The sequence below is a fragment of the Coptis chinensis genome, chromosome 7, assembly GCF_015680905.1.
Source record: "Coptis chinensis isolate HL-2020 chromosome 7, ASM1568090v1, whole genome shotgun sequence".
NCBI lineage: Eukaryota > Viridiplantae > Streptophyta > Magnoliopsida > Ranunculales > Ranunculaceae > Coptis > Coptis chinensis.
The window spans coordinates 75,298,079-75,370,167 of record NC_141462.1 but is presented as its reverse complement, the minus strand read 5'-3'; the positions used below and the strand labels follow the sequence as shown (position 1 = coordinate 75,370,167).

At 36.2% G+C, this 72,089-nt stretch overlaps 3 protein-coding genes, 2 long non-coding RNA genes and 2 other non-coding genes across 7 annotated transcripts; 5 read left to right on the top strand and 2 right to left on the bottom strand.

Annotated features, from left to right (window-relative positions):
• The first annotated feature begins 7,674 nt into the window (after window positions 1-7,674).
• On the top strand, window positions 7,675-9,468 carry LOC147488891 (uncharacterized). Its single transcript, XR_015201567.1, has 2 exons — window positions 7,675-8,807; window positions 8,960-9,468. It is a non-coding gene; the product is annotated as an uncharacterized LOC147488891 (long non-coding RNA).
• Window positions 9,469-20,088: 10,620 nt separating this feature from the next.
• On the top strand, window positions 20,089-20,192 carry LOC147488890 (small nucleolar RNA R71). Its single transcript, XR_015203378.1, has one exon. It is a non-coding gene; the product is annotated as a small nucleolar RNA R71 (small nucleolar RNA).
• A 7,638-nt stretch (window positions 20,193-27,830) lies between these two features.
• On the bottom strand, window positions 27,831-29,430 carry LOC147488889 (uncharacterized). Its single transcript, XR_015201793.1, has 2 exons — window positions 29,296-29,430; window positions 27,831-28,869 (listed from the first exon to the last, which is right to left on the bottom strand). It is a non-coding gene; the product is annotated as an uncharacterized LOC147488889 (long non-coding RNA).
• A 2,583-nt stretch (window positions 29,431-32,013) lies between these two features.
• On the top strand, window positions 32,014-35,177 carry LOC147488888 (putative protein phosphatase 2C 4). The gene is made up of 4 exons (XM_086571547.1): window positions 32,014-33,781; window positions 33,882-33,995; window positions 34,404-34,668; window positions 34,764-35,177. Exons 1-4 carry the CDS (start codon window positions 32,162-32,164, stop codon window positions 34,877-34,879), a joined length of 2,115 nt encoding a protein of 704 aa, XP_086427673.1. The 5' UTR covers window positions 32,014-32,161; the 3' UTR covers window positions 34,880-35,177.
• A 2,472-nt stretch (window positions 35,178-37,649) lies between these two features.
• LOC147488887 (U-box domain-containing protein 33-like) lies at window positions 37,650-43,184 on the bottom strand. Its single transcript, XM_086571607.1, has 7 exons — window positions 42,779-43,184; window positions 42,578-42,696; window positions 42,257-42,366; window positions 41,155-41,716; window positions 40,133-40,672; window positions 38,390-39,109; window positions 37,650-38,108 (listed from the first exon to the last, which is right to left on the bottom strand). Exons 1-7 carry the CDS (start codon window positions 43,011-43,013, stop codon window positions 37,929-37,931), a joined length of 2,466 nt encoding a protein of 821 aa, XP_086427733.1. The 5' UTR covers window positions 43,014-43,184; the 3' UTR covers window positions 37,650-37,928.
• Window positions 43,185-43,593: 409 nt separating this feature from the next.
• On the top strand, window positions 43,594-68,353 carry LOC147488885 (GDSL esterase/lipase At2g04570-like). Its single transcript, XM_086572593.1, has 3 exons — window positions 43,594-43,989; window positions 44,112-44,607; window positions 68,065-68,353. Exons 1-3 carry the CDS (start codon window positions 43,615-43,617, stop codon window positions 68,256-68,258), a joined length of 1,065 nt encoding a protein of 354 aa, XP_086428719.1. The 5' UTR covers window positions 43,594-43,614; the 3' UTR covers window positions 68,259-68,353.
• On the top strand, window positions 64,355-64,463 carry LOC147488886 (small nucleolar RNA R71). The gene has a single exon (XR_015203355.1). It is a non-coding gene; the product is annotated as a small nucleolar RNA R71 (small nucleolar RNA).
• Window positions 68,354-72,089: the final 3,736 nt, after the last annotated feature.

The window sequence follows — 72,089 nt, the reverse complement described above, 5'->3', positions numbered from 1 at the left end:
AAAACAAACATCGTCTCAAACAATAATTCATTACTAAATATTCTAAACACAATAACTAATCAACTCACCTCATTATCAATTATATAAATCATTGATATCAAAAGGCTCAATCAGGAATAACGCATTAGTTAAATGTCTTGTGAATACATTTTGAACAACCACAATCACGTACACAATTAAGTACTAACATTGTTCATATATAGTTATCACAATAACTAATAACTAATATATAATATATAATATAGTGTAGTGTAGTGGCTGCACTTTTGCTCAAAGTTGCCTATGTATCCAAATCTTTTAAGATTGGAATCAAGCCTTCGTAGTTCTTATCAGCCACATTGTCAAAGTCAAAGAACAATAAGAATTCATGATTTACGGTTGCACACTTCATTTCTCTTTCAATCCTCCATTGTATATATATTAAACACAAACTTTAATGTAATATGTCACGTGAGATAACATAAATCTATATTAACATTTAGTGTATACGCAATAATTGTACTTGGAATATAATACAAATATGAAGTTAAGCAATCAAGATTCAAGGCACTCATATGTCTAAGTAAAATCATTTATCTCATTACAATAAGAAAAATTGACTAGAGCTCCTCTAAAAAGAAAACATGGTAGGTTATCTAGTTAACTTGCCAAAACAATAACGTTTCCTATAGCCATCCAAATGATACCCCACTTGATTATTTGTAAACTAGGATAGGTATATTTACTTTTTCATGTAGAACTCAAAGTCCCAATGTCATCCTATCTCAGAGTAAAAATAGTTCAAACTTGGTAAAAATCCTAATATTCAGTAAATTAGATTTCTAATGGACTATCTTCTTAATGACACAACGCTTTCCAAAGGTGTCCAAATGCATCGAGGCTTGTTGTGTTGAAAATTTAACACACATAACTTACTTTCTTATGTTTTACAAAAATACTCAATCTCATTCTAAATGTTTGAAAACTAGGCTCGAACACAGTGCTCTAAAACTTATTTATGACGCATTGTTTTCGGCCAGTCAAACTTCCAAACACCATAATTAATTCCACAAACCTTGGAATGCGATGAGGCCAATTGGAATAGAAATCAAACTTCCAAATCTTACTTTTTTATGTTTTCATAAATATTTAGTTCAAACTCTAACTAAATTAAAACTGAACTTGAACATAGTGCGCATAAACTGATTTCTAATGCACTGTTTTCTGTCAACCAAACTTCCAGACATCATATCTACCACCACAGACCTCGGAATGCGACAAGGCAAATTAGGTTGGAAAGAAGACACAGAAAATTCACTTTTTCATGTTTTGGCGAGAGTTTGAATCTGACTCTAACTAAGTGAAAACTCAATTCCAAACCAGGCACAGATTCGGCCCAAAAACAAACTCAAACCCAAAGCCCATCTAAATTAATAGAATCCGGTCCACTCAAACTCAACAGACCTAGTCCACACAAAAACTGATCAGGCCCAACTCAACAAAACTTAGGCCCAAAAGTCTTTAGCCTTTCCCAAGCCCAACTAGAACTAAAGCCCATATGTGAATATCTAAAACAAAACAATTAAGAATACAAGTGAAAATCTAAACCAAACACTCAAGCCCACAAGCTGTTTCGGCCCAAGCCCAAACAAAAAGAAAAAGAGACTCGCTGGTCACTTTCTTCTTCCTCACCAGCGCGCCTCCACCACCAAAAACCTCCACTTACCACCACTATAAACCGTTCGGTTTTCATCCTTACTAAAAACCCAATATTTTGACACCACTAAAACCCCATTCTATCACTCGCCAGAAATCGCATTCTCGACCGCCATTAATGAATTTCAAAGCTTCACATCAACCCAAAGACCAACAATTGTTACTACCACATCCACACATATAAAACAAAGTGTATTTAAAAATCAAACCATCAACAATCATAGTCTAAAAGTTTCTGGACTCAAGTTTGTGACCCATAGCCATTACTCAACCATTCCTAAGATACCCAAGCTGCTGACAATAAAACTAGCTAAATACTGCAAGTCAATTCTATCAAGCTTCATATATATATATATGAAAAGGTAACTTGCGCCAACAGTTCAAAATAACAAAAATTTGCATATCACCCTCTACTTCAGGAGCTTTGTGTTAGTGACTCAAATTATGCGAGATGTCTTTGGGTCATATTAAATATATCAATATTACACGAAAATCAAAGAATTAGATTACTAACCAGAAAAATATATACTGATCAATCAACTAAAATATTAATCTTAAAATAAAAAGACTTAGACTACTCACTGTTTGTAAACCGGACAGCTAAATTTTTGAAAGCAGAAGAATCCGGAAGACCAAAGTCGATTGTCGCGCGAAGAAGATGATCTTCCTCGTTCGAAACCTTTTATTTTTACTCTGAAACAACAACCACTCACTGGTGTTACTCTCCTTTCTGTCTTTGTTCTTTTTCTTTTCTTCTCTGTGTAAAATATACTCTGTGTGAACTCCTTTTTGTTTTAAAACCCCTCGAAAAATAGGAATGGGGTTTACCTTCTTTACACTATCTCTTTCAAATCTTTATCCCTTTTATTTTATTTTATTTATTATTATTATTAATATAAATCATATATTATAAAAATAATAAATAAAAATAGTAGGGTGTTATAATATGCACACCTTAAAGGAATCTCGTCCCGAGATTCTTGGAAAAAATATAGATTAATGTAACAAACATATGCCAAGCAATAATTCTTCTAAGTTATCTGATCATATCTCAACAACTGAATTTTATCTGATAATTTAAAGCATGTCAACAAGATTAATTACACTTCATTTATAGCTTACACCAAAAGGTCATGATAAACAAATATCAGAAATGAGATATAAGTGTATACCCCCAAGTATACACACCTTAAAAAGAATACACATATACAATAATGTATAACCTTATATGTGTACATACGTAAATTAAAACCACGTAATGAGAAACACCACTTTATACGAAAATGCAAAAGACCAAAATCCAAAACGGAAACAAACAAACTTGAAAATAACAAAAACGTAATACCACGAAAACACTCCTACTACCCATTACCACAATCTGAGGATCACCTAGACCTTCTCATTCTAGGCTAACCTAAGCTCCGATACCAAACTGTCACACCCCAAATTTCCAGACAATATTTGAAACAATGATATTCAATCATCTGGAAACCCGAGGTGAAACAAAGCCCAAAACCCTATTATCAAACACGATATAAAAAAATGAAATCAAAAGAAAACTGAAAGGAACAACTCTTCATCACATTATTAAGCTACAAAGAAACTAACCAACTCTATTACATCTGTCTCAAAACAAAACCGTACACTTTAGAAAAACTTAAACCAGAAAACTCCAAGAGCAACTCCAAATCACGTGTCCTTATCCACTGCATTCCACCATTTATGTTTCCAAGAACACACTCACGTTGCAAAACAAAGCAAACATGGGTTAGCAAACACTACACCAGAATTTAAGAATTAGGACACACTCTTGGGACTATATACCCCGTCTCTAAGTAGGAACAATAATTACCGTCTTAAATTGTTTGAACCCCATCGTACTGCCTTTTTTAGGTTGACTTTGGTTGACTGAACAACATTAGTTTTCGTCCCAAATCAGAGACTAGACATTGCATGCTTTTCCAGTTCGGTGACTGTCGTAGATGATTTTCAACGAGAAAGTGATTCACTTGTCTTTTTTGTGCTCAACATTTCGTGAATATTTGACTACCCCGCCCATTATTTCTTTTTTTCACTAACCCTAGTATAAGAAGAAAATAAGGATTTGGTGGGAGGGTTCTGACAGTAAATCTTTGGTGGTAGTGGTTTGAGTGTTTGATAGTAAGAGCTTCAAATCTCTCTCAAAATTGGCAAGAGCTTCATCTTTCTCTCAACTTTTGGTAACCCACACACACTCTCTCTCTCTCGTTAATTTTCGTTTTTGTTAGAACCCCAATTTCTAGTCAAGGGTTGTGCAAATTTCTTAAATTTTCGGGTTTATTGTGTTTTTATTATTGTCTAGGATTTCTTCATCCTTTCAAATGTAAAAGCTTATGTCTTTGTTGTGTATTTTTATGTGATTTTATTATCTGACCTAATTAAATTTTCATGGATTTTGTTAGAAAAATAATTGAATGTTAACTATCTCGTTTTTTGCTAGGTTATGGAAAACGAGGAGCAGCATTGCTCTACACTTAATTCTTTATGTATGGGTTTTAAAGGTGCGTCCTTTCTTCTCCATCAATTTTTGTAATCAGCTCTTTGTTACAAGCTATTTTTTTTGGCGTATGTTTTAGTTTGGTCGTTGCTTTTTGTGTACATATTTAATTTATGGGTTAGGGTGTAATGAATTGATGACCAAAAATGTGTTATTTTTTCTATTTTTTTTGTAAGTTAATGCTTTGCTATTAATATGATTTGGTGTTATTTTGGGGTGTTTGGGATTACACCTGATTTCGTAAAGATTTGTATCATTTGATTAAGAAGGTGGTTGTAATTTGAAAGCATTTGGAGAGGAACAGGAAGGATAATGATAGCAAGTTTTACTGCTTGCACCTGATTTGTTTCGACTTACTTGTTATTACAAGAGGACTAAAATCTACCAAATGTTATTACAAGAGGACTTACTTGTCTGGAAATAGAGAGTGGGCTAGTTGTTCTTCTCATGCATAAGTTCTTATTTAAGACATTTGTATGTTTTTCTACCTAACAAATTTTCACGAAGACTTAAATCTACCAAAAAAATCAAAAGTAAAACCCATTATCAAATGATATGGTTAGTGTTTATTACTTTGATGAATTAGATAGTTTCATTTTTGTAAGGGTAGTTTGATCAAAATGTTTGCTTCTGGTTTTGATTAGTGGTGAAATTGCTTGTTTTGGAGGTTTTATGTGTTTGATTGGTCAAGTTTTAGGTGAAAGTGTTTTTTTTTTATGTATTTTTTGGGCCGTCCCTTGTGATGGTGTTTCTTGTTAGATATTGATATTCTGTTAGCATGTTAAAACATGAAACCTATTTGCCATTCAATAGTTTTTGTTCTTATGGAGTTATTCAGTAAATGTATTTGGTTATTTGAATGCTAGTTTAATAAAAATGTGATGAAGTGACCATGGACTGTGAAGTTGTTGAATTTAGGATACATAAATAAATGAATTTATTCCAAAATTAACATACGTCATTTGGTAGTACTACTAAATTAACATGATATTTTTAATAATGGGATTGTTCAAAATTCGTATGATATGGGCCATGTTTGGGATCATGCATTTTTCAATGAACTAAAAGTAAAATTTTCATTTTCATTAGTGAAAGATTATAGGATTGGTTCATATATTTTTATATATATATATATATATATATAGGATTGGTTATATATATATATATATATATATATATTTACATAGATAGATCCAACAGAATGTAAGATTTTACTAACTGACCCACCTCTTAATCCTTCAAAGAATCATGAAAAAATGGTTTAACTGTTTATCTTTTGACCAAACATCTCAGATTAGTGTAGTAGCTGGTCCAGAGTCAAGATACCTGCCCTGTTGTGGTTTTATATTTGTCAATCTTGTTATGTTGGGTGTGTGTGGTGTGTGTGTTTTTATTTTCAATATGCAAACTTAAGGTAATGTGATTATGTGAGCAGTGATTAGCTACTAATGCATGTCTAGCATATTGCGTACGAATAAGTTTCATCTAGTGGTGTCTTGACTGCTGCAGCTAATAACTTGTTGCGCCTCAAGCTAGCCAAGGAACTTAGGGTCAAAATTGGAAGTCCATGGGTTACTTTGTTCAAGGCTGAAAGCTTACCCGCATTTGTTTCTCTGTTTCTCTTTTAGCTAATCCATATATCCTATATAAGATTTTTCCACCTGAAACTGAAGAAACTCTAAATGCCCCTGTTGTAGCAGCTTTGAAACTAGAGCAGATGGGTCTTGTGACAAAGAATGAATGGGTGATGGTGGGTACAATGCTTTTTGCAGTTTCATTGTGGATCTTTGGGTGAGTTTTCAGCTCCTTACTTTACGATTATGTTGCTCGTCGTGACAACATCTTTATAAACATGCATGGTTGACAATCAGATTAGTGTGTATTTGACTTTTTAAGCAATACAAGCGAGAAGCAAAAATAAGGAAGGAAGTGTCAGGCTGCTGACATGTATATTTGGACCCTGTTATGTGCATGAACTTAGTGTAGACTCCCTAGAAAATCGAGTGTCTTTATTTGTTATTTAATTTTTGTGCTCTTGAAACTTAATGGTAATAAGCTTTGGCTTGGAAGTAGCCTGAGTTCCAACACATCATGGTTATTTAAATACCCTTGGAAGCTTTGGCTTGGAATTTAAAAGATGAAGCTGACTTTCGGTTTACGGAAGGATCTCATTTTTGTATGAACCATAGAACTGGTAGTTATTATTCATGTGACTAAAATGATGTTATGATCTTATTCATAGCTTGCTAAAGATCCTACTAATCCCCCCTTCCGAACTGATATAAGAATAAGCGAGTCAGACACACAACTTTTGAAAAATATTATATTTTGAGGTATTATATCTTTTTTCACTTTCGTGTTTTTATTTTCCCTCCCCTACTCAAACTGTGTTGGATTTTTTTATGGGAATCTCTTGTAAACAGAACACTAAGTTGCAAAAGCTATTGATGATAAATCTAGGAGGAAGATTGTGTTGTCAGAGATGTGGAGGAAAAGTATTAGGAGGCAGCTACCTTGCCTGTTCGGATATTAGCAAAATGCACTGAAGTTGCTATGTTTGCCACCAATCAAATATGGGTAAGTATAAATTTCTATTTATGATTCTAAGCACAAATTCTGGGATTTGTGTCTCACATTCTCTCAAATGGACTAATCAGTCATGGGATTTGAAACTTTCTATTCGATTAAAAAAACTCTTTAGCCATTAGATATCTATGATTCACTTTCAATGGAGTGATGTTCTATCATTTCTGTTTGTTGTGGGACGAGATGAGTGTAGACCAGCAGTCGGTTCTTGTTAGAGAAGGTTGAGAGACCAGGAGATGAAGCTAGAAAAACTACTAAAGAGTATGGAGTTATTGGAGTCTGGAGATACTGTAAGAGACTCTATGAACAGTTAATTGGAGGTATGAAGTTCATTTTTCTTTTTCTTTTTCTCCGTACATTTTTTATTTTTTATTTTTATACTCTACTGTTTTTGCTTCTAAAAGTTAGCTAGTATAGGGAATCAAATCATATTTATTAACATTAATTATGGAAATCGATTTAATCATCCATTGTATGTTTGTCTGCTATACCTTTGTTTAGTTTAAGTTTCTTAAAATTAATTTTGATTCTTATAATTAGTTTATGTAGGCAAGCATGTCAATGTATACAATTGAAGTCGAGGGAGTAAACTTCCTGGATCCCTATAAGAATGGTCGTCTATTTTTTTTAATTGTGTGTACTCCTGCTTATCTTTGTCAATATTTTCTTGACTTGCCAAAAAGCACTTTAAGACAATGCATGCATGAATCTCAATGTCGTCTGCCTAATAATTTATTGAACAATTCCACATCTAGTACCTGTAAAACTGGTAATCTTTTTGACAGAGGTATGCCAAAATTTGTACAAGAAGTATACAATTAGATGATCGGGCTGTCATTTTATAATGTATTATATGTTTTGGAATATAGCTTTGGATATTGGATGCCACTACTACTAGGTGAAAGCACTTGAGTCTGACCATTTTCAGACCTAACCAGTGAGGGTATTGGATTTTTTGTAATTTGCTAAAGAGGTGGGGGATTAATTGTTTGGCATCCTATAAGGACTCCAAATTAGCTGGTTGTTTCTACCTAGGATCCAATAAGCACTTGAAAGTGTAAAGTTAGTTTCAGATTTTACACTTAAGTAGCTTTTGAGCTTCTCATACATACCTATTCCAGATTCCATAAGTGAAAGAACTCAAGGGCTTTTTTTTCAATTGTGTTTGCCATCTTAGAGCCTGATTTAACTATTTTTTCAGTTATTATAAACACAGAATGACAGGGACATAAGTATTGTGGTAAGGACTAACTTTGATAAGATTGTATTTGACGATTCGAAGGATGTTCTTCTTGACGTAACCATCTAACTTTTTTTAAAGTCCCATAGTTGTTCGACTTAAGTTTGTGATTCTATTCCTCAAATTTGAATAAGATCTATGCATATGGTGTGGCCATTGCCAGGCACTGGAGCCTAGCTACTTGCAACAAATTATCATAGCATCTACGTGGTATTGATTCTCTACTTATTGTGAAGATAGATGGTACTGCCAATGAGCACCCTTCTATACTTAAAGGCCAGTTTCATACTTTTGATTCCATGTATTACTAAATGTTCATCAGGACTGAACATTTGGAATATAGTCAATATTAATGAGTTGACAACATTCTGACTTTTATGCATGAACTTTCATTTTGGACTATTAAGTTGACGAAAAAAGGTGGAAGAACTATATTATGATATAGATAGAAATCATGTTCTCAGGTTTGTAAACAAGTGTTAGACAGATTGACATAGTTGGGGACAGAACCTAATCATTCTTTTTATATTTTATTATATTAGTTGTAATTCCAACAAACATTACTAGAATTCAATGGTGCGTGTGAAACTGTTATAGCTTGCTATTAGATATTATGATGCACCGTGTTGCTAAAGTTCATCATCAGAATTAGTTCAGACCCTGCTTATACCTGTTTCTTTCCTGTTATTGCAGGTTAGTGGATTCCCCACACTTCTCTTCTTCCCAATAGGACATAATAGCACAAACCCAGTAAGTGAACTTGAGGACGTACTTCTCTAGCGTGTTGGTTTTGTGTCAGTAGTATGTCTGCAAATCTTATCAACACTTTCAATATGTTTTTCTCACTCAAATTAAGGGTATTTTTATACATTTGCCTTAAATGAAGTCTATTCTTTGAGCAGATAAATTTGGAAGCTGGTCACACAGTAGTCGGATTATACAAGTTCCTCAAGAAACATGCCCAAATACCTTTCAAGCTCCAGAGGCCAACCTAAAATTTTAAATCATAAGACATTTTCCCTGAACCCACATCAACGTCTAAATCAATCAGAGTATATTATTGATAGTAATACTCTCGAGAGCAATATTATTGGAGCAGCGTTGCACTGATAGTGCTCCTGGCGTGTTGTTTGCTTCTGCTTGGGCTAGAAGCTTGTTCCATCTCTAGAAAACTCTCAAGGCTGTTTACCCACAAAAAGGTTATGCGACACTCACATGAAAGAACAAAATGTGCAAAGGTGATGAAGATAGGAATTTCAAACTACGAATTGTTTTTTTTTTCGTTATGTTTTTATTCTGCTTTGTGTACTTTGAAAGCCTAGTTACTAGCAATCAACAACTTGAAAACATTGTAAATTTTGGAAAATACCAATGTATAATATACCAATTTTTTAAATGTGTTCTTTTGGTACGTTCTTTGTGACCTTGTGTAATTAATTTTATGATATGAGAAACCTCAAATTAGGTAGTATTTAGTAGGGGTGTATGGCGAAAAATAGATTCTACCAAATAATATTTATTACTTTTTTTTTTAAAATTAAACCAATACGACGGCAAATAGTGTCGTTACTTGACTTCTTGAAGCAATATACGACGGGTGGTTATGTTCCACTTTTGAAAATTTGCAATTCCATTACAAAGGAAATTTGCGACGGTTTTGAGAGTCTTTTATTTAACGACGGCTTATACTGTCGCATGCTCGTCGCATTTCTAATTCAACTTGCAACGTTTTTTCCCGTCGTTAATATTAACGACAGGGCAATTTTCGACGAACTCGGGGACACTATTTTCCGTCGTAATTCTCGATTTATGATGGATTTTGCCGTCATTTTTGGCTATTTCGTATGTAGTGAAATTGAATTTGCTGGTATGAGTAAGACTAAATATAAAATAGCAATACGTTCATATCTTTCGAATAAAGAAATATACTATTCAATTATTTCAACTTGGAAGACAAGTTAGTTCCGTATTCTCAAAACGGCATGCAGTTTCTTCCTAAGTAAAATTTCAACCCCCAATATACATTTCCAAGAAATCTCAGATAACAGTATTCATCATGCTCACTTTCCAAAATAACTCAAAATATAATTTTTACCTACATTCAACTTATTACATACACATATGATAACTTATTTAAATATGAGTTTGATACACTTTACCTTTAACCCAGTGATAAAACATAAAATGATAGTTTACCTACGAAATGAACGATAAAACTCAAAACGTAAGTAAACTAAAACTATTTACGATGCTAGATTGCTTATCAAAGTTTTCTACTCTCTATCTATTGAACAGATATAGTGGAGTAGGAAGTTCGTTCCACTCATAGTCCTTCCGCATGCTGTGTTCTCTACGTATAAGTAAACTTAACTCTAAAGTCTAATGAAAGATTTACGAAATGACAACTAGACTACGATGCAACTACCCACGAGATGCAACTAGTCGACTATTAGAACAACTATGGGAATGCTACGTCGATTCTATGATAAGGAGTTAGAGGGGGGATTGATTCCACCTTAACTCGACTTAATCCTACTAACGATTTAATCGTAAGAATCGAATTGAATCGCCTTCGAGAAATAACTGGTTACTCCTAATCCCTAATTACACATGGCATGTCTACCCATTCATAACTAGCATGTGAACGATTACACCCATTCTCATGGTGAACTAATCGTTTCTAGAGTGGAAGGGAAATTACGACGACTCTACGATAATCGGAATCAAGCTTTCATCAAGGCTTCTCAACCCCCTCTAATGGAGGTTTAGCCAAGAATCATGACGCAATCATTTCCGACTAAATTATAACTAAACATAATATAAAGAATTGAAATTTACTAATCTAAATTAAAAAATAATTAAATTCTAATTAATAACTAAGAATTGAATAACAAGTAATAAATGAAATTAAATCTAACAATTGTAAATGACAAGAATCGAAATTGACAAATAGCTATTTTTTTTATCAAACTAATTAAGAACAATGATTCTAAGAGTTTAATCTAAAACAAGAATTGAATATAAACTAAACTTAATTTAATTAAATAAAAACTAGATCTAGAATTATCTATTGTGTTAGGTCTAACTAGCTACCATTAACAAAGAGTCAAGCTCTTGTTTTTATACTTTCAGATCCAAAAAACGTGCATGGGCTTGGAGCCATGTTTTGGGCCAGAGAATCAGCCCCAAAACCTAATTCTTTCAGTCTAAAAAGGCCTTTCCAGCTGCAGTTGGCTTCAATAGACTTTTCGTCCATTTTTGCTCCTCTGATTGGGTCAAGGCTTAGACCATTTGAAAGCTTTTTCCGAGGCGATCGTTTTGACATAAGGTAGGCCCCATTCCGAGGTCTGAGTCCAAAGATACGGCCTTCGGAAGTTCTGCTGACTTTGTGTGCTATTTCTGCCCGCGTCGACTTTTCAGCTTTTGACCGGGCTTTAGAAAGGCTTTGTCTTCTTGAATCTTGGCCTTTAATCACGGAACTCCTCAGTAACCGACCTTTGCTCCTTTATCTCGCTAAAGTGGCACATTTCTACACATAATGGACTTTGAAGCCTGAAATGCATAAAAACACGTAATCAGTGTTAACTCTTAATTATTACTCACATCATTGGTCTAAAAAGTATGATCTGAGGGTTAAAACTACAGTTTTGGGCTCTTATCAAACCACCCCAAACAGCATTTTGCTTGTCCTCAAGCAAAGATGAGAAATTAGAATAAGTAACCAAAATGGAGTTCTATCTACTCTCGTTTCGCTGAGTGCGATTGCATTGACCATATGCAACAAGGCCTTAAACCACTAGGAATTCCCTAGTGGACGAGTTATAGCCTCGTGAGAGTTTTCCAGTGAAGGTACTCACAAACTTCATCTATACTACAACGACTAAGAAATAAAACTATTGTTTCCTTATTCATGCTCTAAATTAACTATACCTCTCACTAGCAATGCATATAGAGTAATCAAGTCGAAACCTAAGCTAATATATGCATAATAATCAATCATCTACAATAAACATATATACAATGAGTAATACTATGAAATGTCTAGCAGGTTCGTTTATGAAACTCGGAATAGCGTCCTTAAGTAGGTTCTCACAATAATAGTCAAGATACAACACTCTGATTTTTCCACTCAAGTTTCGTTACTCCAGTGTGCAGTGGGCACACTTTACCTTACAATCTCAATGACAACAAGGAAGCCGGAGTCGATCAAACACATCTGCCACTTAATTACTATCACACTAACCTATTCCTAATTGAGCTAGAGGTCTTTATTAGGTGTTGCGGGGATTAGGAGATGGTTTAAGAAGGAAGGAAATGGATATTCAAAAAGAACAAGTCTGAGATAATAGAGTCTTCATACTATGTAACTAGAGAAAACCTTGTTATTTACTTTTGCTTCTACACTTTGTTTCCATCCTTAGCCATATTTTTTTTCTTTTTCTTTGGCTTTTGACTCCTTTTATTCTATTTTTTGGAGTTTTTATTTTATTTCTATTTCTATTTTTCTTTTCTTTGGATGGAAACTTCTTTTCTTTATTTTACTCAAGCAATTAACTAACTTTTGTTTACAGTGTTTTTCTCTTCTTCTTTCTTCCTCATTCTATTCTCGGACTTATCTAAATTGGGTAGGTTTTTTTTTTTTTTTTTTTTTTTTGTAGCGGGGTAAAGGATTTGTGGTTTATGGAAGGCTAAAGAAAGGCTCAGAGGGGCGACTAGCGGAATATAATTCATATGTATGAATTTCTGGTTATATCGATCCAAAGAGGGCCTAAATTCTCGCTTAGGATATGGTTTAGTGATCAATCAAGTGGACGTGTGATATCTTTATCCGGATTTTACTTCTCCCTTGTGTCATTTCTCAAATGTTTCGCTCATATAAGGCTTTAGGCTATATTCTCACAGGATTTGTAGAATAAGTACTCTAGCCTAGATTTCAGAAACTCACTGCTAACAATCATAGATACTCGTGTAATATATTTATAGATAGATGCAAAGATTATTACCTACATATTAACCTAAGTTTCTAAAAATTATTCTAATGCAAAAGCTACGTGAGACTTCTAGATTATTAAGAGCATAGAGAAAGAAAACAATACCAATATTCCTAAGTGTATAGCATAACTTATTTATTTATATTTTTGATTTTTTTTTAAAATTTTAACTAGAAAACAAATGCATATTATACCTATCTATATCCTAACAGATGCCTTAATTACACGTGTTTCTATGCCCCCAAACAAGAAGCATGCTTTGTCCTCAAAGCATTTTAAATAAAGAAGGTTGGAAAAATACCATTGAATCGCGAGAAATTTAGGAACATCTGCAAAACAAGATTAGAACATACTAATATAGGAAATAAAAACTGACGCAACTCTATACGAGTTCTACCCATTATGGGGTTAAAAGAATGAAATTTCTTGGGACATAACCAGACACTAACTAGAATTAAAACTTACCTTATCTCCCGCTTTATTCGTCATCTTCCTCATCATCTTCTTCTATAAAGAAGTGAGGTTCCTTCGCGTCCTGCCATGCCATGATAATTTGCCAGGCTTCTCGCCATTTATCATCTATTATTGCTAACCTATTAAAGCCACTTGGTCCGGACGGGGTGTAGGGTGCAACCCGATGAGGTTGTATCCTCCACCCTTGCCAAGTCATTGCACGGAAAGATCGAATAATACTATTGGTGGGTCGTGCGATTAATCGACCGTAATCCAATCCGTGAAACGTGTACAAAAACAAGAAAGAAACATAGCATAATACGGAAATTAGAACAGGCATAAGAAGGTACTTATGCCTCATGCTATGGGATCGAGCTAAACTAGACATCAAGGTTCGGGGAAGGTCATGACACATACGTCCCGTGGCTAAAGCAAGGAAGACGCTGCAAGTGGCATCATTCACAGAAGAAAAACGCCATTCCCTATGTTCATGGACAGGCTACCAAAGGCGACGTTATATTCCCCTTGGTCCTCGATACGGAAAATGCCCACGCCATACGACTCATGCAAAAACTCGTAAGTGTAGACATACATATTATCTACTCAATAGCACCATGGGTCTTGTATTTCAGCGGGCATAGCAAGTCCAAGAACAAATGCTAGCAAGAACCTGGTAATTTCCATTGGTTCATTATCAATGTTGATGGAGAACACTTGTTCTCCATCTGGTCTCTCAAAGAAAATGCAGTTATCGTAAAAATAAGATGCTAGTGTTGGAGAATAAAGTGCATCAGGTCTTACCATAAGCGGTTCCCAGCCAACGTATGTGATCGCCTCGTGAAACCAAGCACTATAAGTAGTGCTTTTGAACAAATCTTCGAAAGACTGTTCCGGAATCAATGTAGGAGATGTCATCTAAAAATTACGCTCTGGAATAGCTGCGAATGATCCAGGAACAACCTGCAGAAAACTGGAATTTTTCTGGTCCACGGAAGTCAGGGCGCGAGTGCACTCTGAAGATTTTGGGATTCCAGTGTTTGAGCGCGAGTCGCGCTCTCCTTGGGCGCGAGTGTGATCTGAACAAAAATTTTGAAAATGTGCAGGGCGCGAGTGCGCTCCTCTGGGGCGCAGACGCGCTCCGAGGTGCTGAAGATCGAAAAATGACACAAAATGTAGGAATCGCGGGAGTGAAAGGTGAGTGATGGAGGTTAGGTGTAGTGTGAGTTGTGAGTGTAGAATGAATGAAGTTTATATAGGTTTTACGTTGCTAAAACGGATCGAGAAGTTGCCAAAAAGTTTTTACGGCAGTTTCCGGAAATACTAAAATTTCCAAACCCGAAAACGGAAACAACTCATTGTCTTGATTCTAAAACAAACCTATTATCTTTTAGGTTGAATTTAGGATAGAATCTACCTATTTAATCGAGATTTCATCCTACCATGATACTTATTCATAGATATGCCTAAACGGCCATATTTTCACCCTGACTCCGCAATAACTTCTAAAACGAAAGTCATATAAAAATCATGCTGGAATAGATAACACCACCCCCAAACAATTTGGGAAGGTGGGATCAATATTAAACAACCACGCAAAATTAAAATAACGACATTATATTAAAATTGGCATTAAATGCCTGTTTACTACAAAATCCAAATTACGGAAATAAAACTTACATTAAAATAACTAACAATATTAAAAACTACAAATAAAAAACATCAAACTATACTATCCCTAACCACTTCGGTACTGGTAGCGGAGGGCACATGCTCAGGAGATGGCTCCTGAGCTCCCGATGGGCCAGCACCATTCGTCTTTCGGCGACGACGCTCGTGCCTCGATGGTGTGTCCTCAGAAGGAGAATTCCGTGAGGTGGGAATCGTGCAAGCATGTCGGCCCGAACCGGCGCCGAGCTTCTAGCTCGCCCCTCATCTGTTTCCCACCGCGTCCCCCTCTAGGTACGGATCTCGGTTATGGTGGATAGTTGCCTGTCGAAGTCCGGAGGTCTTCGCAGATAGTGTTGAGTGAACGCGATGCCACGATGAATCACAGCCATGCGTTCGTGATCCGACCAACACCTCTCCAAGGCATCGTGATCAAAACAAGTCAAGTCCTCCTCATCCTCGAGGCATTCTCATTTCCCCATCCTCCTCGTCATTCGATTTCCACCATCCTCCTCGCCCTCTTCTCTATCCTCAGGTAACCTCCAAACTCGTTGGACACAATCCTTATAGATGCGAGGATTTGATTGTAGGGTGATGTAAGACCTAACAGACGCCGGAGATTTCTCAACTTCAAAGATGATCTTGGTTATTAAAACGGGGAGAGGTGCCATCAATTTTCCCACTACCCTAATCATGCTAAGCAAAAACTCCAAGATCTGTAACTCGTACTTACGCTCTGGAGTATCCATAAAATGTGGAGGCAGTTCGGACCGATGTCGCCGACCTTCTCCTTCCCCAGGGCGTTAGACCAATCCATCGAAATGCGCGCGGCCATTTGGTTGGTTCGAGGGATGCTGGCGAACACAATGCAATCTCGCGATTGTAGTTCCCTTCAGAATCGCCACGTTCATCAACGGCTCTACCCGATTATATTGGGACTCTGTAGCGTGACATCGGATGGATTCTAGGCGGAATGCCTAGAATCTCGACCCAACAACCCGATGAGTTACTTCCTTCCTCCTCTTCGCCACCATAACAAAAATTATACACCCCTCCACCTCCCTCGTGTTGTAAAACCGTCGGACTAAGTCTTCGTGGTAAAAGGCTTCGGTCGAGTACCACAAGCTATTCCAGTCTCTACTGATCATTTCGTCACCGTAAAACGGCGCGAAGTGGTCGCCAGTAAATGCTTGCTCTGGCAAGATTCGACGTTGTTGAGCCATTGGAGTTTTTGGAATGTAGTGGGGGTTTAAATGGGATGTGGTGTTGGAATTTGAGTCGACCGACTGAAACAAACAGTGGTGGTGGCGCGGTGGTGGCGCGACAGTTCACAATTTTGAAATTTTCGGTGGTTTTTTGCTTTTTTTTTGGTACTTGGTGGAGGTGGTGGTGGAAGGATTTATAGAAGATTTGAAGTTGATTTGAATGTGGGCGTGGGTTTAATTAGGTTTCTTTTTAATTTTTTTTTTTTTAGGTTTTGGAGCTTTGGTGGTCGATTAATGGCGGTTTGGAAGGATGAACCTTATTTGTTGGGGCAAAGGTAAAGGGAATTGTGTGTGCCGGTCTTGCTGGTTGGGCCCAAGCCCAATTCGAAATTTTTGAATTTTTCGATTTTTGCCAAACTTCAAACGAAAATTGCCGCTTCATTACCGGTCCGATTTTTGCGAATGAGATATGAAAATGATCAGGAGAGAATTTCCAATCCAATGATCCATAAAACACTCTATTCCGACCGTGGATGACATATAAGATAGTGGAAAATGCCTCAAAGTGCGTGCGGCGACGACGTTATGCTTAACGATCAACTCTAAATTCATAGATTATGTCAACCCGAATCGAAATACAATTAAACGGCCTAAGCAACTCTAATGGGACATAAAACATTCTAGGACGGAAACACGAACACCCCACCCCCAAACAAATTTTTTTTACACTAGAGTTTAGAAATTTTGTTTTTGTTTTTTTTTTTTTTTTTTTTTTGTTTTGTTTTTGTTTTGTTTTTTTTTGTTTTTTTTATAAATACGGATTAATATATAGAAAAACAATAAGCAATAAGGACATAATTCACCCCATAGAGAAACATGACTCAAAAATCCGAGAAAACATGCAAGAGTGGAAAACGTGAATTATGTTAAACGTGGACTTAGGATCCGGTACTTACAGCCACACACTCCATAGGGAGGGCCCGGTTATCTTAATGGTGCACTCACCAATATTTGGAAATGAAAGGAATGCACCAACCGCAACAAATTGAGTCATTTATAGTCAGATACTCGAGACTTTATCTAACATATGTATGAACATGCAGTTTATCATATATCAACAACCGAAATAGTTGTGGATCATTCCATAAATAAATATCATAGAAAACATATCCAAACACAATCAAGCACCAAGATTTCCTATAACGCAACCTAGTGAAATAAAAGCGAAGTTGGATAACCCTATAACGTAACCTAGCATGCACCTTCTTTTTCATTTTTGAGCGAGAGGGTGTCCTAGTGAATAAGTGTGGAAAAGTGAATGGTTGTGGAAGATATGGTGGATACAGATAAGTTGTAGAAGGAAAGAATGTAAACAATGAGGATGTGGGTTTAGCACAAAACTCATTCATGGTGTAGGTAGGGACTGTCTCAAGTCTGAAAATGAAGGTGTCAAATGGTTTGTCCTTCTAAAGTATTTGTTTACTAGGTGGATTTAAAAAAAATTTAAGCACAGAAGAAACAAAAGGATCGAGTGCAAACTCGAGATTCCTTTGAAAGGGTGGAAGGAGGGGGGTCGAGGTGGATGTTGTGCAAAGTAGTTCTTGATAGGGTGAATCATCATCTGCTCTAAGAAACTCATCGAATTCCTCATCTAGATTGGTCATATCCACGTTACTATGATAGTCCTCTATATCTTTGAGAAAGTCATCTATCTCATCCTCATCTGTAATATGTGTATCGACTAGTGTAGGGATGAAAATGTTGGAGTCTGAACTTCCAAAGGAAAGAAATTTGGGCATATGATTATCAGGGAACGTGTTGTTGAAATAATCTCGAGCAAAGCTCTCGATCATGCTAACCTCTCTATCCATGTAGGCTAATCGGTAAATGTGTCTTTGTTTTAAAAACATTTACTTCAACAGCAAGATGGCCAAAAGACATGGACATCGAACCATCGCGGCAATTAATGAGCGCATTGGCAGTTGTCAGGAAAGGACGCCCTAAAATGATCGGGACAGAGTCGTTAGCGACTTCTGTATCGAGGATGACAAAATCAGCCGGATAGTAGAAATCCTGAACTTTTACCAACACATTTTCGACCACACCCTTAGGATACTTAATAGACCGATTAGCTAATTGCAACATCATTTTAGTGGGTTGCATCTCGTCTAGACCTATTTGTTTGTACAAATAAAACGGGAGTAAGTTAACACTAGTCCCCAGGTCTAATAACGCGGTCGTCGTATAAAAATCTCCTAATGTGCATTGTACAGTAGGACGACCAGGGTCCTTGTACTTAACAATTCCATTATGTTTAGATAAAGTTGGGAATTGTTCTGTTAAAAAGGCGTCTTTTGGTATATTGGTCTTACGCCTAGTGGTACACAACTCCTGAAGAAACTTAGCATGGTGTGGTAGCTTTTTAATAGCTTCGAGGAAGGGAAGGTTTATAGTTAGATTCTTGAAAACGTCCCTAATCTCCTCATAATTTGTATCCCTAGTTAACATGGCTAATTTTTGTGGAAATGGTGGTTTTTGTCTATATTTAGCAATGGTATCACCTGGATGTTTAACCGTGGCTTTCTATTTCTTAGGTTGTGTTATGGCGGTACCTCTACAAAGTGGTAGGCTCTTGGTTTCTATTTTGGTACCTAGTAAAATAGCGAGGTGTAGGGAACTCTTGGTGGGGTAACTATAGGCATAGTTACTTTGTTATCAACCACTCTGCGAGAGTGGTGATGGCATTTAGCTCACCTACATTTTCATATTCATTACTAGTATTATCGATTACCTCAAAGGCTGTGGTTTATTGTTTTAGGATTAGGTATTGCGTGACACGGCAAACACACCTTTAGGTTGGGCTTTATCTTGGGCCAACTGTTGGGTTAAATTATTAACGGATTGAAGAAGCTGTTGGTTAGATTGAGCCATGGTTTGGAAAAGTTTTTGGCTCACTTGTACGAAGGTGTCAAGACGATCCGGTTGTGTGGGTGTAGTAGTCACAGGTGGTGTGACTAGAACTATTTCACGTGAATTATTTATGGGTGGATTTTGATAATTATTATTTACCGGAACGATACCTCTATTAGCATTATAATTATTATAACTACCTTGACCTTGTCGAGGTTGCACTTGGTTGTTATAATTATTAAAATTATCCTGACCCTGTCCTTGTCGTGGTGGAGCTTGGTTAAAACTGTGTGTTGGCCTAACATATTGATTATTGTACCCTGGAGGTGTGACGTGTTGGTTATTTCTCCAACCGAAGTTGGGATTTTGTCTCCCAAGGCGTTAGGTTCACTATTAATGGAACAAGCCCGTTCATAGGCTATAGGTGACGATGGGAGTCGGGATCTTTGAGGGCTCCAATGAAACTACATGAATTTGAATTTACATTCATGGCGGGGATAGGCTTTTTGTTGAACAGAAATGGCCTCTACCTTTTAGTGAGTGATTCGATTAGAGTTTTAAGCTCGGGATCGTGTTTAATTTCAAACATACCTACGCCTTAAATTAGATTAGAAGAACTAGCGGAGCGGTGGATATCGTCACTACCCCCAGGTTGTTATTTCGCTTTAGTTTGATCCTCTAAAAATTTATAAGCCTCCTCCGGAGGCTCCTTTGCTTAAGAAACTACCCCCATTCATTATGTCAAGGACTTCTTTATGGTGGTGTAGAAGTCCTTTGAAAAAGGCACGAACTAACGTGTCTTTCGCTAAGTTATGATGTGGACACTCTATAAGAAGATCGGTGAAACGATTCCAAGCCTCTGAAAATGATTCATGAGGATTTTGTCAAAAGAAATGAATCTTAGAAAGCATCTCATCCGTCTTTAGGGGTGGGTAAAAATGTTCCATAAACAGCTGAACAAGTTTGGCCCACGAGTCCACAAAATTAGGCGCTTGGGCAGTTAACCAAGACGCCACCTTATCGGCTAAGGTGAAAGGGAATACCCATAGTTTAATTTGTTCCGCACCAACCGTAGGATGGTGGAATGTTGTTAGGACTTGTTCAATCCTACGCATGTGTTGATAAGATTTTTCATGGTCTAAACCATGAAAAACGGGTAACAAATTAAAAATATTTGGGGGGATTCGGAAATCTCCCACTGGGTCTGCTAGAACGATGCAAGATTTTGGGCTATCGCTCAAGGCTTTGTAGAAGTCAAAGAGAGGAGTCTCTTCGTCTTCAGGCATTATATCAGGTTGTGTGTGTGAAATAGTAGCTAGAGGTATAGTGGGTGGTATACTAAATAGACTTCTTTGTTGACGTTGTTGTGTAATTACGTTCGGTGTTTTTGTTCGACCAGACCTTAATCTCATACAAGGCTAAGACCAAACTTAGCTAAACACATCAACACTCCAAACAAATCTGATATACTAGTATAAACCTCTAACAGGAGATGCAAGGTGTGGAAGAAAGGAATACCTGATTCGTCCTTGCTTTGGCTTATGAATAAGCGTCTTGTTTTGGCGTGTTCGGTGTATATAACAAGTTAGAACACCGAAAGACTTGAAAAATCAAAGTTCGAATCAAAAGCTGTAGAAAAACGGAAAAATTTAGCTTAGGCGCTGGTCGCTCCCCAGAAGGCGTCGATGGCGCCGCGTGTAACTTCAAGTTACGTTGATTTAGGTATGGTCGGCTCAAGGTTCCGGGCTTTTGAAGCAAGCGCTTCCTCCGTTTAGGCCGATGTGCTTTCGGTGTAATTTTTGGCGGAACTTTTCAACGCTGAAACGGACAACCACAGTATGAATCAAATAAGTACTTATACTACGAAAACAATGCGAAAGTGAAACTAAGATGGCAGCGGCGCCATTTGATAAAACATAAAAATGATAGTTTACCTACAAAATGAACGATAAAACTCAAAACGTAAGTAAACTAAAACTATTTACGATGCTAGATTGCTTATCAAAGTTTTCTACTCTCTATCTATTAAACAGATATAGTGGAGTAGGAAGTTCGTTCCACTCCTAGTCCTTCCGCATGATGTGTTCTCTACATATAAGTAAACTTAACTCTAAAGTCGAATGAGAGATTTACGAAATGGCAACTAGACTACGATGCAACTACCCACGAGATGCAACTAGTCGACTATTAGAACAACTATGGGAATGCTATGTCGATTCTATGATAAGGAGTTAGAGGGGGGATTGATTCCACCTTAACTCGACTTAATCCTACTAATGACGAATCGTCGTAATTCGAATTGAACTGCATCGCAGAACAACTGGTTACTCCTAATCCCTAATTACACATGGCATTTCTACCAATTCATAACTAGCATGCGAACGATTACACCCATTCTCATGGTGAACTATTCGTTTCTAGAGTGGAAGGGAAATTACGACGACTTCACGATAATCGAATCAAGCTTTCATCAAGGCTTCTCAACCCCCTCTAATGGAGGTTTAGCCGAGAATCATGACGCAATCATTTCCGACTAAATTATAACTAAACATAATATAAAGAATTGAAATTTACTAATCTAAATTAAACAATAATTAAATTCTAATTAATAACTAAGAATTGAATAACAAGTAATAAATGAAATTAGATCTAACAATTGTAAATGACAAGAATCGAAATTGACAAATAGCTATTTTATTTATCAAACTAATTAAGAACAAAGATTCTAAGAGTTTAATCTAAAACAAGAATTGAATATAAACTAAACTTAATTTAATTAAATAAAAACTAGATCTAGAATTTTCTATTGTGTTAGGTCTAACTAGCTACCATTAACAAAGAGTCAAGCTCTTGTTTTTATACTTTCAGATCCAAAAATCGTGCATGGGCTTGGAGCCATGTTTTGGGCCAGAGAATCAGCCCCAAAACCCAATTCTTTCAGTCCAAAAAGGCCTTTTCAGCTGCAGTTGACTTCAACAGACTTTTCGTCCACTTCTGCTCCTTGGATTGGGTCAAGGCTTAGACCATTGGAAAGCGCTTTCCGAGCTGGTCGTTTTGACATAAGGTAGGCCCCATTCCGAGGTCTGAGTCCAAAGATACGACCCGGAAGTTTAATCGACTTTTTGTGTGTTGTTTACGCCAAGGCGTTGACATTTCAGCTTTTGACCGGGCTTTAGAAAGGCTTTGTCTTCTTGAATCTTGGCCTTTAATCACGGAACTCCTCAGTAACCGACCTTTGCTCTTTTATCTCGCTAAAGTGGCACATTTCTACACATAATGGACTTTGAAGCCTGAAATGCATAAAAACACGTAATCAGTGTTAACTCATAATTATTACTCACATAATTGGTCTAAAAGTATGACTGTTACAGGGTTAAAACTACAGTTTTGGGCTCTTATCACCTAGCACGTCGTTTTAGGGTAAGACAACGTCTCTGCATAAAAAGTTAATAAGTCATACCCTCCTGCAAAACAAAGTTAGATTTTCCAAACGTAATCATTTATAGTATACATCTATTTCACTCTCACTGCAACCATCATGGGTATATATAATCTGGCATAATATATCGCCAATATTAACTAACATTCATATCACACCACCATATCCATCATATCACGCTAACCATATTCACATTCCTTCGTAAGAAATTATATGCATCATATCATAATATATCACCAATCATATCTAACAACTCGCTCATACTTAAAGCCAATATTTTTCATAAAACCACTCGTCTACTGATGAGAACGAGGAACTATATCACAACTAGAGAGTACATTCATCCCTCGTGAGTATCAACTCACACAAACCACATATACATTTCCTTGTAAGAAATCATATACATCATATGCAATAGCTCCATCACACGTAAAATCAATATTTTACTTTGCTTATTAATTATCTCGTTGACTCATTTATAAAAATACACAGCCCAACCTTTAGTTCTTATTCCACGATTTGCACTACACACATTTGCCAAATCACACATATCCGTGTGCCTCACTCACACCGAGTACTACTACAAGACACATGTCCTAAGCGGGGATATCACCTCTAGGAAATATATTTTCATCTTGTAAACTCGCAACTTGTGAGTCACAGTCATCTCTAGGCTTTCCATACACATACACAAAGCCTTTTTTGGGCATAACAAAATAACAAGTCATTCATGGCACATTCAATGAATACCTTGGGTCATTCCCACCACATTCAAAGAATACCCATCATAACACTAACAGGTCATTCATGGCACATTCAATGAATACCTTGGGTCATTTCTGCCACATTCAAGGAATACCCATACCTACATTTCCGTACACTCAAGGAATACAACCCACCCACAAGACAAATACCTTAGTTCTTCTTTAAGGCGGCTTTTCACATGACATCATTAGTCATAAACATTTCTTTTCATCAAAGAGGCGTGGAGAGATCTAAAGATGTGGACGACACATTAAATTTTCACTGGACACTTTTACACAGGATTTTAACACTCAAGAGTTCTCATTTATTATAATATTTTCATTACAAAACAAACATCGTCTCAAACAATAATTCTTACTAAAGATTCCAAACACAATAACTAATCAACTCACCTCATTACCAATTATATAAATCATAGATATCAAAAGGTTCAATCAGGAATAACGCATTAGTTAAATGTCTTGTGAATACATTTTAAACAACCACAATCACGTACACAATTAAGTATTAACATTGTTCACATATAGTTATCACAATAACTAATATATAATATAGTGTAGTATAGTGGTTGCCTACGTATTCAAATCTTTTAAGATTGGTATCAAGCCTTCATAGTTCTTATCAGTCACATTGTCAAAGTCAAAGAACAATAAGAATTCATGCTTTAAGGTTGCACACATCATTTCCCTTTCATTCCTCCATTATATATATATATATATATATATATATATATATATATATATATATATATATATATATATATATATATATATATATATAAACACAAACTTTAATGTAATATGTCACGTGACATAATATAAATCTATATTAACATTTAGTGTATATGCAACAATTGTACTTGGAATATAATACAAATGTGAAATTAAGCAATCAATATTCAAGACACTCGTATGTCTAAGTAAAATCATTTATCTCATTACAATAAGAAAAATTAACTAGAGCTCCCCTAAAAAGAAAATATAGTAGGTTATCTAGTTAACTTGACAAAACAATAATGTTTCCTATAGCCATCCAAATGATACCCCACTTGATTATTTGAAAACTAGGATAGGTTTACTTACTTTTTCATGTAGAACTCAAAGTCCTAATGTCATTCTATCTCGGAGTAAAAATAGTTCAAACTTGGTAAAAATCTTAATATTCAGCAAATTAAATTTATGACGGACTATCTTCTTAATGACACAACGCTTTCCAAAGGTGTCCAAATGCATCGAGGTTTTTTGCGTTGAAAATTTAGAATACATAACTTACTTTCTTATGTTTTACAAAAATACTCAATCTCATTCTAAATGTTCGAAAATTAGGCTCGAACATAGTGTGCAGAAACTGATTTCTGACGCACTGTTTTCTGCCAGTCAAACTTTCAAACACCATATTCACATTCTTCGTAATGAGGCCAATTGGAATAGAAAGAAGACTTCCAAATCTTACTTTTTCATGTTTTTATTAAAATCTAGTTCAAATTTTAACTAAATTAAAACTGAACTTGAACACAGTGCGCCGAAACTGATTTCTGATATACTGTTTTCTGTCAACCAAACTTCTAGACATCATATCTACCACCACATACCTCGGAATATGACGAGGCAAATTGGGTTGGAAAGAAGACATAGAAAAATCACTTTTTCATGTTTTGGTGAGAGTTTGAATCTGAACCTAACTAGGTGAAAGCTCGATTCCAAACCAGGCACATATTCGGCCCAAAAACAAACTCAAACCCAAAGCCCATCTAAATTAATAGAATCCGTCCACTCAAACTCAACAGACTTGGTCCACACAAAAACTGATCAGGCCCAACTCAACAAAACTTAGGCCCAAAAGTCTTTAGCCTTTCCCAAACCCAACTAGAACTAAATCCCATATGTGAATATCTAAAACAAAATAATTAAGCATACAAGTGAAAATCTAAACCAAACACTCAAGCCCACAAGTTGTGTGTCGGCCCAAGCCCAAACAAAAAGAAAAAGAGACTCACTGGTCACTTTCTTCTTCCTCACCAGCGCGCCTCCACCACCAAAGCAGCCACCACAAACCTCTACTCACCACCACTATAAACTGTTGGGTCTTCATCCTTACTAAAAACCCAATATTTTGACACCACTAAAACCCCATTCCATCACTCGCCAAAAATCACGTTCTCGATCGCCATTAATGAATTTCAAAGCTTCACATCAACCCAAAGACCAACAATTGTTACTACCACATCCACACATATAAAACGAAGTGTAGTTAAAAATCAAACCATCAACAATCATAGTCTAAAAGTTTCTGGACTCAAGTTTCTGACCCATAGCCATTACTCAACCTTTCCTAAGAAACCCAAGCTGCTGACAATAAAACTAGCTAAATACTACAAGTCAATTCTATCAGGCTTTATACATATATATGAAAAGGTAACTTGCGTCAACAGTTCAAAGTAACAAAAATTTGCATATCACCGTCTACTTCAGGAGCTTTGTGTTAGTGACTCAAATTATTCGAGATGTCTTTGGGTCAAATTAAAATATTAACCATAAAATAAAAAAACTTAGACTACTCACTGTTTGTAAATCGGACAGCTAGATTTTTGAAAGAGGAAGAATCTGAAAGACCGAAGTCGACTGTTACACGAAGAAGATGGTTTGCCTCATTCGAAACCTTTCTTTTTACTCTCAAACAGCAACCACTCACTGGTGTTACTCTCCTTTATGTCTATTTTCTTCTCTGTGTAAAATATACTCTACGTGTGAACTCCTTTTTGTTTTAAAACCCCCCAAAAAATAGGAATGGGGTTTATCCTCTTTATCCTATCTCTTTCAAATCTTTATCCATTTTATTTTATTTTATTTATTATTATTAATATAAATCATATATTATAAAAATAATTAATAAAAATAGCCAGGTGTTATAATTTGGGACACCTTTATTACGACAAGTCAAAGTTCAAGACTACGCTGGAGAAATTCATTCACTTGACATACAAGGGTTAAGACTTCGAGAGTATGTGGAAAGCCTTAATGGAAAAGTTTAAATTGAGCAGCAACTCTTGGCTCACTAGTTTATTCGATATGAGAAAATATTGGGCACATGTGTATCTCTGCCATATATTTTATGCTGGTATGAATACGACTGGTCGTAATGAGGGGGTTAATGCCTTCTTCAATGAGTTTGTTAACTGTAGAACCAATCTAGGAGAATTTGTTATCAGATATGATGAAGCTTTAAAAAAGATTGTTTGAAATGAGTGCGATGAAGATTATGTTTCAGTGCATAAGGTTCGAATCATGAATGATCACAATTTGCTTTTAAAACACGCGGCAAAGGTGTACACTCGGAATATTTTTGAAAAGTTTCGTATCCAATTGGAAAAGACAAATAAATATAAAGCTAGTGATCCAATACGGGATGGAGTTTGTGACACTTACATAATTAATGATCGGCTTGGTGGTCCGGAACAATTTATAGTGAAGTGGAATAAAGGAAACGAAGAGGCGTCATGTGAATGTGCTCACTTCGAGCTTAAGGGGATACTCTGTAGACATGTTTTAAAAATACTTGTTCGTCTCAATGTCAAAAAAATTCCAGCCCAGTACATTTTGAAGAGATGGATAAAAGGTACTAACTTATTTAGGGTGATAGATGAACAACCATTGCAAAGTAGTGTTGGTTGTCCTAAAGCATTTAGGCTAAGTCATATATGTTGTCGATCAACTCAAATTTGGTGTGTTGCTTCCGAAGATGAAAAATTGTATAAGATGGCACTAGCCGGAATGGAAAGTATTTTCCTTAATATTATAGTGGAGCGTGATGAAATTGCTAAAGCTGCAAAAAATGGCGAGGCTTCAAGTGTTCCAAACCATTTGGAAGGACTCCTGTCTAATGAGTCACGTCAATTGCCAGTACTAGACCCAGTTATGTGAGCCTTGTAAGTAAAAATACTAGTTACTTGGTGGAGATAATATGTAGAGGCTGACGATTCTTTTTGTGACTTCAAATTGTTCAATAAAGGGATTTGCATTCATTTTTGTTAAGATGGAGTTGTATAAGACAACATCTTGGTGTTTTGTTAAGAAATGTAACTTAAAATGCAATTATTTGAAGGCTAACTTTGGTATATTGTAATGCTCATTTTTGTATATTGGAAGGGAGTAGGCTTTCTTTTAAACGGACTAGTCCGTTTACGGACATGTGTCTTGAACAACTTATATAGTGTCTTGAACAACTTTTTTAATTTACGCTTATTAACTTTTTAATTTATGCTTATATATGACACTATATAAGTTGTGCAAGACATTATATAAGCTGCGTAAGACACTATATAACATGTCCGTAAATGGACAATCCGTTTAAGAGAAAGCCTGTTGGAAGTCATTAGAATTCTATAACAATGTGCTTGAAGAGGTTGTGCATAATCGACAACTAAATGTTTCAAACTTTCCACATCATTCTGAAGATAAACTCCTTAGCTTAGTTTGATTATAAGATATGACCCTGAGACCCTTCCACATCAAGGATAGTCTCAAGTCACGGCAATCAAGGATAGATGTGTTCTTAAAATTTTCCAGTTGGAACTGAAGGCATCTGATGAAATAAAACATCTCTTTTTGTTCATCTCAGACTCCTAAAAACCCAACAATACCTTAAGCTTCATGACCTACTAAATCTTCTTCTTTTATATCATCTATCAGCTCGTTCGCACTTGCCACAGAATTCTCAGAATAATTTTTCATCTTAATGAGTACCCTTGGATCCTTACTTATTTTCAGAACATCAGACATTGCTTGGGCTTTTTTAATTATAGATGATCTAATTTCGCGAGACCTGGCCATCTCCTCCTTCTATGTATGTGTCAGGCAATCTTGCTTAATGTGGAAAGGAAGACATCCGACTGGAAAGCTTTTGCGCCATCATAGTCATTCCTGATTTCTTCAGATCCTCAATCTATCAGCTTCTTATAAGTAAGATACTGAGGGACAATCCCTCTATGAATCATATCCTCAAATTCCACACAAGCCTCCTCGAAGTCTGTGTAATTTACTGAGTAAATGAATCACCATGGTGCTTGTGGCAAGGTCAGAATCGTGTCCTCTAGCTCTCATTTCCTTGCTAATCTGCAGCACCAATTCCAACCTCTCCTCCTCACACAACATCTTGATCAATAAGTGGTAAGTAAGTCTTATATACAAGTCCTTAGTACTAAACCAGGAGATTATATACAAGTCCTCTTTGCATATTTACTAGCGACCACCAAGTTGTTGATTTGTTGATAGTTTAGTCCCAGAATATGCAATTGCGCGCTCCATTGCTTCAATACTAATTGTCACTATGCATTAATAAGTCAAGGCTCAAGATTTTTTTTTTGCAAGCTCGTCATGAAAGATTACCTACAGAAACAATGAAGGAATTAATGCTAAATTAGTACAAATTTTATATATAGTCGACTATGAGAACAAAAGCACAAAAAACATATTAAAATTGAATTTCAAGAAAGAAACTTCACGTTAAAGATCGAATTTAGTGAACTTTCTACATAAATAAATAATTGATTCAATCAAATTGCTAATTCGTAAGAAAAAAACCAAAATTCAAAAGCAAACGATGTGAAATTCGCTAAAATACGTGTTCTACTCATAGAATCAATATATGTTTTTAAGGAAAAAAAAAACTCGAGAAAAAGTGGGTAGTAATTAACTTAGAAATCAACCAATTTTTTAGAAAGAGAAGATTGGGAGAATCATTTTCGATGGTTGAGAAAACATGTAGAGAGGGAGAGTGTAATGAAAAAGGGAGAGAAAAAAAAAATCAAATACCGAGAGCTTGGTGGAGAAGACGGTGGGTTTTTCTCTCTCTACTATTTTGCGTGGAACAGTTTGGTTTCTTAGTAAAATCGGATTTAAGTGGACAGAACCAGTTTTAAGTGGTACTTGTTTGTTTCTTTTTCCAACTGTTGATTTGTGACGAAATCGAGGGCTGACAGCGTGAGTTAATTTATGTGTCTTCTATATATGTCCCTTGAACCCGACCCTAAAGATAAAGACTAAAAAAAAAAAAAAGGTGGTGTACTGAAAAAAAAAAAAGGTGGTTTTCCTGAATGACTGTGTTCAATTTTCCAACTACCACGACTACAGTGTACAGTCTTCAGGCGTATCAATCCGTTTGTAGGGCTTCTTAGTACACATGTACAACTGAAAGTTTGGCTTTGGGGATTTGTTATCGTCATGGGCCTTAAACTAATTTTCTTTTTTGCCTTTTTAGGTTCTTATACTGTCTTAGCCTCTAAAGACAATGTTTTAGTTGGACTGTAGTCATGTCGACATCATCGAGATCACCTGTACCGTAGAATTGATCGAAGTGCATCGTCCTTCAATCGCCAATTCTCCACACGTCTGTTGGAAAAATGTGTCTATACTCTATAGTATAAAGAATGACTTGAAAATAACATAGAAGATCTTCTATTTTCAGGTTGGTTTATCAAGAAGGTCGTGTGATTAAAAGTAAAGTCAAAATGCACGAATAATTAACAACAAAAAACTTTTTTCAATAACGTATGTAGTTTGAAGTTTTGAACTTTGAAGTTTGACGCAGCATATGGTCATTTGTTGAAGAAGGGAAAAACTTCCAAGAAGAGAAATGTGCACGTGTCACATGTACACGAGCTTGTTACGAAGAATAAAAATGCAACAACGAGTTAACCACAACCTAAGCTAAGGCTAAGCTAATGTATAGTGTATACATGTAAGAATCTGTTGTACAACTGTGAACGTCGGACACTCCTTTCTCGTGTACTCTGAACTTCTGAAGCTACTGGATGGACAACTCGGCCCCAGTCCAGCCCATTGAGTTCCCTGCTTATTTTTATTTTTTTTCGCTAACAAGTTCCCTGGCCTATTTTATTGTATGATGAGTTTCAAATTTGGAGCATGTTGCAACTTTAACAGCTATCACGTACACTAAATAAATATGTTTCCGTATTCAATAAACACAAATCTTCGCTATCTGAAACAGTGATCCAAATCATCCAATGGAGTGAAAGTTCCACAAAATCACCAACCACAACATCTGAACATCATCAAAGTTATGCAAATTGGATGTGACTATCGACTTATGGGCCTTTTTGATGGATCACATTCACACCCCATGCATAACTCTCATCTTAGGTAGTTACGTTGTTTTTGAGAATCATAGATGACCATTTCAGTCAGAAATTCGGAATATACTGCGCCACTTCCTCCAATCCTTCATTATCAAGGAATCCAATCAATCCTATGGGTACTGTAGATTTGATCTGGCCCACATACAGTTGGCCTTTTTAAATGACAGTCGCTGGATATGGGCCCAATGATGAAGACAGACTCTTCCTCAAACCTGGATTTTTATACTTACGGGACACTTGCACGCGGAGTTAAATAGTGCGCTCTCATAAAGTATTTCTGTAAGCCTTCAATTCAACTACTCAACTAGTCGACACTCCAAACCAAAATTTATTCACATTTAATATGGTGGATATCATAAGTCAACCAGAACAATAACGCAGAAACAAGAGGAAAAAGTATAATAATATATGAGTTACGTAATAGACTAAAATTTTGAGTTTTGAATACCCATATTTTAGATTAAAAATTTAAACAATATTTGATCTCAGATCATTTTATTCTTAACAAATCTCAAATCACCCATTTGATTTGATAATGTAATACGTTGAACTTCATCTAATTTTTTAAATTTAAAAATCTTTTTGCTTTTAAAACAAGAAGTCATGAGCAAAAAGAAGCTTCCAAATAGTGATGGTTCTCCCAAGCAGGGCCCAAAATATCGCCGAGATATCCGATATATCTCGATAAATTAGTACACCGATATCGATTTTTTCGAGATATATCCACCGAATATTGAACCCCTTTTTTTTCGAGATATATCGGAATTTCCGATATGAAAGTTTATATCGCCGAGATAATCGATATTTCCGAGATAATCGATATATATCGGTTGACTTTTTGACCAATTGTTAATAATTTAATATTGAAATTTTCGAAATATCCTATATATCCGAGATATATCGGCGAGATATCCGAGATATATCGGTGAGATATCCGATATTTTAGAAACTTTGGACTGGTCACCAAAAGAACCGAGATATCCGATATATCCGATATATCTCGGTTTTTGGGTACACCGATATATTAACCGATATCGAAATTTTGGGCCTTGCTCCCAAGTCCTAAATGACGTCGACAAAAATATTACTCGTGATTTTTTGATTCTTTGCTCTTTCGGTTCTTTCAAATCCGAATATACACACAATCATTTGTCTTAAATGTACGAATTTCAAAACCTTTAAATTGGTGTGAACTGAGAAGAAAATAGCTGAGAAGTCATGACTCTTAATTCATCGATATTTAACACGAGATTTTTTTTTTTTTTTTTTTTTTCTGAATTAAAATGGAAACTTTACTCTCATATCTCAAAGTCAACGACCCCACGCGACATAATCTATTATAACAATAAAGTAACATACAGAATTTCAAAACCACACAAAAGTCAACTCTTCTCTCTCTCCTTTTATCTCTTCCTTTCTGTTCAACTAAACTCTCCTCCAACATTTTGAACCAAAAAAATTCCACTTCCTCAAAAACCAATGCAATATCAGCTCTAACTTTTCTTCTTTCATATTTTCAAAAAATGGGTAACGGTATAGGAAAACACTGTATATGTTGCAGTGCCGGTTTTCGCAAACACGACGTAGCAGCAATACAATCAGAACCACTAGATGAAGGATTGGGTCATTCATTTTGTTACGTTAGACCCGACACGTGTCATACTTCATCTTCAAAAGTTCATTCCGAAACAACAACAACAACAACGTTTCGGACAATATCGGGTGCTTCAGTAAGTGCTAATACTTCAACACCTTTGTCAACTTCTGTTATTGATATGTATTCTTATAACAGTCTTGATAGAGCAGCTGCTTTTGAGAGTAGTACTAGTTTTGCATCAATTCCGTTACAACCAGTACCGAAATGTTTGTTGAAATCCGATTCTATGTGTAGAATATCGGGGTTTTTGTCTGGGCCTATTGAAAGAGGATTTGTATCGGGTCCACTTGATAAGGGGGGGATGTTTTCTGGTAATTTAGAAAAGGGGTGTGATCAAAATAAGTTTCAAAGGAGTTTTTCTTATGGTGGTGGTTTTGGTTATGGAAAGAGGTTTAAGAAAGAATCTTTAATTCATGGTATTAGAAAAGCAATTGCAAAGAAGATGTGTCGTGGGCAGAATTCGATTGTTGCGCCGGTTAAAGGGATTGTTTGTCTTAAAGATACTGATTGGATTAATGGGTTGGACAGTAATGGTACTTGTATGAGTAGTGAAGGCAGTTTGGAGGATGTGGAATCATTAGAAAGTCAGAATTTACAATGGGCACAAGGGAAAGCAGGGGAAGATAGAGTACATGTCGTGATTTCGGAAGAACATGGTTGGGTTTTTGTTGGAATTTATGATGGATTTAATGGTCCTGATGCTCCTGATTTTCTTGTTTCTAATCTTTATCCTGCTGTCCAGAAAGAGCTCAAGGGATTATTATGGGATGACAAGTATGATTCAGCAACAGACACCCCCACAATTGCTACTAGTCCAAGTGAAGATTTGAATTCAGAGAAGGATGTTTCATGTAATATCAATGGCTTTGATATGTCTAGATCAAGAAATGAGGCAGTTGAGAGTTGTTCTAAGTATGTTGAGTGTGAGAGTTATCCAAAAGATCTTAAGTTGAATACAAAGAAGGGTCGAGATAAGAGTTCGAAGAATAGGTTCAAAGGTGTGGCAAAAAGATGGGAAGAGAGACAGAAGAAGTGGAAGCATGAATGGGACAAGGAAAGAGTGGAGCTTGATCAAATGTTAAAGGAACAATTGAATCGTTCTGCACCAAAAGGTGCAGCGGGCGTTAACCATGGAGACGTTATGAAAGCTCTTTCTCAGGCCTTGAAAAAGACTGAGGAGGCGTATTTAGATATTACGGATATGATGTCAATGGAGAATCCTGAGTTAGCTTTGATGGGTTCATGTGTTCTGGTGATGTTAATGAAGGGTGAAGATGTTTACGTGATGAATGTAGGTGATAGTCGAGCAGTTTTAGCACAAAAAGCTGAGCCTGATTTTATGCTTGGGAAGGCTCATCATGACTTGGAACGGATTAATGAGGAGACTCTAAATGATCTTGAAGCAGGTGATGGAAATGAAGTAGATGGATCACAGAACTTAAACTCACTTCAGCTTACCAAAGACCATAGCACTTCCATTGCAGAGGTACTTCTAATTTTCATTTTATTCTCACTTATTTTAACTTCTTAGAGAAGATTTAGTTTAGCATTGCAATTGGAAGTCTCAATTCTGATTATTGCAACAGGAAGTTAAAAGAATCAGAAATGAACATCAAGATGATATTTCTGCTGTAACAAATGATCGTGTCAAAGGTTCATTGAAGGTCACACGGGCTTTCGGTGCTGGCTTTCTCAAACAGGTATCCTTCTAGTTCAATCATATAAACATACTTCATGTATGACATTTACATAAAATGCTTTCTGTTGATTAGTCTAAGTTGGAGCGTATGTGCATACTTGCAGCAATTGAAGGCTTTATGTTAATTACCGTCGCTAGCGCTAGTGTGCTACATGTGTCTGAACCTGTTGATGAGCAAAACCATCTATAATTGCAAAATCAGATTTACCATAGGGAAACATGTATTTCATCTTTTGAGATTCCATTGCCTTGTCCTAAATGATTATTTTCCTAAGTAATGTGTTCCATAACAAGATATATCTTTTGGTAGTAACTAGTAAGTAACAAATTTTCTGTTCAATCAATCGATATGTTCACCAGACTTCACTTAAGCTTGCTCTGATGCACTGTTGTCTTTTGTTTTCTGCAGCCTAGGTGGAACAATGCAATTCTAGAGATGTTCAGAATTGACTATGTAGGAACATCTCCATACATTTCCTGTCTACCGTCTCTCTACCACCATAGATTGGGTCCAAAAGACAGGTTTTTAATATTGTCATCTGATGGGCTCTATCAATATTTCACCAATGAAGAAGCAGTAAACGAAGTCGAGCAGTTCATTGCTTCATCACCTGAAGGAGATCCTGCACAACACCTTGTTGAAGAACTCTTGTTTCGTGCAGCAAAAAAAGCAGGTAAGACCAGAATCCTAAGCTCATATCAAAAGAAAATATTAGCAACTATACCCTATAAGCTCCAACTAATTTGTACTTGTTTTGGTCAAATGCAGGTCTGGACTTTTATGAGTTGCTTGAAATACCACAGGGGGATCGCCGACGGTATCACGATGATGTTTCAATCATTGTTATTTCTTTAGAGGGAAGGATATGGAGATCATGTGTGTAAATACAGATACCTATACTAAGGAAATGAAGGATATCCAGAGGCACTCTGGCCCTTCTCCAATTTTACCCTTTCTTGCCCCATCCCAGTATAGAGTACAGTGGAGAACGGGGTAGAGAGATACATAAACATAGGTGTGCTCTGTATAAGGTGATCGGGTAGGATACTTCCAAAGTGTAAAAGCTGCATCAAGTTGATTGTCAAAACTCATAGAATTGTTTTCGAGTATAAATGGTATTCAGCAAAGAGTACCTTGATCAATTTAATACTTTATTGTGACCCATTGGTCATTATTCCTTAATATTTTTCCCCCACTTGAACTTCTAGTGTTTCCAGTTGCTATCAGAAAACAAAATTGGTGATAGATCATAGATGTCAATGTTTTAGCAAGTCCAATTTGTGCGTTGGAGATATCTATATTTCAAACTTTCCCAGTGTTGAAAACTGCATGTGACTTGTTACTTAGCGTTTATCTATTCTGTTGCTGAACATAATAAAATCACTTTCTACCTGCCTCTAACTGCTCTACCATTATAAACACAATGAAAGTGCTGACCTTAGTAGCTTAGATCACTTGATCACCTATAATCCAAAAGTATAACGGAATAATAATTGATTGAAAGGTTTCAGGGGGTGTTCGAATAAAGAGTTCTCTGGTTAAACGAAGAATTTTTCTACATCACTTTACAGGGGATGTGGTACTTAGCGAATGTCCAGTACCTACTGCAGTACTAGAGAATATGAACTCAACCGAGGACATACGTAAAGCTTAAGCTAGTACACATTAGATTTTCAGTTTTAAATTCTGCAAGCCAAACAGTAAGGCCGAATATTGCATGTACAAAAACTTTAAAGGGATGGCCCAGACATGTTTTTCTTTGTTCTAATGTTCTTAATGTGTAAACGACTTGGGCATATGTGGAAGGAGATTGGATAGTCAATAGCATCATCATACCTCTTTATCAATTGTAAACGCGTCTTTGGTCATGTTAAGAATCAGTAATTAAAAGCACAACTTGGAAAGTAAGGTTTGAAGTTTCATTTCACAATGCAAAAAGTCAGCATACTCAAAGCATTGTTTGAGTTTCTACATTGACTCTAAAGAGACCCATAAAGTGAAAATTATGTTTCCAGACTCCAGAGTACTTTACAACTTAAAATTAAGACTTCAGAATTTTTGCGTTCTGATGAAACATATTGGTGTGAAAGGTCATCATGAAATATCACGAGCAATTGGCGAAGAGCTGAGCTATCAGCTACGTGGTAGGCTGGTAGTTCATGGCAAGGACCAAAATATATCGGTTAATATGTCGGTATACCCAAAAACCGATATATATTGGATATATCTATTTTTTTTTGTGACTGGTCCAAACTATTTAAAATATCGGAAATATCCGATATATAATATGGAAAATATATTGAAAATATCGGATTTATATTAAAAAAAGATCAAAAAATCAAATAATATATATCATAAATATCGGATATATCGATTATCTCGGTGATATAAAATTTTATATTGAAAATTCCGATATATATCGGAAAAAAAATTCTATATTCGGTGAATATATATTGAAAATATCGATATCAGTGTACCAAAATATCAATATATATCGTATCGGATATATCAGCAATATTTTGGTCCATAGTTCATGGAATGAAAAACAACGGTAGAATCACGGGTTGACATTTGGTGCAAAATTGCAAATATAGAAAACAATTTCTTTTACCCAATGTACAAGAGAAAAAAGCATTGGTTTATGCTATCAAGGAAAAAGCTTACTAAAAATGATAACAAATTCTTTTACCCAATGTACAAGATAAAAAAGCAGTGGTTTATGCTATCAAGGTAAAAAGCTTACTAAAAATGATAACAAATTACATTTCTAAAGAGTACTTAACCAGTTCGCAACATGTAAAATGACATTTGGTAATTCAAACTTTGTCCTCTTTCTCAGGTGCACGCATTGCAACAACAACATTCAAGTTAGACATCATCAAATTGACAATGCTTTTGACTCTCTAATGGTCGCAGTGATCCTCCATTTGTTCATGATATACGTTGGCAATTTGGTCTGTCTAGGCATCTATGATTGCTTAACATTTTGTCGTCTAGTTGACATTTTATATTTATTTTTATTTTTTGGTAGACGACATGAAATCTTCGCTCGCAGTCTTATTCTTCAACGTGCACAAGCCAATCCATGCGTTGCATGTTAAGATGAGAAATGCCTATTTCACATTCAGGAAACTAAGTAAAAAAGTAGAAAGTTAGAAGGTATGTACAATGTACTGAACTAGGATACCAGCAAGTAGTGAGAGAACTAGGCCTGAGAAACAACAACTCCGACGAACTTTACCAACTGAGCCAGCTGGCACTTGCACCTTGGAAACACATTGATATTATTGTAGAAGATCAACTTCCCTTTAAATCCCTCCTACTCTCCTAGTCTCCCACAAAGTATTCTTGCACCATCAGTAACTTTTTGATGTTGGCGGGTTTGAGCCTCAGACCTCAGGTATCATCACCCAAAGGTTTTACCTATTTTGCTAGTCGGCAGCTGCGTCATTTTAGATTTAGGTGATACATAATACAAGAGTTGAAATGTCCATATCATCATGGAGACATTGGATAAGCCCTACTTGATTTCGTCCGTACACCATCTCTTCAATCATATTCATGATCTATGCACTATGGAATGTTGCAACTTTGATACAGTTGCAATGTAGATATGCAGCAGATCCCAAACATCTGGACTAAAGCGATAAGCAATTTTGTGAACACTTTCAATCTATTCACTACATAAACATCCACATCCATAGATTAACCCCCATCACTGCATCAGAAGTCAGAACAAGCTACAACCAAGTGATCGACAATGCTACATTGATAAAAAGGCCTACTACTAATTTTACAAATTACAATCAACTGATACACATTAAACATCACAAAAGTGTGTATACATCATTATAAACATGTAAAACTTCAGCTTCAACACACATTGATATACATATCTAAGTTGAGCTAATACACACTGTGCACAAGAAATAATCATTGGCAAAGCCAGTCTCGTATAGCAAGTCGAAGCGCATGGTTAGGAGTAAGGTGCAAGTCACTCAATTTTAGATTGGTCATTGGAGAAGTCTCACGTCCATTGTTCAGCCATCCTCGTAAAGCCTCACCTTCATATGTGAATCCATCAGAGGCCAACTGAGGATCATGCATGATCTCCTGCAAGTATACCCTCGTTATATAAGAAATACTATAGACAACATAGTAAGCTTATCGTTATCATTCTAACAAAAATAAACAATGCAATCAACCTTCTGGGAGGTAGAGAGCCTATGTGCTAAAAAACTAAGGACATTGGTAAAATTATCACACCACATGTATAACTGAAGTCCAAGTTGTTAGTTTGGCAGACATCGGGATGATCTTGGACATGATGGTGTTCGCACCAAAGAATTTGGATCTCAAAAGGGGTGTAAACAGAAAGACATACCATATCTCACCTTAAGAATTGGGCACAAGAAGAAAGATGGCACAGGTTTCTCTTCTGTGAGGTGCAACTTCTCAAGTTCCCTAACGAAACTTGGTTTCAGTTCAGGCCGGTCCCGAGACTTTGACTCGCAGCATTTCAATCCCAGTTCTACCACCCGCCTGGCGACAAATGTAGGCCATTCACCAGCTGATGGGTCCAAAATAGATTCTACATTTCCACATGAAACAGCACGACGAACCTCACTTGCCAGCCCCACTGGAGACCTTCCTGTGAGTAGCTGTAGTATAATGACCCCAAAAGAATATATGTCCGACTTGGATGTCAGATCTCCAGGTGTCTGTAACTCAGGGTCTGTATAAGGAAGTGCATTCTTTGTTTCGGAAATGCCCCTGAAACTTGGGCACCGGGCAGTATTTTTTGGGACAAGGCGGTATATCCCATAATCTCCTATCTTGCAATTTAAATCTGAATCAAGAAGGATATTTTCAAGTTTCAAATTCCCGTGGATGATCTTTTCTGGTTTGGAGGAGTGCAAATACAGTAGGGCACTTGACATATTTGCAACTATGCGAATTCGTGTCTTCCAGGTTAGTGGAGCTCTGGTTTTGCGGAAGAGATGGTCCTGGAGGTTCCCATTGGGCAAGTACTCATAGACAACAGACCACTCTTCTGGGCATGCACCAATCAACGTCGCAAGATGAGGATGCTTTAATTTGCAGAGAACTTCAACCTTCAGGGATACAACAGAGATGTCAAAGGTGATCCTAATGAGGATTCAGGAACAGGTTAGTATTGCAATGAAGCCAAATAAGAGGTATGTCAACAATCCCCTCAAAGATAAGTTCTGTCATGATTCATATGCTGTGACGCATATATGTGATTATATGAAAGAAGTTAACATCATATTCAATGAGGACAATCCCTGCTCTAAAGTAAAACAGAATATGTGCTATCAGGTATCAAGTGTACTGTAGCTTAATTTAATACCTATGCCTATGCAATATATGGAGGTTATAACTTCTTTCTTCTGGTCCTGGGCAATGTCAGACATACATAGTACTAATCCACTATTAATAGCTGTGTGTGTGTGTGTGAGTGAGGGTGTTTGTTGCGGAAGCAAGAACAATAGATACAAACAAAAAATTTAATGTATAAAACACCAAATTTAATGTGTTGTAAAATACCAAATTTAATGTATAAAATACCCAAAACTAGGGTTCTAAAGACCTATGCCTATGCAATATATGGAGGTTATAACTTCTTTCTTCTGGTCCTGGGCAATGTCAGACATACATAGTACCAATCCACTGTTAATAGCTATGTGTGTGTGTGTGTGTGTGTGTGTGAGGGTGTTTGTCACGGAAGCAAGAACAATAGATACAAACAAAAAATTTAATGTATAAAACACCAAATTTAATGTGTTGTAAAATACCAAATTTAATGTATAAAATACCCAAAACTAGGGTTCTAAAGAGAAATAATTCAAATCAATAAAATATCAAGTTTAATAATCTCTTGTTTATAATGGTATTTATAAACCATCAATGAAATCTAAATAGAAACCAAACAATATTCCTAATTAAAATTTACTAATAATTAAGAAATAGAAACTAAGTTAAAAGGAAACAACTAAACTAAAGTCTAAATAATAGAAATAGGTGAGCACGCACATGCTAATCATCCTTTGTCCTCATATCAATGTGTGTGTGTGTGGCGTGTGTTGAGAGAGAGAGAGAGTGAGAAAGAGATCCACCTCTTGCTGAAACTCTGATATGCCTTGCATGTTAAGTGGATGCAGCTTCTTTATAGCAACACTTCTGTAGAAAATCTCTCCCTTGTAAACACAACCATATACACCCTGTCCAATTTTGAAGCTCTCCGAAAAGTTACACGTTGCAATCTCCAGATCACACAAAGAAAACTGTTTGTATTCCCCTAAGGAGTTGACCAAACTACAGCTTGAAGCTCTCACTTGTCCACGACTTCTCCACCATTCAAGGTGCTGCAAAGCTTCTTCTTTCTGCCGATGGATACTCTTCTTTTCATGCCGAACAGCTGTTAGGGACATTTTAATGAGCTTCAGTTCTCTAGCGGATTCATTTTGACGACAATTTACTTCTTTGACAAGACTGTCAAGGACAGCAACATTTTGCATGGTCCTTTGTAGCTCTCTTGATGCATCTTCCCTTTCTTCTAAAATCTTCTCTAGTTCCCGTCTAGTAGTTCTCAACTTTTTTTCAACTTCTTTCCTAAGCTGAACCTCATATGCACGCGCAACTTCAATAGCTTTAACCTGGAAAGGGCAGGATCTTTTAGGGACTAAAGACTATGTTACTACAGTCCAATATGTTCAACTAGGTGATTTTGAATGAAACATGCATTTTCAGGCAAGGTAAAGTCTTAAACCAGTCTGCATATTATAAATTTAAGGAGTCTGGAAAGCAGGGACTCTACGCAGTCCCTTCAGCAGGAGACCTTGTTCTTCAGATTCCCATTCAAATATGGCCATATGTCCAATTTTCAATAAAAATATATATATTCAAAGAACTTTATATTTAAGAGATGGTAAGACATCAATGCTGTTGATGTCTCTTAAGGAGTCTTTGGGGTTTGAACAACTCCAAGGTGCTGTAACTTCTTTAGAAGTTTATTCGTCCTCAGGTATTTTTGTAAAGTTGAATGTATCCTCACCCTGAGGTGTGTCTTTCCTTCTTAGGTTTAAAATGTTAAAAAGACATTCTCTATAAATGTAAAATTTCCTTTGGAGAAGACAACCTTATTTATAGCTTCCACAGCTTCATATTCTAATCTTCTACGCTTCAGTAGCTCAGAAAAAGCTTCCTTTTTTGTTGTCTCAGCTTCCGCCCAGGAATTTAACATCTGATTATAAAAGCTTTCTCCCTCTAACACTGAACTGATCTCTGGTAACATTTCAATTCCGGCTGAGGCATACACAGATGCTGAAGTTAAACTATTTGAACTTGATGCAGTCTTTGAAACTCTCTCCGTAAAACTAGATCCATCAGCAGATAAAGCCAGTTCCAGTTCACCAGGACACTCAACCAAGTTCTGAGCTCCACTAGGTGGACAAGAGTTATATCGAGGAAAGGTGTGGTAAAGTACGTAATCAGACCTATCATTAGGAGATGATCTTGACCTTAACCCCTTTCTTGCCTGCTCAGCTGGACTGAGCGTAGTTATAAACACGGTCAAATTTTCAGAAGCCTCCCTCGTCCAGGCATGATTTCCTTTGTTGATAAACCAGATCTCACAGAATGGAGGGGCATATTTTCTAGCATAGTTTGCTTTATTGATGCCTTTCTTCACCTTCAAGCAACTGTATTCCACCCATCAGGATTATCTAATTGCATAAGGAATAATGTGTGCATTGAACTTTAAAGGGAAAATGAGAAAACAAAGTTTCAGACTTTCATAGAAGAAGAACAGTGTTGAGCAATAAATTTTCACCAGAGCCTGATCATACCATTGCAGCAGTGTCATATAGAAATCAACACTGCCAACATCACATCATGTTCAGTATTGATGTATCATATGATCTAAGCTATGTGGATATTCTTTTCTCTGGGTCCTCTATAAGCCAAACAGTAGACATGATTACAGTGTATGTGATAAACAGGTGATGGTAACTATAGAAGTATAGAAAAATAATGATGCAGGTCGACTGAGTGATCAGAATGACTGCTTAGCCAATGCAAGTGTAAAGTAAACAAAAAATCAAAGAAATTAGAGAAATTAGAGAGACATAAAATTACATACTGAGATAATAACACACACTGGCCATGAGTGGAGCATCAGATAATAACACTGAAACTCTCAAAAGGCATTACATACTGAGATATTATAAAATTAAACATACTTGTCCGACGCTGCACCAATAACAAGCTTCCTAATCCGATGTTTACGAACCAGCTCGACAATGCCTTTATGAACTTGTTCACTTTCAGCTGTAAATATGGTTGCTTTTACCTACAAAACAATTACTTCTCATGACTTATTTGCTTCCAAAAAATATCGAAGAAACAACATTCAAATAAAAATATCATTGTATCAGCTGATTGTCACAACTTCTAAAAGTAAAGAGATTATTGCTAATAAACCAAGTATGCAAATTCTAATTAAAAAAAACAAATATTTACAAAGAGTGTTGTACCATATATATAAATGATAATTATTATACCTTGGCTTTAGAACAAATGTTCAAGTAGTTCAAGAGAAGTTTCTGGCACTGTTCTTCCTCTTCTCTTCTATACCCTTTCACCATTTCCTCATTAGCTTGAGTTGCTGGAAGTTTTCCCACTACGTACACAAAACAATATTTACAATTTTCAACACTTTTAAGGACAAACAAAAAAAAGGCCGTGTTAAAAGAAACACTTACAGAGGGTGGGTATTGTAGTAGAAGGTTGATGAACATGAACAAGGCCAATATCTCGGTTCTCAAAATGCCGAAAAGTCCATTTTAGCAAATCAACAGATTTCTCAATAGACTTTCCAACTGCCACGTGCACAATGTTGTCTACTGGCATGTGGAGAGTTGATGAGGAAGAAGAAGAAGATGATGACGACGTGGCGAAGTGGTTTGGAGATGATGAGGTGCCTATTGGTAGTTCCATTGAATGAAGAATGAATGATAAATGTTCGAATGATTGAAAGTGAAGTAAATATTTTGATATGTAGCAGGTTGACTTGTTGACTTTTCTTTGGGCTTAGAAAAGTTTGTAGTAAAACAGTGAACTATTGCCGACTTTTCTTCTTCTCTCCATGTGGAAAAAATTACGTACTACAAACTTCTTGGTACAACGTACGAGAAAACTGCTTAGAAAAAGCTCAGAAGCTGTCTGGTTATTTCTCAAGTGTCAACGACAAAGTCAAGATTCAAGAATCATGACCATAGAACAAAATGTCACGTGTATGAAATGTAACTACACAAATATGAGTCAAATGCCAAGTAACTAATTAGCTTAATGGGGCCTTGGGGGAGAGAAAAATATAGTAAAGAATTGAATATAGGAACTGATTAGTAAAGATGACATAAATTAGTAACTGTGGCAAAGATAGGTTGACACCACATAAATTAGTAATTAAGTAACTTCCATTTTTATGTTTATCTATAGTAGTGGTCAAGATATAGGCTGTGAGGCTGTCACTAAGAATTTCAGTTCTTCCCCAAGCCTATCATATTTAGTTTGTCAATAGCATCTGAGATTAAAAAAAATGGCACATTGTAGTACCCTGCCATGGCTCCTCTTAATCCAGTTCCATATAATTATTGTTCAGATTAAAGCAGCTGCAAAACATCCATCTGTTATCGTATTTGGTGACTCCACGGTCGATACGGGTAATAATAATCACCTTTTGACAATCGTTAAGAGTAATTTTCCTCCTTATGGACGTGATTTCATTGGGGGTAAGCCAACAGGACTATTTTCAAATGGAAGGATAGCTAGTGATTTCATTTCCGAGTCCTGTGGGAGCAAGCCAACACTGCCCGCATACTTGGATCCATCATTTAGTATTAAAGATTTTGCGACCGGTGTTTGCTTTGCTTCTGCATCATCTGGATATGACAATGTGACGACTGATGTTTTGGTACGTTTATACCTGTTAGTGTAGTATTGAATTTTGTCAATATTCTTTTCCTATCAAAATAATTTTCTATATATACAGTGTATAGTCTATGATGGTGTTAGTGTTTGGCGTGGAATTTGTAGGATGTTCTTCCTTTATGGAAACAATTGGAGTACTATAAAGACTACCAAATGAAACTAAGGAAGTATATGGGCGATAAAAATGCGAACAAGAGAATGCGCGAGGCATTGTATGTTATAAGCATGGCCACAAATGACTTCTTAGAGAATTACTACAACCCGTTATCCAGCAGAAGAAAAACTGAATTCACTGTCGAGCAGTGTCAAGACTTCCTCACCGGACTCGCCAAAGAATCTATTAAAGAGCTATACAGCCTTGGAGCTCGAAGTATATCCCTAGGTGAGCTTCCACCAATGGGGTGCTTGCCATTGGTGAGAGCGGTAAATTCGATTACTGGTAGCGGTATTTGTAATGAGGAATACAATAAGGTTGCTGACTTCAACAGAAAATTACAAGCTTTGGTGGTAAGCCTTGGAAAAGAACTTCCTGGCAGTGTGTTGATGATTGCAGACTCGTATAATATCTCCTTGATATTATTTCAGAAGCCTCAGAAATATGGTAAGTTGTATTTCATAAATTCACTTACTCAATTTGATGTAAAATAACTAAATATGGTAGAGATCACCAGTTCACCAGAGGAAGACTACCTTACGCATGGGCTCATGGAGGGTTCATGTTGTGAATAGGACAATGCGGAAACAATATTATTCACAACAAATAGATCCTACACAAAGATCGATCCTTCTTACTAGACAAGACTTCAACACCCTCCAAGTAATATCCCAACACTTCTCAATGTCAATTAAACAAGCATATAAAGTAAAACAATTAATGTAAGGAAGAACAAACCACAAGACGAGATATATCGTAGTTTGACAATTTGCTTACGTCCACACTGTGAGTTTCAAGCTTTACTATATGTCCAGAGTATCAAATTATAAGAGCTCTCAATTCACTCACAAAGAATGAACACTCAACTCACAAAGAATTGCTCTCTTACAATCACTCTCTTTCTTGGTTTTGGTTAGGTTAAGTTTTTATAGAAAAAACTTATATTTATACTATTTCTGAAAACTTCCGAAAATAGTCGAATTCGTGCTGAAAAACGGTGGAGCGCGGGCACGCCTAAAGTACTGGAAGTCGCCAAAAACATGAGCGTGTGTGCGCCCTTTGTATAGGAACCGTTATTTCAGAACGACTATTTCTACAAACCGCGAACACCACGCGCAGCGAAATTAATGGGTGTCCACGATTTGTGATTGGAAAACATACCTTTGAATCCGATTTAGATAACTCTGAGAATCCAAGCTTTATCAAATCCGAAATCAACAATCAACCCCTTGATCTTCTGTTGTATTCCTTTAGAATAGATTGGAAGTTGTGTGGGCAATGATCTACCAATCCCCTTCTTTCTCTCAAGATCAGAAACGAATTCAGATCTACTTTTCTTGCCTCTTTTTCAGAACAATGAATAGTGTATTTCGGCCAGAGAGAGATTGTTCTATTTATAGGCTACAATAGGGACCATGAGGAGAAATTAGGGTTTGGCCTCCTGACGGGCTTGGGCTTCCCATGTTCGCCCCGAACACACGGCCCAAGTCCGTCAACAAATAGCTTATTCCACTAAAGGCCATTGTTGCACTACCGCCCTAATCCCAAATTACGTGTCAGCGTTTATGGGCTCCATATTATATGCTTGTTGAGCTCCCCGTATTTAAGATATCGAATGTCCGTTGATTAAGTCAAGTTACTGACAACTACATTAATCAACTTCTTATGTCCTTGAGTAGTACCATTCAACCTCATTGTCATGTCGGAATAAATCCACCTGCAGGGTTTACATGACAATCTTTTTGAGCTCCTCAAGGGGACATTATCAACCCGACTTCTTGCGGGACACGGATTCCTTCTATAATCAACAGCACACCTTACATACAATGTCATTACCCAATCCATCGAGTTTGTTGATTCACAAATGAATCTCACTCATTGATGATTTAAAGCAATGTACAATGCATGTAAGTGCCCGTTATTATATCCGGATTAGGAGGACAATCATCCATAATAACAGAGGTGTTTGTTCTCTTATATAGTCAGTATAAGGAGAAACAACCTCACTTGGTCCTGTTCAATACACACAAAGTGTACTAGTGTAATCATATAGTCAAGATAGACTAATACCAGATTATACTACAACCGTACTAATGGTTTGTCCAAATCCATCTAGGTTGTGAACGATTACTTATACTTTATAAGGTACTGATGATATGATTTTCTGTGTGTTCACACCATATCATCTACAACATAAAGTATTAGACACATGCATATAACTAATAACATTTATAATATGCATAACATTTGCCCATATGATTCTCATTCAAAATATAAAGAATTAGAGTTAATACAAAAGTAATGCTTTTAGTATATAACCCTATCACCCTTGTTCAGGCATACATAGGGCGCGGGCGCCCTTAACACCAGAGAGAGAAAAACATTTTTTTCTCTATATTTTCCACCTCGGTGAGGTTTTAACACATAAAATCGAGCCGAACACATCCAGCAAGACACACATCCATCCGGAATTCGCAGTCAACCGCCCCGATGGGCCATGCCCACAAAGGGTTTTTTCAAGTATGTAGGATTTGGAGCAAGTTCAAATAGTGTTGGAACTTAACTCCGGTGACAAGCTTTGTCAACATATTAGCATGATTGTCATGGGTGTCCACTTTCTCAAGTGCTACATCACCATCTTTAACGACATCCCGTATAAAGTGATAACGGACATCAATATGCTTGGTTCGAGCATGATGAACCTGATTCTTTGCCAAATGAATATCACTCTGACTATTACAATACAAAGCAACACTGTTATGCTCAATACCCATATCATCTAAAAGACCTCGAAGCCATAGTGCCTCTTTCACTGCCTCTGCCACTACCATATACTCTGCCTCAGTAGTAGATAGAGCAACTATAGCCTGTGGCATAGACCTCCAACTAACTGGTGCACCATGCATCATAAACACATAACCAGTAGTCGATCGTCGTCTATCTAGATCACCTGCATAATCTGAATCCACATACCCACTGACATAACAAGTACCTCTACCATAAACTAATCCCATATCTAAGGTACCCTTCAAATACCTCGATACCCATTTCACTGCTTCCCAATACTACTTTCCAGGATTTGCCATATACCTGCTTACAACACTAACTGCCTGTGAAATGTCTGGGCGTGTGCACACCATAGCATACATCAAACTGCCTACTATACTTGCATAAGGAATATTGACCATATGATTTTGTTCCTCTACCAAACTAGGAGAGAACTTAGCTGAAAGCCTAAAATGCCCAGCTAAAGGTGTAGAAACCGACTTTGCATTCTCCATACCAAAACGAGAAATTACTTTCTGAAGGTATTTCTTCTGAGATACAACTATCCGTCGTTTCTTCCTATCTCTGTCAATCTCTATTCCCAATATCTTCTTGGTTCCACCTAAGTCTTTCATCTTAAACTCAGAGCTAAGTTGAGATTTCAACTTGTCTATCTCCACCATACTTTTGGAAGCAATAAGCATGCCATCCACATAAAACAGGAGATAGATGAAGTCATTACCACAAAGCCTACGAAAGTAAACACAACAATCATACTTACTTCGGGTGTACTCATGTTGCATCATGAATGTGTCAAAGCGCTTGTACCATTGCCTTGGCGATTGCTTTAAACCATACAGTGACCAATTCAACTTGCACACATGATCTTCTTTCTCAGCAACAACAAAACCCTCAGGTTGTCTCATATAGATCTCTTCCTCCAAGTCCCCATGCAAGAAAGCAGTTTTCACATCAAGTTGCTCTAACTCCAAGTTGAAGTGAGAAACTAAACTCAATAACACACGAATGGAAGTATGTTTGACCACCAGGGAAAATACCTCATTGTAGTCGACTCCTTCCTTCTGTGAGAAACCATTTGCTACCACTCTTGCCTTGTACCCAGTACTGTTGGACTCAGGAAAGACCTCTTTCTTTCTGAACACTCATTTACTGCCGATAGTCTTTTTGCCCTTTGGCAATAAAACTAGGTCCCATGTGTGATTTTTATCAAGAGATTCCATCTCTTCTTGCATAGCAACCAACCAATCTCTATAATGAACATCTCTAACAGCTTCCTTGAAGCTATCTGGCTCATCATCTTCGATATTTAGTGCATATGCCACTAAATCCACCTGACCATAGTGTTTCACCGGCTTCTCGTGCCCATACTTATACACTCCTTTAACTTGTCTCTTGGGCCTATGGTCAGCCACTATAAGTTGCAGATGCTCATGCTCTTCTTCCTGTTGTTGCGTGGTTCCATGATCTGGTACCTCATCATGAACCAACCAGACATCTGCTGCATCAGACAACTCAAGCTTAGTAGCTTGAACTTCTATAGACTTACCATTCTGCCCAGCTCTTTCCGGCTTACTGAAAGATAACACGTAAGTCTCATCAAAGGTAATATCTCTGCTGACCAGGAACTTATGGTCTTCTAAACACCACAATCTGTATCCCTTTATCCCATTTGTGAAGCCTAAGAATATGGCTTTCTTAGCTCTAGGATCTAGCTTGCTCTCCCTCACATGGTAGTAAGCAGTCGATCCAAACACTCGCAAAATACTATAATCAGCTGGGTTACCTGACCACACCTCATAAGGTGTCTTGTAATCTATAACTGGAACTGGTGACCTATTTTACAGATAACACACCATGGACACTGCATCAGCCCAATACTTTTTGCCTAGACTAGCATTATACAACAAACATCTCGCTCTTTCAAGCAAGGTTCTATTCATCCTCTCTGCCATTCCATTTTACTGAGGCGTGCCCCTAACTGTCTAGTGTCTGGGAATTCCCTGTTGTGCACAAAACTCTTGGAAAGGCCCATAGGTATACTCTGTACCATTGTTAGACCTTAGTGTCTTAACCTTCCTATCTGTGCGATTCTCAACCCTTGCCTTCCACTTTTTAAATGTCTCAAACAATTCATCTTTCGTTTTCATCATATACACCCACATATAGCGAGTATGATCATCAATGAATGAGACATAATAACAGTTATCTCCTTTTGAAGCCACTCCTTCAAACATCTGTATGCACATAATCAAGGATGCCTGTTGTCGTGTGCTTGCTTGAACTGAACTTGACTCTGCACTGCTTTCCATAGACACAATGCTCACAGAACCACATACTTGGCTTCTTCAAGTCCTTCAAGAACCTTCGCTTGCACAACTCAGACAAACCCTTTTCACTCATATTCCCTAGTCGCATATGCCATATCTTAGTGCATTCAGAATCATCACTATATACAACCACTGCTACATCGCCTATTACCGTACGACCCATCAAAGTATACAAGGTTCCATCATAACAACTAAAGAGCCATTGACAATCTTTAGGACTCCACCTTCCCTCACAAACTTGTGGCCTTTGGAATCCAAGGTACCAAGAGAAATAAGATTTTTCTTTAGCTCAGGAACATGTCTCACATCGGTTAAAGTCCTCACTACACTATCATGCATCTTGACCCGTATAGTTCCAATTCCTACCGTCTTACAAGCAACATCATTACCTATCAAAACGGAACCACCATCAATGCTCTCATAAGAAGTAAACCACTTTCTATTCGGGCACATATGGTAGGAACATCTAGAATCAAGAATCTACCTTTCGGCCATATAGTCTTGTGTGGACACACAGAGACTCAACTCGTCCCCTTCAGAGCCTGAAGCATAACTTACCTCAATTTTTGCCTTACCTTTTTTCTTACCATCTCTCTTGTTCTCTTTCTTCGGGTGAGGACAATTACTTGCATAATGTCTCTTTTCATCGCAATTGTAGCACTTCACATGTGTCAAAGGCTTCTTTAACTTGGACCTAGACTTTTTATTACTTGTAGAAACTTTTTCATGCGACCTTCCTCTTGCCACTATCCTCTAACCTGCATCAATGTTATTCTCAACTCTTGTCTTTTTCATCAAGTCATAAGAAAGTAGCACACTTTGAACTTCATCAAGATCAACATTTTCTCTGTTGATAAATATAGTCATTAGATGCTCATAGCTTTCAGGCAAAGAGAATATTAAACATGCTGCTTGATCCTCATCATCCATCTGCATACCAACATTCAAATAATCCGCTAGGCATCGACAGAACTCACTAATGTACTCTTGCATCGTTGAACCATCCACCATCATGTACCGATAAAGACACTTCTTAAGATACACCTTGTTTGTCATGCTCTTGGTCATATACATAGCTTCTAGCTTGAGCCAAATACTAGCAGTGGTATTTTCTCCCATCACACTATACATGACCTTATTAGCAAGACACAACCGGATTGATGAACAAGCATGTAGATCGAACTCTTCCTAATCATCATCACTCATAGTCACAACCTTAGATTTAATCCCCTTTAAAACCTTGTGCAAACCTTGTTGGATGAGGATGTCCTTTACTTGGACTCTCCAAATCCCAAAGTTATTCTTCCCATTAAACTTCTCTATTTTAAACTTAGCATTTGACATCTTGGGAGCCATTTTTCAAGTTACACACAATAACCCAAAAATAATTTCACTTTGGAATTTTATCTAACACCTTGTCTACACAAATTTCGAGCACTATGGTTCTTTATCAAAACTCAAAATCCTAGGTCGTAAATCTTGCTCTGATACCAATTGTTGTGAATAAGACAATGCAGAAACAACGTTATCCACAACAAATAGATCAATCCTACACAATGATCGATCTTTCTTACTAGACAAGACTTCAACACCCTCTAAGTAATATCCCAATACTTCTCAATGTCAATTAAACAACCATATAAAGTAAAACAATTAATGTAAGGAAGAACAAACCACAAGACGAGATATATAGTGGTTCGACAATTTGCCTACGTCCACACTGCGAGTTCCAAGCTTTACTAGATGTCCAGAGTATCAGATTATAAGAGCTCTCAATTCACTCACAAAGAATGAACATTCAACTCACAAAGAATTGCTCTCTTACAATCACTCTCTTTCTTGGTTTTGGTTAGGTTAAGTTTTTACAGAAAAAACTTATATTTATACTGTTTCTGAAAACTTCCAAAAACAGTCGAATTCTTGTTGAAAAACAGTCGAATTTGCGCCCTTGGCCAGGCAAAAGTCAAGTGCGACATGCCTAAAGTACTGGAAGTCGCCAAAGACATGAGCGCGTGCGTGCTTTTGTTCAGGCATATATAGGGTGCGGGCGCGCCCTTAACACCAGAGAGAGAAAAACGTCTGTTTCTCTACATTCAAAAAAAAAAATGCGGGCGCCCCTAAAGTACTGGAAGTCGCCAAAGACATGAGCGCGTGCGCGCCCTTGTTCAGGCATACATAGGGCGCGGGCGTGCCCTTAACACCAGAGAGAGAAAAATGTCTTTTTCTCTACAGTTCACTTGTTTCTCCCGTAAAAAACGTTCCACTTCTCGGTGTCATTCCCCCACGGTACTTTTCTTCAATGCTAAGTTCATTTTACAGCGAAAACTTACTCTCCCTTTTCAATTCCTCTGCTCTACCTGACAATATCGTCACTGTAACATCACTAGGCCCGGCCCAAACATTATCAGTGGTTCATTGTAGCCGTAGGGTTTAAGTAGTTACATGAGTAACTGAAAAAGCACGCAACACGTTATTATTTGTGTCATTGTTTGTGTTAAGTATCTTTTGCAAATCTTACTTAGCCTATTAAATATTGATTAATATAGTGGCTAGCAAGGTATCAATCCTACTCTAAATAACTAGTTGATTATAATAGAAATTTCTAATCTAAATTACTGTAATGGATGCAAGTAAAAGATGTGGCTAAGTAATAATTAATATATGGTTGATTTGATTTGAGATTTAAACTATGCATAAACTAAACTAAATTAAATATATGAATATGAATCAAGAGAAAGAATATCTTGGGAGATATGAATCCACCAAAATCATAGAATTAGTCTAATAGATCTATCTATCATGCTTAATATAAATCACCAATAGATACTCACCATACCTACAAATCTTATGCTCATAACAATGATGATAATATGTAGCTTTCAACGTGTTTTCTATCTTTCCATCAAATACTTCTTCAATCTCCAATGATATCTTCTATCTAACCAAATTGTGCCTTAAGTGACATTTAATATACAACTCTAGGTGCTATGGAAAATCTATTTGTGGTATTAACCATACAACTAATTGAGGTGCCATAAAAAAACCCAATCATCACATTAGAACACTAAAAACTAGAAGAAAAGAATCTAGGGTTTGTGGTATTTGGCTCTACACAATCATGAATTACCCTAAGACCTCCTAACCTCCACAGGAACATTAGATCAATGGACGAATAAGAAGAAACTCAATGAGGGATTTAAACTAAAACATGATAGAAGAAGAATTAAACTAAAACATACGAAAAAGGCTTCATCTTCCCTCCCAAGAGAAGGGAGATTAGCCCCTCATACTATGCTATAAACACAATATGGAAATGAATAATCTTTATAGCTATTAATGGTGAAAAGGTCTGAACTTAAAAACTAGAAGAAAAGAATCTAGGGTTTGTGGTATTTGGCTCTACACAATCATGAATTACCCTAAGACCTCCTAACCTCCACAGGAACATTAGATCAATGGACGAATAAGAAGAAACTCAATGAGGGATTTAAACTAAAACATGATAGAAGAAGAATTAAACTAAAACATACGAAAAAGGCTTCATCTTCCCTCCCAAGAGAAGGGAGATTAGCCCCTCATACTATGCTATGAACACAATATGGAAAGGAATAATCTTTATAGCTATTAATGGTGAAAAGGTCTGAACTTTCTTCTCTCTTAATTCTAGATCTAAGATGCAAACACTAAATTTCCTAGATGATGTAAACTGAGGTTTTTGTGCCTTATATATTGGCTTACATGCTCGTCTGGATAGAGATCCGAATCCTATGTTTATTTGGTGTAAAACTCTCTGTAATCTTTCTAGAAGCAATCCTGGAAAAGTTAAATTCGGTTGGACCAAAGTTGGACGTGGCCCACTTTTCCCTGCAGGCTATTTCCCAAGCTGCAGCTTCTGACAACTTTCAGTTTCCTAATTCTTGTGAAACTCTGACTTCTTTTCCATGTTGATCTCATCTTCCTATGAAATCGAAATTAAGGCTTTGAGATCAGATTGAAGACTCTTCTAACTCAATTATTATCCTCTTTTAGAGTCCTATTAGGCTTGGCACTTATGGAGACAAATATGACGTTTTTGCCCTAGGCTTTTAGCTGTAATTCCTAGTGACTCCTTTTTGACTTGTTTGTCTTATTTTCCCTCCATATTTCATATTTAGGTTCTTTGACCTACAAAAACTCAAATTACATCATATTAGAATATTTAAATATAAAATGGAGACTAACATACACATAATTGGGGTTATAAATCATTACTTTTGAGCACTTATCACAACCACCAACTAGCATTTTGTTAGTCTCTTAGCAAATATGTGTTATACTAGAGAAGTGTTCAAAGCTAACAATACTAATTAAATAATAAATTAACTCACTTTCGCAGGCATCGTGGTTGCATTTACCATATGCAACAAGGCCTTAAACTTTTAAGTTACCCTTAAAGGACGAGTTATAACCTCGTGAGGGTTTTCAGTTGATATACCCACAAAATCAATTTTACATATGAACTATGGTGAAATCTAGATAAAGCAACTTTTTCAGTTAAAATGCTTAAATCAAAAGTTATTACTTATCACACCCATGATCATAAAACATTAGGCTAAGGTTCTATTCATAAAGATAGAAAAGACTGACTAATCATCCTAACTAGAGCTTATTCATTTTTAACCATTTTGATTCCTTTATCTTTTCCAAGCAACGGAATTTCTACCTCACCTTTGGATTCATATTTTGACTTCAAATCTCACCATTTCATACACTCATAAGAAAATCTCTCTCGATAAGTTTTCTATTTTACCTCCATATGCAGGGAAATGAGTAAAAAGTAGAACATCCCACATATGTAGTCAGAAAGACGGAAATTTGCAAATATATAAATAAAGTCTCATGGAAAGAATGTCAATCACATTTGAAGTGTCGGGTCCTTCACTTTAGCATCCTCTTACCTATTCTACACTTCATATCATACTTTAGTGATAAGTCTGGGTATTAAAACAGGGCTTAGGACAGGTTAACAAGAAAAGGGTAAAAAGGATTCAAAAATTTCTGAGAATATACTAAAAACTTTGTGCTTTTGACCTTCTTGGAAATTTTCTTCACTTGTAAACTGGAACACTTGAACTCTATCACTACTTTTGCTCAATTATTTATATATATATATATATATATATATATATATATATATATATTTTTTTTCTTTATTTTATTATTATTATTTTTTCTTTGAGCAAAAGAAATGATTTTCTTCGTTTGACTTTGGTAAAATTTCCTTCAAAAATCTTCTTCGTTCTAACTCTCTCTTTAGTTCTTTAGAAATCCTCAGAAATATGGATAAGGCTAATAATATGGGATATACTCCTTATCTGGAGTTGGGTTTAAGATGATTGGTTTAAGAATAAAATGTTTAATATATGAGGCTCAAAAGTGGTTAACATGATAATCCTACTAGGTGGGATAAAGGTTGACTGGTTCACTACTTAACTTATCAGTATGATATTTTGCTTTGAATAGACTACAAGACCTAATGGCTATCTCTCCAGTTGATGCCACCTCGTGATTGACCAATTCAAGAATAAATGAGACTACACAACGAATTTAAGCACAGAAAAATGGTTGAGTCAACTTGGACTCAGATTTACGTAAAGACTCTCCAAGGAATTAAAATTGAAAGGCTCAAGTCTCACAGGTCAAGTCTCTGTACTAATCCTCTAGTTTGGTAGAAGTTTAAGTTGCTCTTTCATTTGAAATTCCTCTAGTGGTGTATTATATGAACTTACTTTAGACTAAGACTTTTATCAGTGAGATCTATTTCTAGTAATAGAAACTTAGTCTAAAAGTCTTACTAATCCAGGTCATGACTTATAATTTCCTATTTCATTAGCCAGTTTAAACGATAAAAATATACTTTTCATCTGGAATCACCATAATTCACATATAAAATTTCCAAATATTATAATTAAAATATTGCAAAATTTTAATTCTCACCCCCCTAACTAAATTAGGCATTGTCCTCAATGACTAAATAAAATAACTGAAAGCTTACCATAATTGAAATAATCAGAGAAGGAGGGATATTACCTTAATTGCGTGCAAAATTACATCAGCTAAAATCCGTAGAATTTATATCCTTAACAAAACAAATAAGAGTGGTGATTTATAAGGATCAATAATTACTACAATGACTAAATATTTGTCATGTGCTCAATCCGTAGAGTTATACGTCTCTAAAAAGACAGAGAAAGGTGCTAGAGTGGAATGTAAGAGTCACATGTACAAATGACATGACTGAAAAATAAAAACAAAAATTTAAACAATGAATAATAATAATAATAATAATAATAATAATAATAATAATAATAATAATAATAATAATAATAATAATAATATAATAATAATAATAATAATAATAATAATAATAATAATAATTTAAATCAATAGTTTCATTGTTGCACGGAATACAAGATTTGTCTCTGCCTACAAATAAAAGTGATAAAACCATAATAGACAATCAAGTACATGAGTGATCATATGAAGAAGTACTGGAATACATAATCTTAGATAAAGGACTCTATTTCGATTTTGGACGACCTCTCTTTTGAACTGATGTTTCAGCTTTGTTATTCTAGAGCATAAGAATATGTTCCATCAACTCCTTATGTCGCCGAATACTCATCTCCTCCTTGTTTTTCTGATAATTATACAATTTGTGCATACTCCTAAATAATGTTAAACCCATGTCTCGCACATTCCGATCCATCTGAGCATCAAAGACACTAGTGTTTTGAAAATAAGGAGGTGGGGAATTAGGGTCGTGATGAGCTGGTGTCATACCAAAAACTGGTTCACCCTCGTTTGTCAATAAACTAGGCTCCCAAAATCTAGGTGGACAGTGTAAAATCTGCCTAGGAATCTGTCTTTCTTTAAGTTCTATTCCTTCAGCCTCAACTATTTCGCCACTAAACAATTCTAACTCACACAAAAGCCTAGTGATAAAAGTTGGAAGGATGAGATACCCATGATTTGCATTCTTCCTTTCCATAATATTCTTCATTAAAGTCTTTCCCAAACAAATTTTGCTATCCCTCTTCATTAATATAAATAGGATATAACCACCAGGTTCATAGATTGTAGAACAATTACTCGACCCAATCACATTATCACAAATCTAACGATATGTCAAAATTTGATTCACCTTGAAGGGAGCAAACTCGGACACGATTTGCAGAATCTACTTCTACTCTTTCTCCCAGCACAGCTCGATAATCACATGATTGTTTTACCTTTGTTTGTCGTCCATAGTGTGCTGAAATTCCCATTTTTTCTACTAGAAAGTCAGGGTGATGATGGTGGGTTCAGAGTCATTATCCCAATACAATTCCATTTTCCCATTCACCTCTTCATAATCGATTCTGCAGTCATAGAAACGTCGAATAATACCTTCATGATATTTGTCTCCATTAGAATAAAAGAGACAGTCCCAACCCCGATTTTTGCATTCTTGTTTAAAAAATCCGTTCATGGCATTGTTATCAAACAACTCTCCATAACAGAGTTCAGCGTGAATCTTTCGTTCGATCATCATGTTCAACTGTTTACAAACTTGTCCTCGAGCTGGCGTAATGTGTATGGCCAAACAGAGGGTAAGAGGACACAACAAAACCACAAGAACGAGACTGGAAATACTTGCTCAGTAATAAATCGTCCTGTACAAAACCTTTTTTCTCCAAAATCTTTCAAGCCTAACAATTATTAATAAGGCACCATTCCTTCCTCACAGCCAATACCCCCTAACAACTTTCACATTCTCCTATTCTCCTTCGACAACAACAAACAAACAAAAAAAAAGACAGAAACCAATCTCTATTGAATTTAACTCAACTCTCTTTTCTAATTTCTGGTTTGTTTTCCTTATCAAAAGCGAAAATGGATTCACCACGCCATCAAGAGAGATTGTGATTTACTACTGTTTGGGAAAGTAGATTCACCATGAAATCGGAATTTGATCGATTGTGAACTAACCGGCAGCAGCTCTTGTCGATTAGCAAGTGCTGATAATGATGATTTGAGGTATAAATGGACGTTGCAACGCCTATTAATGGGTGTGGTGAAGTGGTGGAACTAATGAGGGAGTGGTGGTGCGGTTGGAAGAAGAAGAAGATTGTTTTTTTTTCTTTTGTTTCTAAGACCCTAGTTGTTTGGGATTTTTTATGGTATTCAGGCCCATTTAACTAGATTGATGCTTAGAGTAGGATTTGGTTTCGAAACACAAAGGTATTCTACCTCACTTGACCGAAACAGAGAGGAATTTCACCTCACTAGTTCACGCAGTGATACAGATGCATCACATAACACTCTAGGTTCATATAAATTGAATTCTTATTCATAAAAATTAATAATAATCACATTCATAAACTATTGATAAAATAAGAAAAGAATAAAAACACATCAGGAAATAAACTTACTACTAGTATTACTTCCTAATACTATACTATAAAGACTAAAGATAAATTAATTCTGCATACTCTTGATACTTCATGTTCCTTCCTTAACCTTGTCATTGCTATCAATGTGCTTAAAAATTATCTTCCAAACTTCCTTGTCGCTATAATTTTTGTAAATATCTTCATCACTCCAATAACACCTTGACAACAACTTTCTTCTGTATTTGATGTCCAATTTAACCTTATAATCCCAAGCCAAGAGTCTAGAGCGCCTAAGAGTGATGTGTAGTGCATTGACTGTTTGAATTGGGATCCAATCTTTGTAGTGATTCTCTAATCCTGGACACAAGTGACGTACCATCTTGTAAATAAAAACGGGGAGCACTAGCTTGTTGGTGTTCCTAAGAAAGACGTATATGATTTGTGTTAGCATTCTATAGAATACGTTGTAGAATTCACCATTCTCCAAAGCCTTTAGGAAGTGTAGGCTATATTTATCAGAGGAAAATAGATTAGGATCACCGAAGATATTGGTAGAGATCCACATCAAAGCTAAGGCATGGTTCCTAGCAAAGGTGTTTATAGGGATGCGCTTGCGATCTATTACTGTCAAACCTGGTCCTAGTTGCTTCTCGTAGGTGAGCGCCCCATTCTTTGATTCTTGGTTTAGAAAGTTCCTATTGACTCCTCGACTCATATCCTCCACCAATCCTGTTAGTTCACGCCTAATCTCTTCATCTTCGACTCCAAACATTCTTGCGATCATTTCGGGGCTTATGCATAAGTGCATGGTTTTAAGAGATCCTACTAAGTATCCCATAGTACTGAAGGTTTGAAGACAAGAATAGAATTCACGAACCATCTGAGGAGAGTAAGTGTCTTCTGGTGTATAAAGCAAACCAGTCCAGTTTCTAACTTCTAGTTGATTTCTCAAGTAATGTCCTAAAGGGTTGTTAAACAAATCTTGGTAGCACTTCTCTGGTATGATCTTGGCATCTGGAGAGAGATTGATTTGGGTGAATTTAATAGTCTAGAATGTACCTAAGTTCATGTAATTCATTGTAGCACATGGTCGGTTTATGATTTGAGAGGTATTTGCGGTGAAAGCGGTGAAATATGGAGAGTATGGGTCGATTTCTTCTAACATGTTTTGGCGATGAGATACAGAACGAAAGAGATGTAGAAAGTATTGAAGTAGTGAACTAAGGAGACGCTACAAAGTATAGCTTTATAGGAGAAGTTTCAAAAGTGCTCCACTTCTCTCCTAGTCAGAAACGCAAAGCTATAGCTTCCTGACGTTGGGTAGATTTCTACTCCTTTCTGAACTCGAATTCTATAGACTACCTGTCTCTCTCTTCTTTCTTTGTACGAATATATTTAGTCTTTTGGGTTATGTTGGACTATCCTAAGTCCTCTGATCCTAGTTAAAATGGAATTAATATAAAGCTAACGAGAGTTGAAGTGGAAGTAGGAAAAATCTTTTCTTATATAGTTGAAGCAATGTGAGTTGCTGTATATTTTCAGCACAGACTCAGGTATGCATCTATTTTTTAAAAAAAAAGAATGAGCTACTATCTATATAAACTACTTGGGTTGCCTCCCATAAGCGCTAAGTTTAATGTCGCCAGCCGACACAGAGGGGGGAAACTTAAGTTTACCCCCCTAACTAAATTAGGCTCATCTTCTAATGTGGTATGATTTGCTCTATCCTTCGTTTTCTAGCGGTAGAAAATAAGAAATGAATGGAGCTTATTGTAACTGGTTCTGCTAGTACAAGGATATAATCTTGCAACACCGTGGGTAGTTTATCCCATAGATTGTTTTCCGGATCAAGTATGTCTTTGTATATTGGTTCTATAAGTAAAGTTTCCTCTATATCTCGTGTAGGTAGCTCTAAAAATGGTTTTAAGCGGTGTGCATTTACTTTAAAACTAGTACCTCGTTTTGGATCCTCTAACTCTATTGCACCATGGTGTGTAACGTTTCTTACAAAGTAAGGACGACCATCTAGACCATAATTTTCCTAGAAATAATTCTAATCTAAAGTCATAGAGTAAAACTTTTCTGACTGAGTAGAAATCTTTCCTTAAAATTTGTTTATCATGGGCTAGCTTTGTTCTTTTCTTATAGTTCTTTGAACTTTCATAGGCGTCCTCCATTATTTCTTCTAACTCGTTTAGCTGTAGCTTTCTTTGTTCTCCAGCCTTATCTAATTCGAAGTTCATGGCTCTAACAGCCCAATAGGCTCAGTGTTCTAGTTCGACAGGTAGGTGACAAGTCTTGCCATAGACAATACGATAAGGGGACATAGCTATAGGAGTTTTGAACGCAGTACGATAAGCCCATAAAGCATCATTAAGTCTAAAATGCCAATCTTTCTTCGAAGGGTTAATTGTTTTCTCTAGAATATTTTTAATCTCCCTATTCGAAACTTTGGCTTGCCCATTTGTTTGTGGATGGTATGGAAGAGCAACTTTATGTGTTATGCCGTACTTAGACATTAGATTTCCAAATACCCGATTGTAAAAATGCGAGCCATTATCACTAATTATAGCTCTAGGAGTTCCGAACCTAGGTAAAATATATGTTTTAAGAAAATCTATGACCACTTTATGATCAGCGGTCCTTGTTTCTACGGTTTCTACCCATTTGGATACATAATCAACTGCCACTAGGATGTAGAGAAAACCATTAGATTGAGGAAAAGGGCCCATGAAGTCTATACCCCATACGTCAAAAATTTCACATATGAGAATGGATTGTTGGGGCCATTCATTTCGTTTGGTTATTTTTCCTAAATGTTGGCATCTAGAACAAGCTTTACAATAGGTTATATCATCTCTAAACATGGTGGGCCAATCAAATCCACACTGCAAAATCTTAGCAGCGGTCTTTCTTGAACTGAAATGTACACCACAAGCTTGGTCATGGCAAAAAGATAGAATAGATTGTTGCTCAAATTCCGGGATGCATCTACGAATTATCTAATATGGGCAATACTTAAATAGGTAGGGGTCATCCCAAAAATAATCTTTTACTTTGACGAAGAAAATATCCTTTTCTGGTTTGGTCCAATGAGATGGGATTTGATTGGTCACTAAATAATTCACGATATCAGCATACCATGGTACTTGTGAAATATTATAGAGGTGTTCGTCAGGAAAGTTTTCTCGAATAGGTGGTGATTCTACGAGAGACTCACACACTAGCTTAGATAAATGGTCAGCAACTACATTTTCATTTCCTTATTTATCGTGGATTTCTATGTCAAATTCTTGTAAAAGAAGGATCCAACGAATTAAACGTGGCTTAGCATCTTGTTTAACTAATAAGTGATGAAGTGCCACATGATCAGTATAAACTATAACTTTAGATCCAATAAGGTACGAACGAAATTTGTCAAGGGAAAAGACGATGGCTAACAACTCTTTTTCAGTTGTGGAATAGTTTCTTTGAGCATCATTAAGTGTTTTACTAGCGTAGGATATTACATAAGGTACTTTGTCCACTTTTTGGCCTAGAACAGCTCCTACGGCATAATCGGATGCATCACACATAATTTCAAAAGGTAATCTCCAATTAGGAGGTTTGATAATTGGTGCGGTTGTGAGTGCATGTTTAAGTTGTTCAAATGCGGTAAGGCAGTCTTTCCCAAATTCAAAATCACTATCCTTGACTAAAAGATTTGTTAAAGGCCGTGCAATTTTGCTAAAATCCTTAATGAACCTACGGTAGAAACCGGCGTGTCCTAAGAAGGCTCGAATATCTTTTACACATTTTGGTACAGGGAGTTTAGCTATTAACTCAACTTTTGCTCTATCCACTTCAATACCTGCATCAGACACGGAATGACCTAAAACAATCCCTTGTTTTACCATAAAATGACATTTCTCCCAGTTAAGTACTAGGCTAGTGTCACGACATCTTTTTAAGACTAAAGATAGATGGTGTAGACAATCATCAAATGTAGGTTCAAAAATAGAGAAGTCATCCATAAAGATTTCTATGAATTTTTCTACCATGTCACTAAAAATACTCATCATACACCGCTGGAAGGTAGCAGGTGCGTTACATAAGCCAAAAGGCATACGCCTATAAGCAAATGTTCCAAAGGGACATGTAAATGTAGTCTTCTCTTGATCGTTAGGATGAATAGGGATTTGGTTATATCCAGAGTATCCATCTAAGAAACAGTAAAATGCTTGGCCGGCTAATCTTTCTAGCATTTGGCTATGAATGGTAAAGGAAAGTGATCCTTTCTAGTAACACTATTTAGCTTTCTATATATAGTCAATACATACTCTCCATCCGGTTTGCACTCTAGTAGGCACTAACTCATTGTGATCGTTGGCTACCACCGTTATACCTGATTTCTTTGGTACTACTTGTACTGGACTAACCCACTTACTATCTGATATTGGGTATATAATATCGACATCTAGAAGTTTGATTATTTCTGCAAGTACCACTTCTTTCATGTTAGGATTTAGACATCGTTGTGGTTGGCGAGAAGTTTTGGCATTTTCTTTTAGGTGAATTCTATGTTGGACAACTGAAGGACTTATCCCTTTAATGTCACCTATAGACCATCATATAGCTTCTTGTTTTCTCTTAGAATTTCTAATAGTTTAGTTTCTTGTTCACTAGTTAAGTTTGCAACTATCATAACGGGTAATTCCTTTGCCTCATCTAAAAACACATATTTTAAGTTTGCAGGTAAAGGTTTTAACTCACGCCTAGGTGGTTCCATTATATCATGTGTCTTTTCTTTAAATTTATTAGATGCACCTAGAATGTTCTCATCTAGTAACGCATTAACCTAACATCTAACACTATCCTTTTCATAATCAGTAACTAATTGTGATAGGCACATTAAGAGTGGATCTTCTGGATAGGTTTGTTCAAACGTTTCGGACACTAATTCCTCAATCTTACACATATCATCTACCCCTTCGGTATCATCAGGATGTTTCATAAGCTTAAAAATGTTTACTTCCACTTTTAGATTCCCAAATGTTATTGTCATGCTCCCATTCCTACAATTTATTAGAGCTTCTACTATTGCTAAGAATGGTCTATCCAAAATGATAGGAATTTGGTTTCCATTTGTAGGTAAAGTGTCAAGAACTATAAAATCAATGTGGTAATAAAAATCAGAGACCTTGATAATCACATCCTCTATTACCCCTCGTGGAATCTTAATAGATCTATTAGCTAATTGTAGTCTAACATTTGTTGGTTTCAAGTCTTTTAACCCTCACTGTTTATAAACTGAGTAAGGTAACAAATTCACACTAGCACCTAAATCCAATAATGCTTGATCAGTGTAGTCCTCTCGGTCCTTATGTTTTACTACGGCTTGGTTCTGTAGAAAGGATGAACAACCTTGTGCAAGGAAAACTTCTTTTGGGATATTTGTTTTCTTTTTTACTAGGTCTTTTATGAATTTGGCATAAGAAGGCATTTGTTTAATTGCACTTAGAAAAGGAATATTGATATGTAGATTTTTAAAAATGTTCATGATCTCATTATATTGTGCTTCCTTTTTGTTATCTTTTAACCTAGAGGGGAATGGTGCGGGTGGAATTTTTTCGGTTACTTGCTCTTTGGTTTTTTTAGTTTCAACTAGCTTTTCCTTATCTTTTGTTATAACAACTTCATCAGAATCAGGTATGTCAACTTTGTTATCTACTTTCTTTCCTGACCTAAGGGTAGATATCGAGTTAACTCGCTCTGTGGATGCGGATGAAGGGGTGGTTTCAACTTGATAAACATTTCTACCTTTTGGATTTTGTTTAGGTTGGCTTGGTAAGGTTCCTTTGGGTCTCTCGGCTAGACTAGGTAGTATCTGATTGAATTGTTGGCTCATCTGTTGAGTCATAACATCGAATTTTGGGTCAATTCTTTTGAATTCATTCTCGGTTTTGGTGGCTAAAGCTTTCATGGTTTCATCTATGGTGTTGGGTTAGTTGGGTTTGGTGATTAGCCATAGGATCAATAGCTAATTCTCTGTTCATGTTTGTTTGTTGTTGTTGTTGTTGTTGTTGTTGGTAATACTGTGGAGAAGGTACTACTGTGCCTCTATTATTCATGTATTGTTGCCTATTGTTCCCTTAATAACCCTGAAAACCATATTGGTTTTGCTGTGGAGACATGTTTTGTCTCCATTGATAATTATTTCATGGATCTTGGTTATAGTTATTACTAAAGTTATGGGCAACAAATACTGGACAAATTAGTGCATCATGGTCTGTGGCGAAATAACTTTCACAAAATTGATTGGCACTCATTGCTTGTTGAGGTTGATTATTCATTGGAGGGTTTGAAGTAAATGAATCAAATTTCTTGTTTAAGTTTTCGATTCATATGGTTAAACTAGCAATGACACCTTCAAGTTTCTCATTGAGGTCGTTTTTAACCTCATACATACCTGGTTTACTGAAACTCATCCCCCCATCTACCCGTGTCATGTCCTCATGGTCACTACTATTGGCCCAATCCTTAGAACTCTCAGAAAAGTTTTGCAAAAAAGTGTAGGCTTCATCAGGAGTAAGACTAGTAAATCTTTCTCCATTCATTGATTCAATTAACTGACGGTTCATAGGTGAAAGACCTTTTATAAAGTAATGTACGATATTAAGTATGTCAAAACCATGATGTGGACAACGGATAAGTAAATCATTAAATCTATCCCATGCTGTATGAAACTCTTCATTAGGTTTTCCTTTGAAGGTTGAAATAGCCAATTGCATGGCTTCAATTTTACGTAAAGGGTAATATTGTTTCATAAACTTTTGTGATAGTTGCTCCCAAGTAGTTATAGAATTAGAGGGTAGGGATCTATACCAACGTAGTGCGGCATCCTAGAATTAGAGGGTAGGGATCTATACCAACGTAGTGCGGCATCCTCAAAAGTCAAGGGGAACAACCTTAATCTAGTCTATTCAGGGGAAAGATGAGGTGCTTTAAAAGTACTTAATATGCTCAAGAACTTACTCAGATGATTATACGGTTCTTCATTTGTTTTGCCATAATATTTTGGCAACATATTAAGAATGGTCGGCTTAATCTCATAGTTATTGTTATTGTCGGGCATCACTATGCAGTTCGGTGGTTGAACCGCAATAGGTTGAAACAAGGTACTAAGAGTTCTTTGATCAGCCATGGCGGCTAATGGTACTCTCTCTGGTGTATCTTCTAAGTCTACTAGTGGTGTGTGTGTGTTTCAGATTCAGAATCAGATCCTGAGTTCGATGGTGTGGTCTCCTCCAAAACCAGAATTGGAAGATTGTTACAAGAATTAGCTCTTCTGATTAAACGTTTACGAGGTGAACCACGAAACCAAGTTTTCATTCACTAGATAATAAAGCTATATAAAATAATCTAATATACACTTAATTAAATAATTATATTATCAAACTATATGATGCTAACTATTAATGCTAATTATGAAACCGCTAATAGGGGATTCACGGTGGAAGAGAAGTACTTACTGTTACAGCAAGCAAAACAAGTCCAAATTTTTTTAAATATTTATAGAAGCTACCTGATACGTCCAGAAAGTAGCCTGTAAAATTTCAGAGAAATCGGAGCTTGCAAAATCCCTCTTCTGTACTATTTAAGTCTGCAGAGTCTAGTGAAGAAGTTTTCTGCACACAATGTAAACAATCGATTGAATAATAAGTAAAAGAGCACTAAAAATCACGAAAGTTTTGTTGGAGTCTCCTGACATGTCAGGGATGATCCTATAAAAAGTTTGGATTATTTGGAGTTTTATAGATCCTTCTTCTCGGCTGTTTTTCAAGAGACCTTGGTCTTGAAAAGCTGCAGAAACACACTGAAAAAAGCAACTAGTTAAGTAATCAAAACAGGTCAAACAATACTCAAATTTTTACTGGAAGCTCCTGCCGAATCGAGGTTCCTCCTATAAAAAATTTAGAATTTTTGATAATGTGAAAATAACTCTGCTCGACTATTTTTAGAGATGCTTGTGTCCTGAAAACTGAAAACGGGGTACTACAAAGACGATGTTAGTTACCTAGGTAAGACAAGTACTAAAAATTCGAAAATATTTCAATAAACTACTGATACTGTACAGATCAACTCTGTAAAATTTCAGAATTTTTTGAAATTTATAAATACGTTTTCTGTACTGTTCTTTTCTGTTAAACAAACACTAAACTTTATGAAAATACTTTCTACTATGCAAATCTAATTGAATTATGCTAAATTAATCTAATTATGCTAAATATGCAATTTATACTATATGAATTTCTAAATTAAAGTAATCTAAATTAAATATTCTATCACCTAATCAATTTATAGCAGGCAGCAGTGCCATTGAAAAAGCACGCAACACGTTATTATTTGTGTCGTTGTTTGTGTTACGTATCTTTTGCAAATCTTACTTAGCCTATTAAATATTGATTAGTATAGTGGCTAGCAAGGTATCAATCCTACTCTAAATAACTAGTTGATTATAATAGAAATTTCTAATCTAAATTACTCTAATAGATGCAAGTAAAAGATGTGGCTAAGTAATAATTAATATATGGTTGATTTGATTTGAGATTTAAACTATACATAAACTAAACTAAATTAAATATATGAATATGGATCAAGAGAAAGAATATCTTGGGAGATATGAACCCACCAAAATCATAGAATTAGTCTAGTAGATCTATCTATCATGCTTAATATAAATCACCAATAGAAACTCACCATACCTACAAACCTTATGCTCATAACCATGATGATAATATGTAGCTTTCAACGTGCTTTATATCTTTTCATCAAATACTTCTTCAATCTCCAATGATATCTTCTATCTAACCAAATTGTGCTTTAAGTGGCATTCAATATACAACTCTAGGTGCTATGGAAAATCCACATGTGGTATTAACCATACAACTAATTGAGGTGCCATAAAAAATCCAATCATCACACTAGAACACTAAAAACTAGAAGAAAAGAATCTAGGGTTTGTGGTATTTGGCTCTACACAATCATGAATTACTCTAAGACCTTCTAACCTCCACAGGAGCGTTAGATCAATAAATGAATAAGAAGAAACTCAATAAAAGATTTAAACTAAAACATGATAGAAGAAGAATTAAACTAAAACATACGAAAAAGGCTTCATCTCCCCTCCCAAGAGAAGGGAGATTAGCCCCTCATACTATGCTATGAAAACAATATGAAAAGGAATAATCTTTATAGCTATTAATGGTGAAAAGGTTTGAACTTTCTTTTCTCTTAATTCTAGATCTAAGATGCAAACACTAAATTTCCTAGATGATGTAAACTGAGGTTTTTGTGCCTTATATATTGGCTTACATGCTCGTCTGGATAGAGATCCGAATCCTATGTTTATTTGGTGTAAAACTCTCTATAATCTTTCTTGAAGCAATCCTGGAAAAGTTAAATTCGGTTGGACCAAAGTTGGACATGGCTCACTTTTCCCTGCAGGTTATTTCCCAAGCTGCAGCTTCTGACAGCTTTCAGTTTCCTAATTCTTGTGAAACTCTGACTTCTTTTCCATGTTGATCTCATCTTCCTATGAAATCGAAATTAAGGCTTTGAGATCAGATTGAAGACTCTTCTAACTCAATTATTATCCTCTTTTAGAGTCCCATTAGGCTTGTCACTTATGGAGACAAATATGACGTTTTTGCCCTAGGCCTTTAGTTGTAATTCCTAGTGACTCCTTTTTGACTTGTTTGACTTCTTTTCCTTCCATATTTCATATTTAGATTCTTTGACCTGCAAAAACTCAAATTGCATCATATTAGAATATTTAAATATAAAATAGAGACTAACATACACATAATTGGGGTTATAAATAATTAATTTTGAGCACTTATCAGTAACATACTTAATTGTGCTAACCATCTAACTCCTCAAGGTATACAATACAGATAATGAGATTGTCTTGGGGGGTGCTTGTTTTTCGCTTTTTGTAAGTGCTTACTATTTATTCTCACGGTAAGTGGTGGACCAGGGACCATTTAGTTTTGGGTGTTTGTTTTTCAACTATTTATAAGTGGTAGACTCTTTTTATAGTATATTTTTTGCTAATTATAAAGTTATAAGTGTCAAAAGTGTAAGTAGCAAAATTTGACTTACATAAATTTATAAATAGCAAGCACTTATAAATACTAATCACTTATAAGTAGCGAAAAACAAACACCTCTTTATACTCATATGCATTATTCTTATAGAATCTCTACCACTCAACAAAGATATATTTCACCACTAGTAATTTAGAACTTCTTATTTTTCGACTTTTCTCTTTCTCTTAATTTGGTATTGCAAACCACGTCACACTAATTCTATTTTTTTTTTCTTGTGAAATACAGGATTTGAGACTACTAAAGTAGGTTGTTGTGGAACAGGATTGTTTGAAATGGGCTTCATGTGCAATCCATTTAACCCGTTTAGATGTTCAGATACGAACAAAAACGTATTTTGGGATGCATTCCACCCATCAGAGAAAACAAGTCAGCTCGTCGCTAAGCATCTTGTGATGACACTCTCAAGTAATAATTTGTAACTTGGGATGATGGTTATGAAGTTAAAACTTAAAGGTACAGTTCGATGTTCGATGTAACTTGGGATCATTGTGATTGGTGCAGTTCGATGTTTGATTTAGTTTATCTTACACCCAAACCTTGCGGGTTAAATTAAACCTAACAATTTCTCTTTAGAATAACCCCTCGATTTTTTTCTTCTTCACAAAATTCTCCAACAGGCATATAATGATTGATTATTGTTGGAGCAGAAGTCCTTTGTATCCAGGTTTTTAGGAGTGATCAATACATTCCATGACAACTGTAAAGGAGCGTTTGGTTCTTCCTTTGCATACAAGGTAAAGAGGTAAGAGGATTGGATATAGGAAAGATCGAGTTCGTTGATGAGCGAACTACCTACGTATCTATCTCTCGATTATGAGGGGATAGAAGAATCAGGTCTGGTGTAGTTCATATGGGAGGTATTTATAGTTGGTGGATGTGAATCTCTATCCAACACGTGTAATGACAATCACAAATGTATGGTCAAGATTGAGAAGGAGTGTGGGAATGGTGTTGGTAGGAATTCTGTAATGATGGGGAGTAGTTACAGTGGTTAGTAATTTGCGGTAAGTAATTGAGTAAGCAAGACTTTGGTAATGATTGCTTCTAGAAGATGGGTTGAGTCATAATATTGAACGATCTGTGGAAAGATGTGTGAGTCGATCTATCTTAGAGCGATCTCGTAGCTCGTGGACATAAAATGATGATGTCGGACGTTCTGAAGGTAGCTCGGAGAACTAGGTCGGAGATCAGTGTGGTATGATGAACGCTTAAATTTAATAGTTTTACCTACGAAATAAAGCGATGAAACTTAAAACGCAAGTAAAACTAAACTAATCTTATGGGTCTATGTTTATCAAAGATTTCTACTCTCAAGTCTATGAGATATAGTGGAGTAGAGTGATTCGTTCCACTCCTAGTCCTTCCGCATGCTGTGTTCTCACGTGTTTGTACTCTCTACTTAAAGTCTAATGAGAGATTTACGAAAAAGGCAACTAGACTACGATGCAACTACCCACGAAATGCAACTAGTCGACGATGGGAATAACTAAGGGAATGCTACGTTGATTCTATGATAAGGAGTTAGAGGGGATTGATTCCACCTTAACTTCGACTTAATCTATTAACGAATTTTAATAATCGAATGAATTGCTTTGCGAGAACAATTGGTTCTTCCTAATCCCTAATTACACATGGCATTCCTACAAATTCATAACTAGCATGTGAGCGATTAAACCCATTCTCATGGTGAACTAATCGTTTCTAGAGTGGAAAGGAAATTACGACGATTCTACGATATTCGAATCAAGCTTTCATCAAGGTTTCTCAACCCCTCTAATGGAGGTTTAGCCGAGAATCATTACCTTAATCATTTCGATTACATTTAAACTAAACATGATATAAAGAATTGAAATTTACTTAATTAAACAATAATGAAATCTAATTTAATGACTCAAATGAAATAAGGACAGGAATTGAAATTAGATCTAGAAATGGAAATGACAAAATTGAAATTGATAAAAATACTACTTTATTGATCTAATCAAAATGAAGAACAAGATTCAAAAGTTTAATCTAATACAATAATTGAAATGGAACTAAACTTAATTAATCTATATGAAAAACTAGATCTAGAATTCATTAATGGAGGCTACTAATCTAATCTATTTCTAGGTCTAACTATCTACCATTAACAAAGAATTAAGCTTTTGTTTTTATACTTTCAGATCCAAAAATCGTGCATGGGCTTGGAGCCATGTTTTGGGCCAGAGAATCAGGCCCAAAACCCAATTCTTTCAGTCCAGAAAGGCCTCTTCAGCTGCAGTTGGCTTTAACAGACTTTCCGTCCACTTCTGCTCCTCTAATTGGGTCAAGGCTTAGACCATTGGAAAGCTCTTTCCGAGCCGGTCGTTTTGACATAAGGTAGGCCCCATTCTCGAGGTCCGAGTCCAAAGATATGTCCCCGGAAGTTCGATGACTTTTGTCTTTTACATTTACGCCCAGCGTCGACTTTTCAACTTTGGACCGGGCTTTTAGAAAGGCTTTGTCTTCTCGAAACTTGGCCTTTAATCATGGAACTCCTTAGTAACCGACCTTTGTTCCTTTATCTCGCTAAAGTGGCACATTTCTGCACATAATGGACTTTGAAGCCTAAAATGCATAAAAACACGTAATCAGTGTTAACTTTTAATTATTACTCACATAATTGGTCTAAAAGTATGACTGTTAAAGGGTTAAAACTACAGTTTTGGGCTCTTATCAAACCATCCCCAAACAGCATTTTGCTTGTCCTCAAGCAAAGATGAGAAATTAACATAAGTGACCAAAAATGGAGTTCTATCTACTTCTCGTTTCGCACGAAAGCGATTGCATTGACCATATGCAACAAGGCCTTAAACCACTAGGAATTCCCTAGTGGACGAGTTATAGCCTCGTGAGAGTTTTCCAGTGAAGGTACTCACAAACTTCATCTATACTACAACGACTAAGAAATAAAACTATTGTTTCCTTATTCATGCTCCAAACTATCTATACATCTCACTAGCTATGAACAAGAATAACCAAGTCAAAAACCTAAGCTAATATATGCATAATAATCAATCATCTATAATAAACATATATACAATGAGTAATACTATGAAATGTCTAGCAGGTCCGTTTTAAACTTCGGAATAAGCGTCCTTAAGTAGGTTCTCACAATAATAGTCAAGATACAACACTCGATTTTTCCACTCAAGTTTAAGCTACTCTAGTCTTGTGATGGGCACACTTTACCTTACAATCTCAATGACAACAAGAAAGCGGAGTCGATCAAACACATCTGCCACTTACTATCACACTAACCTATTCCTAATTGAGCTAGAGGTCTTTATTAGGTGGTGTTTGGGGGGTTAGGAGATGGTTTAAGAAGGAAGGAAATGGATATTCAAAAAGGACAAGTCCGAGATAATAGAGTTTTCATATTATGTAACTTAGAGAAAACCTTGTTATTTTCTTTTGCTTCTATACTTTGTTTCCATCCCTAGCCATATTTTCTTTTTTCTTTTCTTTGGCTTTTGACTCCCTTTTATTCTATTTTTGGAGTTTTTATTTATTTCTATTTTTTTTTTCCTTGGATGGAAACTTCTTTTCTTTATTTTTCGGAAGCAATTAACTAACTTTTGTTTACACAAGTTTTTTCTCTTTTCTTTCTTCCTCATTCTATTCTCGGACTTATTCTAAATTGGGTAGGTTGATTTATTTTTTTATTTTGTTTTGTTTTTGTAATGGGGTAAAGGGATTGTGGTTTATGAAAGGCTAAAGAAAGGCTCGAGGGGGGCTTCTAGCGGGAAATAATTCATAGGTTTGAATTTTTTGGCTATATCGATCCAAAAGGGCCTAAATTCTCGCTTAGGATATGGCATAGTGATCAAGCAAGTGGGACGTGTGATTTTCTATATCGGATTCTCCCTTGTGTCATTTCTCAAATATTTTCGGCTCATATAAGGCTTTTTAGGCTATATTCTCACAGGATTTGTAGAATAAGTACTCTAGCCTAGATTTTAAACTTCATTGCTAACAATCATAGATACTCATGTAATATATTTATAGATAGATGCAAAGATTATTACCTATATATTAACCTAAGTTTCTAACAATTATTACGATGCAACACTCATTGAGACTTCTAGATTGTTAAGAGCATGGAGAAAGAAACAATACTAATATTCCTAAGTGTATAACATAACTTATTTATTTATATTTTTGAATTTTTAAAATTTTAACTAGAAAACAAATGCATATTAACTCTATCTATATCCTAACGGATGCCT

Bases quoted from the DNA above. Each gene is read 5' to 3' on its own strand.
- LOC147488888 (XM_086571547.1), top strand. From the start codon at position 32,162: ATGGGTAACGGTATAGGAAAACACTGTATATGTTGCAGTGCCGGTTTT. The intron at 33,782-33,881 runs GTACTTCTAATT...TTATTGCAACAG, and splicing joins ATAGCACTTCCATTGCAGAG to GAAGTTAAAAGAATCAGAAA. The intron at 33,996-34,403 runs GTATCCTTCTAG...TGTTTTCTGCAG, and splicing joins GTGCTGGCTTTCTCAAACAG to CCTAGGTGGAACAATGCAAT.
- LOC147488887 (XM_086571607.1), bottom strand. From the start codon at position 43,013: ATGGAACTACCAATAGGCACCTCATCATCTCCAAACCACTTCGCCACG. The intron at 42,367-42,577 runs GTATAATAATTA...ATTGTTTTGTAG, and splicing joins ACATTTGTTCTAAAGCCAAG to GTAAAAGCAACCATATTTAC. The intron at 41,717-42,256 runs GTATGTTTAATT...GGTGGAATACAG, and splicing joins ATTGGTGCAGCGTCGGACAA to TTGCTTGAAGGTGAAGAAAG.
- LOC147488885 (XM_086572593.1), top strand. From the start codon at position 43,615: ATGGCACATTGTAGTACCCTGCCATGGCTCCTCTTAATCCAGTTCCAT. The intron at 43,990-44,111 runs GTACGTTTATAC...TGGAATTTGTAG, and splicing joins ATGTGACGACTGATGTTTTG to GATGTTCTTCCTTTATGGAA. The intron at 44,608-68,064 runs GTAAGTTGTATT...TGTGAAATACAG, and splicing joins TCAGAAGCCTCAGAAATATG to GATTTGAGACTACTAAAGTA.